General features: G+C 36.4%; 1 long non-coding RNA gene across 1 annotated transcript; it reads right to left on the bottom strand.

The window, feature by feature from the left end:
- Positions 1-47,015: 47,015 nt before the first annotated feature.
- On the bottom strand, positions 47,016-67,830 carry LOC116271989. The gene is made up of 3 exons (XR_004180720.1): positions 65,073-67,830; positions 54,621-54,757; positions 47,016-49,160 (listed from the first exon to the last, which is right to left on the bottom strand). It is a non-coding gene; the product is annotated as an uncharacterized LOC116271989 (long non-coding RNA).
- Positions 67,831-72,089: the final 4,259 nt, after the last annotated feature.

Genomic DNA, 72,089 nt, shown 5'->3' with positions numbered 1-72,089 from the left:
AACTTGGACTAAATATATAATTAGCTCAGTAAATATTTGCCAAATAAATTAGATTAAAGTTTTGGAGAAGATGTAATCTTACTCATCTATAGTTAGAATTGACAATCTTAATTTTGGTAACTTGAAGTACTTTTGTAGAGTCTATATGTTATACTGATTTGCATGTGCATTCAAACAAATATGCAAATGTGTTCTCATGCTTGAGGCTTGTGCAAGTTACTGATTTATTTCCTCTTATCTCCAAACCATGCATTTTTGCCCTGCTTTGTGATACTGTCGATGGACCTTGTAAATATTTCTTCCTTGCAGCTGGAACAATGTTAAGCTTTGTTAGTAGATGGCACCGGAGAGACCCTGCAGGAGGAGGAAATGACTTTATTTCTGCTTCTAGTGTCCTTTATTCTTCCTCCTCATGCAGCACTTGGCTGATGTGCAAGACACTCACTGGCACTTACCTACAAATGACACTGGCACTCATCTGCAAACGGATTTCAGTGGTTCCCAGAGGGTCGTTTCCTGGTGAGTTTTAGTGGTGCCCATAAGAGTAGCTTTTCAGTGGCTCTCACCAGCACCCTACCAGCCAGTTTTCTGCCTTGTAGGCCTAGCCTACAGCACCTCCAACAAAATTCTCTGCTATTCAGTGTGCAAAAGCCACCTTTTTAAACAAGATTTGAATCTCAACCTTGGTTAGGGGCTGGGGTAGATCCTCCCAGTGTATTTCTTTCTTAGTACTATGTCTTAGCCCTAGAGGTCATGGCTGCTTCCTAACTTCCTTGTTCTTGAATTCTTTAGAGTTTTCTTTACCATAGTTTTCTTTACTCGTGGAGTTTTCATTATCCCAGAGTTTCCTTGACCCCTGCTAGTGAAGAAATTAGCAGTTAATCTCTGTGGCCATATAATAAATCTTTGTGTTAAAATTTCCCATTCAGTTTACTCAATGGTTTCTGTCTCCTGACTGTATCCTGACTGATGCTCAAATCAAATGTCTTTTTGTGATGGGTACTCCTATAATTTTATAAGAACTACCTGATCTATCACCGCTTATGTATTCATTTCAATCTCAATCCTCTCCACTCAAAGGCTAAATTTAGAATTCTATTTAAACAGCTTTTTTTTTTTTTTTTTGCTATTAAGTAATCAGGTTTTTCACCTTTCACATAATGACTATGACAATTTTCTCTATTGGTAGCAGGCAAATCACCTCTGAAGAGTCCTTTGGAGAAACAGAATATCCAAAATTTCCATTAATTTTTTTTTTTTTTTTTAGATTTAAAAGCATCACATTCTCTTTGAACAATGGAAAAATAAATAAATAACAAGGGTAAATAAAAAAAGCAACACCCAATACATTTAGACAAATGATATATTTGTGTGCCACACAGAATAAATGGCTTCAATAATCATAAATGAATGCCCCTGAAATCACAATATTTTTTCTCAAATCAGACTTTATTCCAGGAGATAAGTAAACTACTCATCATCATCTGACTTTGTCTTCATTTGCCACTGTTTTTCTGCTCATGGAAAATGAAAGGCCCCTTTTCTTTCACCTAAATGATTAATGGTGCATGCTAATCAAGGCACTTTTTCCGCATAGTTCACTGCAAGTGTGAGAAATATTGTCAGAAACTAAATGAACCTTTTGGAGTTGACTGATTTCTCCCAATTTTTGTAATATTACCCAACATGTAAATGACAATATTTTTTTAAAAAAGAAAAGTAGAAAACTTGCACCAAGTAGTTTCAGATTTCTGCTACACATTTGCAAGGCAGCTGAAACACAATCTAAATAAGTTACTTTTAGATTTTTCCTGATAAAATCTCTTGCATTTATAAGGCCTTAACAAAATATATTATAAGGAAATTAAAATTTTTCTCTTATTTTAATTGCTCTACTTTCTGTTTGGGGCAAATGTGAAGTTAACTACATTCTATGTAACCTACTTCTCTTCCAAACTTATTGTACCATTCTGGCAAACAAAATTTTACATATATTAAATCAAATATATGCTATTGTAATTGTTAAACAGAAAATGAGATGTTGAATGTTCCACTAAATTTTGTATGTATAATTTGGAAGATTAAATATCATTTCAAAAAATTCACAGAATATATACTTATTGACTAATAATTATGAATATATTATCTCTATTTTATATTCACGTGCATATATATTATTTGTGTTTATATCAACACATTCAGAAGCTCACACAAAGATGTATGCTTATTTTTATTAAGGGTCACTAAAACAGTTTAGAAAAAGTAAAATCCATGGAATTCATGGATGTTAAACATTGGTACTGGAAGCAAATTGAACTCTTAGGATTATGGTATATTGGAGTCCAATTTGTCTGTGATGAACTATGGATGTTTTTCTGTTTTATTTCTTTTTAAACCAAGATAGATAGTTATCTCACTAGAGAAAAGTTAATCCTATGGTAGTACAGAATTCAGAAAAGGTTTGGACTTAACTAGAGAGTCTGGGTTCAATTTTATGTTTGCCCTATGAATTTGGACCAATTAGCTTAGTAGTTTGGGCCTTAGTAGCCCCATCTATGATACAGGCAATACTTGTATTAGGCCATTCTTGCATTGCTATAAAGAAACACCTGAAGCTGGGTAATTTACAGAGAAAAGAGGTTTAATTGGCCCACAGGTCTGCTGGCTTTACAGGAAGCATGGTGCTAACATTTGCTCAGCTTATGGCGAGGCCTCAGGAAGCTTACAATCATGGCAGAAGGCAAACAAGGTGCAGGTGACTTACTTGGCAAAAGTGGAAGCAAGAGCAAGCAAGGAGGGAAGTGCCACACACTTTTAAACAAACAGATCTTGTGAGAACCCACTCACTATCATGAGGACAGCACCAAGGGGATGGTGCTAAACCATTCATGAGAAATCAACCCCCACGATCCAATCACCTTCCAACAGGCCCCATCTCGAACACTGGGGATTACATTTCAACATGAGATTTGGAGGGAACATTCAAACTATATCAATGCCCACCTCAAACTGTTGGATGGACTAAATTAGGTGATGCGTGTAAACCACAGAGTTCAAATCTAATAACAATGTAGGTTACCTTCTTTGTCTATTGTAGGCCTTTAATCTCATCTCCAGCACTTAGAGAAGCATTTGGTGCAAAAGTAATTGTGGTTTTTGTCATTGAAAGTAATGGCAAAAACTGCAATACCTTTGGCACCAATCTAGTATATAATCAAAAACCTTTCTAAAATGGGATAGAAAGCCCAAGACTTCTGCAATTATAGTATATTTTGCCCTTTTAAGGTCCATCTAGGGATGGCTCACACAAATGAAATTGTAATCATCAATTTTTGATGATGAATTCTTGTTGCCAAGTAGTGATAAGACCTGATAAATTTAGAATGAACTGAAGAAATGGAGCAAAACATAGGTCACTTTAGAATCTTATAGATTTCCCTGAATATTACTGGAGTAAAATAAACATACAGAAAATGTGCAGCCTGATGGATTTTCACACATTGAGCACCCTCGAATAACCAACACAAAGGCCAGACAACAAACACTGCAAGAACCCCAGAAGTCCCCATTCATTTCCTTCCAGCCACTACTCCCCACCCCACCCCAAGGACAAGCACTATCCAGGATTCTAACGGCAGAGATTAGTTTTGAGAATAAGTTCCATTAAAAAATTTTTCAGTTTTCTAGTCATTTAAGACCTTTAGTTAACAAATATTTATTTGGTCACTTCTAATGTTCCAGGAATGATACTGGATATATTCTAGTGAATAAGATAACATAGTCTCTTCCCTCATGGAACTTATGATCCAGTAAGTTATAAAATGGTGAAGTAAAAAAAAAATAAAGAAAGAAAGCAATTCTCACCCAATAATATGCCTTTATGGAGTGAAAAATCTCAATTTATTTAGATAGCTAGAAATTGATTTATTGATACCTATAAATTACGAGTGATTTGGAATTCTCCAGATCAGCAGTCAATCATCTTTTTCACAACAGACTTAACCCTAAGGCATTATCTCTATAAATTCTACTTAGAATCCACAGTAAACTTAAAATGCTTTTATGAGCAAACAAGCAGGTATTTTAGTAAAATTATAAACTTATTAAGAAAAAGCAGGGAAATGTGGGACTATGATATTTTCTCTAGCTCATCATATTCAGTTATGTTCTATGGAGTACAAGCTGCATCATAAGTTGATAATGTTCTTCAATAAATATTTGAAAGCCACATAAGTCTAGAATATGGTGAATTATACAAAGATAAACAGATTTTAAGTAAATTATGGAATTTTACATAGCTTTTAATGTTAATATTATTTCTGATTATCCAAGGGTGAAGGGATTATATGTATAATTTTCCAAGCATATTATATCACAGAAAACATTTCTTCATGAGCCATCTTCTTAAAACAAAATTCTAGGAGAAAGATAATGTAGCATAATGGTTGTAGGGGCAGAAAGATATGATACCTTTCCTCACTCATCACAAATGTCACGGCCAATACTCATATAACAAAAGACAGCTTAACAAGAGAAAACAGCAACATATTTATTTAATCAAAGTTTTATGTGCCATAGGAGTCTTCAGAAAGGCCGTTTAGATTCTTCTTGGCCTCTCTGTGTAGCTTTCCTTTCCTCTGGGTATGGGGTAGAACGCTTGTCACGTGAAAGTCTTCAGGGAAGAAGGAAGAATTTTAGAGAGTGACCATTTTAGGTTTTATGGCTTTCATTGGGAAGAAGAGTTCCAGTTTCTGTGAACCTCGGGCAAGAGGAATTTTGTCTTCTGTAACTTGTTTTGGGAGAAAAAAAAAAGGCTGAGACACCTTGCTTCCGAGACTCTTCTAGTATCCAGTTCAAAGTACTCAGCATACCAAAAGTACTATACTTGGGAGTATTGTGTTCCAAGCCATGACAAAGTTAAGAAAGTGTTTTGGTGCATAACATTTCTGTATTTAAGTATCTCACATAAAACAAAGTCTGGACATTTCTGAGCTATAATTCTATCATCTACAAAATAGAATTAATTTTATAAAGCACATAGAATGGTCATCAGAATCAAATGAGATACCATAAATAACCTGTTTTTGTATATTCCTTGTTGCAGAGGAGACACATGTATGTGTGGGTATGTGCATATATCTGTGTATGTGTGTCACAATAAACAGATTAAACAGATAGATAATAACAGATATTTAAGAAGATGGAATCCACATTACATGCAAAATAACTTGTTTTAACCCAGGAATTAGCATATCTGTTTGAGTAGTATAATATTGAGACTTAAAGGATCAAATTGTAGATGTAGAAATGTTGTCTTAGGCTTTCCTCCCCTATTTCCCACGTTCTTATTTTATGCTAAATGACAGGGTATCCTTAAATAGGCTCAAATTATACCACTGTTGTTCTGAATTTTAAATTACAGGACATGATAGAATACAATGTATATATAGTTCCAAGTGTTTGGTTTTCTTTTCTTTTTTTCTAGTTTAATATACCTCTTTTATGATTAAATGACATCAGATATTAAAATGTTACTTACTGGAAAATGGCAAATAATCACAAGGAAATCTATGGGAGTTGGCAACATTCCTGAATATAAATAACAATGTTTGCTACTTATAAGGCACCTGTCTTCTCAAAAATTCAGTTGCCTTAATGGTGTTCTACCATATCTCTTTGTAGTAAATAGGGGGCAATATTACCTATTTATTGAATTAGACATTATAAAAGGGGACCATTTCAGTGGCCTGAAATTTCAAAATGAATGACACAAATAATATTAAAATTCAGGTATTTAAACTGACCCTCACTCTTTTGCTAGGTTGAATAGACTTTATTTCATTCATTAACAGTTAAACTTGAATTCCTTATTACTGCCATCTAAAAAGGGCATGTTAACCCAACAGAGTATTATTATTTCAATGTCGAACATAATATTATGATAGCAGAACACACTTTCATTTTCCAATGTATTCTTTTTCTCTTGAGACTTCAGATAATCGAAAGACAATAAAATACTTATATAAAAATACCATATATTTATTTTTGGAAAAACAAATATAAAAGATAAAGGGAAGATAAAAATAAATCAAAGGCAATCACTATTTCAGAGAAAGCCTCATGGAATCATTCTGGTGAAGTGGAATCTCGGTAAGTTTAGAAATGGAAGAATATTCAGAGGTTTTTATGCTAAATTGTGACATATTGAGTGCAGATGTTATTACTGGGGTCCTGGTACATGTTTAACAACAGGCTCTCAGGGACATAAAAAGTAATGGTTTACAACATTTCTCAATTTTTGTGTTGCAAATATTCCTATCTTGGACAATTTCAAACTGCCAAATTGGAGTTACTGAACAAGGAATTGGAAAAGGATATACAAACTGGTATGCGCTGACACCAGCATACCATTGGATGTTGCATTTGGGTAAACCCAAAATAAGATATATCACCAAAATCAAGGGATTTATATATGAAATAGCTTTATTTATAGAAAGATTCATAAATTGCAATTCTATTGGAGTCAGGAAAAAAAGTAAATGGAAGAATCTAGCCAGGTGTAAGAAACAGAGAGAGATAGAGATATGGTAAACAGAAGAAAGCGATAGCTCCTCATCCTCTGTCCATAGTTTTATGCAGAAATGTGCACCTAGAAACCAGGTCTTCTGATTTTTACAGAGAAGCAATATATAAAGATAATATAAATGGGCAAAGTTATAAGATTCTAAAAAGCTCTGTGTACAACATGAATACATCTATTTCCTGCGTACAGAAATGGACCTTGAGTTTGTGATCAGTGATTAGAGATTCTGGACAAGGCTCCTAAGTGCATTTAACATGTGCAAATGCAAGAATAGATATCACTCCTTTGATGCTATTCACTTTCAACAATGACTTCTTGATCTTCCCCTATTCTGCCTTTTTATACTTGTGAGAGAATTCCAGGGCTTATGGCCTATAAAATGCAGTAAGAAAATAAGTGAGTCTACATGGCATCAAGTGCCTTGCATGGTCTATTTATGTGAAGGAATCAAAAGACAAAAGAGTTTTATTCTTCTATCTCAGTCATAAAGCCTCTGATGCTTCAAGAAAAGAGACAAGTGGAGAGAAGTCTTGTTCCTAAATAAAATGTTGCTAAGATAAAAAGGACCCCCTGAAAACCAAACTTTTTATGATAACTTGAAACACATGAAACTTTCTCTTGCTTTCAAATTGTATTGGTTGTATCTGTTTTTCCTCTCACTTTAAAAAAGTGGTTCCCTTGCTATTGGTAAATTATATCCTGCTGTTTTCACTTCAAATCTTTGATGCTACAAAGTTTTCTCTTCATCTTTCCTGCATCCAGTATTCCCTTGTCATTCTTTTATTAAACCCTGTGCATGCTTGAAAGTGCTCGCCTCTGTGAATTCTTCCTTTCCTGAGGATCTCAGCAGAGTTAGGAGTGCCAAATGTCCAAAAATACTTGCAAAAATCTCTTTGATAATGCTTATATTATATAATAATTATTTGCTTCATTTTCTATCCCTCTACACAGGAATCCTGTTGAGGACTGGGCTATATACTTTTAAGTTTTAAAGTCTAGCATAGAGGCTGCCATACAGTAAGTGACTAATGCATATTTCTTAAGTGAGTAAAAGTTCCTGTCTTAACCTCCATTTCTTCTTCAGGTTTCCATCTTCTCCATTTTCTTTCACTCTCATGCCAGCAAAGCTGATGATGAAAGAAAGAAAATAGGTATCACAAGGCCTACTCCACTGTACCCCATGGATACTGACATCTTCCTCTCTCCACTTTCTTTTTGATAGCCTGAATGGAAATATAAGGGGAAGAAATATGGGGAGCAAAAAGGACATAGATGATGGAGTCATTGATAAAGGCCATGTTGACAATTTTGAGAAATTTATATTCACTTATTCTTGGAAGAGCAGAGTTATTCTCAACACTGTACCTTATTTTAGCCTTGCAAATATCCTTAGAGATAATAAGAGAAAACATTACGATCCCTGTTTGAAGATGAGAATGCTGAGGAGTAAGTGCATGGCCCAATATGTCCTCTTCATCCTTTTCTACTCATATATTGCCAGTATTGATTTCTTCCAATTTAAAGGCCAGGGGATCCTCTTTCCCACGCTTAAGTCTCCTCTGACTGACAGTCTCCATGTCACCTTTTTGTTTCTTTGCCTCTTTTCCTTTGCTGTTGTCTCTATTAGCCAGCTGCACTGCAAATCAAACCCAGTGACAACTTGGTAAGAATAAGTGACTAACCTGCTAAGTAATGTCACATGGCTTATTTTATAAAAAGAATTCTAGGCTGTCTTGACATTCATTTATCAAGACTGGTTAGAGCTAATAAAGTCAGGCCTCCCACCGTACAGGTGGATGGGCTGGCTGACCCTGTATCTCAAATGACTCATGGTAATTTTTAGTTCCTTGTGATAATTAGAAGTCCTACAAGAGGAAAAATCTAAAAGCTTTCTACAAATGATGGATGCTGTCAGAAAATAGCCCTATGTGCCTTTATTTCTTTGTGCCTCTCTAATTAAGTATCTGGAGTAGCTTGTTATAAAAAGACAATGTGTGGTTTTAAAACGGCAAAGTGGGTCAGAGAGAGGGAGGCTAGCAAGAAACTAGGGATGCCTTGAGTTCCACATCAGCCCTCCACTCTGCTTGTGAGAGCATCCACAGGTGTCCACAAGCAGAGCTTAGGGCAAAACATATAACCTTTAAAGTATTCTGCTCTCCTTGCAGGATGGAGAAGAATAACAGAATCAGTAGAGAAAATCCTTTGCTTCTGGGAAGACAGGGTAGACATACTTTTCCCTATTCTTTCTACTGGGTATAACTAAAAATCCTAGATATTATATATAGGTCAAACATAAGAACACTCTGAAAGATAAAGAGAAGAAAGTAGACTGGCTATAGATCCTGAGACTCAAAGCTATCTACGTCACTACTCTTAGTGTTGGAAATTCTAGCCAGTGCAATAAGACAGAAAAGGAAAATGAAAGACACACAGTTTAGAAAGAAAGAAATAAAACTGCCCCTATTTGAAGATGACATGATGGTCTATGTAGAATATAATGGAGAATATACAAAAAAAGTTCCTAGAACCAATAAGTGAATTCAACAGGGCCACAGAATATAAAACAAGCTTCTGATGTGTGAGAAATCAACTGTTTTTCCATATACTAGCAATAAACACACGAATGCAAAATTTAAAAAAATGCTATTTACAATCATTCAAAATAAAATGAAATAGGTGTAAACCTAACAAAATAAGGTTGCTGAAATGACAATGCTGATGTGAGAAATTTTAAGGTATTTTGATAAATAAAGAAGCATACTGTTCTCATGAATTGGAAAGCACCACATAATAAGAATGTTAATTTCTGCAAATTGTTACACAAATTTACAGAAATTCCTACAAAAATTCCAGCAAGAGTTTTGATAAATATGGATAAATTCATTCTAAAATGTGTATGAGCAGGTCATGTAGCTAGAATAACTAAAACAAATTTAAAAGAAAAATGAAATGGGAGATACTAGTTTTTATTATTTCAAGATTTATTGTATAGTTGATTGCAAAATTTACTGTATGGCAAGACTGCGTGGAACAGAATAGAGGGCATAAAAAAAAGACATACAAATATGTTCCACTGATTTCTGACAATGTTACAAAAGAAATGCAATAATGAACATCCACAGGTTAAAAAAATATTTTTGTGGATTTGGAAATTAGCGTTTGGACAATTTAGAATTGTCTTCTGGATTCTTCATAACAATCAATACTTGAACCTATAGGGGTGGACTCTGCCCATACACAGAAACTGAGAGTGAACAGTATTTTTAAAATTATCTTTCAAAAATGACAGTGACCAGTAAATTGAAAATAGAAAAAAAATGTCATTTTTCTGAGTTGAAATAGGACACTTTGGTTAAAACTAAGTGCTTATATGGATGCATTATTCCTGAAGTACAGATATTTGGTTCATCATTATTAGGGATTGTCTACATTAAAAAGGGAGTAAGAGAGCTATATCCTCAAAACTACATCAAGGATTTTTCCATTGCATTCTAATCACTTTTCCTTATGAGAAACAGGGTCTTTGTCCTCTCCTTAAAGTCATGCAAACTTTTAAAAAATGGAACATAGAAAAGAGAGACTATTTGAAATCTTATTATTCTTGTTTTATACCTTAGTGGTGTCCCATAGAAATACAATAGACCACAAATGTGAGCTTGTCATAATGTATTTTGTGTTGCTGTAACAGAATACCTGAGACTGGGTAGTGTATAAGGGACAGAAATTTATTTCTTACAGCTCAGGAGGTTGAGAAGTCCAAGATCAAAGAGCTGCTATCACGTGAAGCCTTTTTAGTGTGTCATCCTACGATAGAGGCAAAAAGGGAACAAAGAGTGAGAGAATAAGAGGGGCCCCAACTGACTTTTATAACAAAGTCTCTCTCAATAATGAACCGACTCCCGAGATAATGGCATTAATCCATTCATGGAAACAGAGTCCTCATGACCTATACTTTTTAAAGTCCCACCTCTCAACATGATTGCACTGGGGATTAAGTTTCCAACATGAAATTTGAGAAACACATTCAAACGATGGCAAAGCCACATGTGTAATTTAAAATTTTCTAGTAGCTATCTTAAAACATTTTAAAAAGTTTAACTTATGTTTATGGTATAAAGAGGGGGTCCAGTTTCAGTTTTCTGCATATGGCTAGCCAATTTTCCCAACACCATTTATTAAATGGTGAATCCTTTCCTCAATGCTTGTTTTTGTCAGGTTTGTCAAAGATCAGATGGCTGTAGATGTGTGGCGTTATTTCTGAGACTTTTGTTCTGACCCATTGGTCTATATATCTGTTTTGATACCAGTACCATGCTGTTTTGGTTACTGTAGCCTTGTAGTATAGTTTGAAGTCAGGTAGCATGATGCCTCCAGCTTTGTTCTTTTTGCTTAGGATTGTCTTGGCTGTATGGGCGGTTTTTTGGTTTCATATGAAATTAAAAGTAGTTTTTTCTAATTATGTGAAGAAAGTCAATGGTACCTTGATGGGCATAGCATTGAATCTATCAATTACTTTGGGCAGTATGGCTGTTTTCACAAGATTGATTCTTCCTATCTATGAGCATGGAATGTTTTTCCCTTTGTTTGTGTCCTCTCTGATTTCCTTGAGCACTGGTTTGTAGTTCTCCTTGAAGAGGTCCTTCATATCCCTTGTAAGTTGTATTCCTAGGTATTTTATTCTCTTCATAGCAATTGTGAATGGGAGTTCACTCATGATTCGGCTCTCTGTCTATTATTGGTATATAGAAATGCTTGTGATTTTTGCACATTGATTTTGTATCCTGAGACTTTGCTGAAGTTGCTTATCAGCTTAAGGAGATTTTGGGCTGAGACAGTGGGGTTTTCTAAATATACAATCATGTCATCTGCAAACAGAGACAATTTGATTCCCTCTCTTCCTATTTGAACACCCTTTATTTCTTTCTCTTACCTGATTGCCCTGGCCAGAACTTCCAACAGCATGTTGAATAAGAGTGGTGAGAGAGGGCATCCTTGTCTTGTGCCAGTTTTCAAAGGGAATGCTTCCAGCTTCGGCCCATTCAGTATGATATTGGCTGTGGGTTTGTCATAAATAGCTCTTATTATTTTGAGATATGTTCCATCAATACCTAGTTTATTGAGAGTTTTTACCATGAAGGGTGTTGAATTTTATCGAAGGCGTTTTCTGCATCTATTGAGACAATCATGTGGTTTTTATCATTCATTCTGTTCATGTGATGGATTGTGTTTATTGTTTATTGATTTGCAACCAGCCTTGCATCCCAGGGATGAAGCTGACTTGATCGTGGTGGATAAGCTTTTTGATGTGCTGCCGGATTCTGTTTGCCAGTATTTTATTGAGGATTTTTGCATTGATGTTCATCAGGGATATTGGCCTGAAATTTTCCTTTTTTTGTTGTGTCTCTGCCAGGTTTTGGTATCAGGACGATTCTGGTCTCCATGAAATGAGTTAGGGAGGAGTACCCCTTTTTCTATTTTTTGGAATACTTTCAGAAGGAATGGTACCAGCTCCTCTTTGTACCTCTGATAAATTCATCTGTGAGTCCTTCCGGTCCTGGGCCTTTTTGGTTGGTAGACTATTAATTACTGCCTCAATTTTAGAACTTGCTATTTGTCAGTTTAGTCTTGGGAGGGTGTATGTGTCCATGAATTTATCCATTTCTTCTAGATTTTCCAGTTTATTTGCACAGAGGTGTTTATAGTATTCTCTGATGTAATTTGCATTTCTGTGGGATCCATGGTGATATCCCCTTTATCAATTTTTATCATGTCTATTTGATTCTTCTCTCTTTTCTTCTTTATTAGTCTGGCTAGTGTTCTATCTATTTTGTTAATCTTTTCAGAAAACCAGCTCCTGGATTCATTGATTTTTTGAAGGGTTTTCATATCTCTATCTCCTTCAGTTCTGCTCTGATCTTAGTTATTTCTTATCTTCTGCTGATTTTTGAATTCATTTGTTCTTGCTTCTCTAGTTCTTTTAATTGTGATGTTAGGGTATCAATTTTACATCTTTCTTGATTTCTCCTGTGAGCATTTAGTGCCATAAATTTCCCTCTAAACACTGCTTTAGCTGTGTCCCAGAGATTCTGGTACATTGTGTCTTTGTCATCATTGATTTCAAAGAACTTCCTTATTTCTGCCTTTATTTCGCTATTTACCCAGTAGTCATTCAGGAGCAGGCTGTTCAGTTTCCATGTGGTTGTGCCGTTTTGAGTGAGTTTCTTAATCCTGAGTTTTAATTTGACTGCCCTGTAGTCTGAGAGACTGTTCGTTATTATTTCCATTCTTTTGCATTTGCTGAGGAGTGTTTTACTTCCAATTATGTGGTCAATTTTAGAAATAGTGTGATGTGGTGCTGAGAAGAATGCATATTCTGTTGATTTGGGGTGGAAAGTTCTGTAGATATCTATTAGGTCTGCTTGGTCCAGAGCTGAGTTCAAGTCCTGAATTTCCTTGTTAATTTTCTCTCATTGATCTGTCTAAAATGGGCAGTGGGGTGTTAAAGTCTCCCACTATTATTGTGTGGGTGCCTAAGTCTCTTTGTAGGTCTCTAAGAACTTGCTTTATGAATGTGTGTGCTCCTGTATTGGGTGCATATCTATTTAGCACAGTTAGCTCTTCTTATTGCATTGATCCCTTTACCATTATGTAGCGTTCTTCTTTGTTTTTGATCTTTGTTGATTTAAAGTCTGTTTTATCAGAGACTAGGATTGCAACCTCTGCTTTTTTTTTTTTTCTTTCCATTTGCTTGGTAAATGTTCCTCCAACCATTTATTTTGAGCCTATATGTTTTTGCACATTAGAGTCTCTTGAATACAGCACACTGATGGGTCTTGACTCTTAATCCAATTTGCCAGTCTGTGTCTTTTAATTGGGGCATTTAGCCCAGTTACATTTAAGGTTAATATTGTTATGTATGGATTTGATCCTGTCATTATGATGCTAGCTGGTTACTGTGTCTGTTAGTTGATACAGTTTCTTCATAGTGTCGATGATCTTTACAATTTGGTATGTTTTTGCAGTCACTGGCACCGGTTTTTCCTTTCCATATTAAGTGCTTCCTTCAGGAGCTCTTATAAGGCAGCCAGGTGGTGACAAAATCTCTCAGCATTTGCTGTCTGTGAAGGATTTTATTTCTTCTTCGCTTATGAAGCTTAGTTTGGCTGGATATGAAATTCTGGGTTGAAAATTTTTTCTTTAAAAATGTTGAATATTGACCCCTACTCCCTTCTGGCTTGTAGGGCTTCTACAGAGAGATCCGCTGTTAGTCTGATCGGCTTCCCTTTGTGGGTAACCAGACCTTTCTCTCTGGCTGCCCTTAATATTCTTTCCTTCATTTCAACCTTGGATAATCTGACTATTATGTGTCTTGGGATTGCTCTTCACAAGTATTATCTTTGTGGTAGTCTCTGTATTTCCTGAATTTGAATGTTGGCCTGTCTTGCTAGGTTGGGGAAGTTCTCCTGGATAATATCCTGAAGAGTATTTTCCAACTTGGTTCCATTTTCTCCATCACTTTCAGGTACACTAATCAAACATAGGTTTGGTGTTTTCACATAGTCCCATGTTTCTTGGAAGCTTTGTTTGTTCCTTTTCATTCTTTTTTCTCTAATCTTGTCTTTACACTTTATTTCATTAAGTTGATCTTCAATTTTTGATATCCTTTCTTCTGCTTGATATATTCAACTATTGATGCTTGTGTATGCTTCATCTAGTTCTCATGCTGTGTTTTTCAACTCCATCAGGTTATTTATGTTCTTCTCTAAACTGGTTATACTAGTTAGCAATTCCTCTAAGTTTTTGTCAAGGTTCTTAGCTTCCTTGCATTGGGGTCGAACATGCTACTTTAGCTCAGAGGAGTTTGTTATTACCCACCTTCTGAAGCCAACTTACGTCAACTCATCAAACTCATTCTTCATCCAGTTTTGTTCCCTTGCTGGTGAGGTGATGTGATACTTTGGAGGAGAAGAGGCATTCCGGTTTTTGGAATTTGCAGCCTTTTTGTGCTGGGTTTTCCTCATCTTTGTGGATTAATCTATCTTTGGTCTTTGATGCTGATGACCTTCAGATGCAGTTTTTATGTGGACATCCTTTTTGTTCACATTCATACTATTCCTTTCTTTTTGTTAGTTTTCCTTCTAATAGTCAGGACCCTCTGCTTCAGGTCTGCTGGAGTTTGCTGGAGGTCCACTCCAGACCCTGTTAGCCTGGGTATCACCAGCAAAGGCTGCAGAACAGCAAAGATTGCTGCCTGTTACTTTCTCTGGAAGTTTCATCCCAGAGAGGCATCCGCCAGATGCCAGCCAGAGCTTTCTTGTATGAGGTGTCTGTTGACCACTGCTGGGAGGTGTCTGTCGACCACAGTCTGGAGGCACAGGGCTCAGGGACCCACTTAAGAAGGCAGTCTTTCCCTTAGCAGAGCTCGAGCACTGTGCTGGGAAATCTGTTGCTCTTTTCAGAGCCAGCAGGCAGGAACATTTAATTCTGCTGAAGCTGTGCCCACAGCTGCCCCTTCCCTCAGGTGCTCTTTACCAGGGAGATGGGAGTTTTATCTATAAGCCCCTCACTGGGGCTGCTGCCTGTCTTTCAGAGATGCCCTGCCCAGAGAGGAGGAATCTAGAGAGGCAGTCTGGCTACAGTGGCTTTGCTGAGCTGCTGTGGGCTTTGCCCAGTTTGAACTTCCCGGTGGCTTTGTTTACACTGTGAGGGGAAAACCGCCTACTCAAACCTGAATAATAGCAGACCCCCCTCTCCTCACCATGCTTGAGCATCCCAGGTCAACTTCAGACTGCTGTGCTGGCAGTGAGAATTTCAAGCCAGTTGATCTTAGCTTGCTGGGCTTTGTGGGGGAGGGTCTAGCCAAGCTAAACCACTTGGTTCCCTGGGTTCAGCCCCCTTTCCAGGGGAGCGAATGGTTCTGTTTTGCTGGTGTTCCAGGCGCCACTGGGGTATAAAAAATAACTCCTGCAGTTAGCTCGGTGTTTGCCCTCATGGCAGCCCAGTTTTGTGCTTGAAACCCAGGGCCCTGGTGGTGTAGGCATCTGAGGGAATCTCCTGGTCTGTGAGTTGTGAAGACCGTGGGAAATGCATAATATCTGGAATGGAATGCACCATCCCTCACTGCACAGTCCCTCATGGCTTCCCTTGGCTAGAAGAGAGAGTTCCTTGGCCCCTTGCACTTCCTGGGTGAGGTCAAGCCCCACCCTGATTCAGCTTGCCCTCTGTGTACTACACCCATTATCTAACCAGTCCTAATGAGATGAGCTTGGTACCGAAGTTGGAAATGCAGAAATCACCCACCTTCTGCATTGATCTCACTGAGATCTGCAGACTGGAGCTGTTCCTATTGGGCCATCTTGCCAGCCACCTCTACTTCCTGTGTTTCTTAAAGAGTATGGAATATTGAGAGTAGTGCTTCTCAAAATTTAAAGGTCATGAAAGTTATCTAGGGATTTTCTTAAATCTACACTGATTTGATAGGTCTAGGCAGCATCCTAAGATACTACATTTCTAACAAGGCCCATAGATGATGCCAATGATGCTGGTCCACAGACCACATTTTGAATAGAAAAAGCTTCAACACTTCCATCAGAGTTACCTGTACATTGATTTAAAATTCAATTACTGTGCCTTACTTACTGAATTAGAATACTTGAACATGAGGCTTGGGAATCTGAATTGTTTGCATAATCTCCAGGTTCTTTGTCATGATAAAATGTAAGAATTGTTTGTATGGCCTAAGACTCAATCATTTCTACCATACCATGCCATCAGGAGGGAATAAAAATGTTAGCCCTTGTATTCAGATGCTGGAAAGTTTTATTTTTCAATTTGTTGAAAGATTTTCCAAACTTATTTTGTGAATCTTTTATAATGAGATTTTGAGTTTCAAAGATGTATGTATTATTAGTTAGTTTGGGGCATTGCAGTGTTTTCTATTTATGTTGTTTTTGCTCAGAGTGAGAGGCTCCTGAACTTTTCCGTACTCCTTCATATTTTACCATCTCCCTTTGGGGAGATAATTCCATAAAAAGATACATCTGAATGAAAGGAATTATTCTACCCTTCTTTCCTAACGTGAAAACTAATGTGTTCATGGTGTGTGTGTGTGTGTGTGTGTGTGTGAAAAATATGTTGGGATTAGACTGATGAAACAGCCACCAATATACAGAGGACAATGGCTCTTTGAAGGTCCCTGTGGAGTATCACAAAGGAAATACAAGCCAGGATATCTAAGGTGGGTGGAAAACATACAAATCTAGACTCTTAACAGAGATTCTTAAATAAAAGTCACAGAAAGGACAGAATACATGGGATGTTTATAAATGAAAGAGATGGGTTTTCTGTATCAAAATGGGGTTCTTGAAAGAGCTGTCTTCTGAAGACACAAAAAGGAATTGCACCAAAAGCAAAAATTGACAAATGGGATCTAATTAAATTTAAGAGCTTCTGCACAGCAAAAAACAAAAACACAAAAACAAACAAACAAAAAAACACTTATCAACAGAGTAAACAGACAGTCTACAGAATGGGAGACACATGTATGCTTATGTTCACTGAAACACTATTCACAATAGCAAAGACATGGGATCAACCTAAATGATCATCAATGATAGACTGGATAAAAAGTGTGGTATACATACATCATGGAATACTATGCAGCCATAAAAAAGAATGAGATCATGTTCTTTGCAGGAACATGGATAAAGTTGGAAGCCATTATCCTTAATGAGCTAATACAGGTACAGAAAACCAAACACCACATATTCTCATTTATAAGAGGGAGCTACATGATGAAATAACTGATAGATACTAGGCTTAATACCTGGGTGATGAAATAATTTGTGCAACAAACACCCATGACAAAAATTTACCTATGTAACAAACCTGCACGTATAACCTCAAACTTAAAACAAAATTAAAAATATATATCACATTTTACCCCATAAATATACATGACTATTATTTGTCAACTAAAAATAAATTTAAATAAAAATACAAATTTATTGAAAAAATAAATACATTAACATCACAGAAAAAATGTGTTTTGAATAAAAATGTGTAAGTAAAGAAAAACATCTTTAAAAAACTTTTTTATATTAAACATAAAATCTTACGTTTTTTTTTTTTTTTTTTAATAAAGAGCCGCCTTCAATAATGATTTGACAACATTTAGTTTAGCTAATGCTTACTGGCTGAGATCATAAATGAATCATGTGCTGGACAGCAGAAAAAGGCAGAAAGAGAAAAGGATACAATCATTTCCCTCAAGACATTTGCAGTCTAGCAGAAGAGAGTTGTGTGACCTAACAGAGAGTAATGAAATGCATGTTCCTGGTAGGAGGAAAGTAAAGGAGGAAAGCAACTTTTCCAGGTCTTTTGAAAAAATTCAATAAGAAAAATCTTTACACATTAAAATTAATAATGTGCAGTAACTGGAAACAATCCACATATCCATCAACAGGTAAATGAATAAAGAAAGTATAGTATGTTCATATGATAGACCATTCTCAGCAATAAAAATAGCAAATCATTTGTGTAAATCATCAACCTCAAAATTATTATGTTGAGAGAAAGAAGCCAGATATAAAACAGTGCACACTGTACAACTCAATTTCTATAAAATATAAGAAAAGGTAAGCGAATCTATGGTGTTAGAAATTATAGCACTAGTGACTTATGTTGGTGTGTATTGACTGGAAAGAGCATGCAGGTATGTGTATGTGTATATATATGTACACACATACATGTACCTATGTATATATTTGTATATGTACATGTTATGTATCTACATAGATGTATATATATGTGTGTATACATAGGTGTATATATAGGTATATATGGATACATAAGCATATATGTATATACATAGGTATACAATGTAGGTATACATATATGTGCATATATACATATGTACACATATACATACATAGGTATATGTGTATGTATGTATATGTGTGTGTGTGTCTTTGTAATGCTTGAAGAGGCAGGTTGAGTTTATCTTACAGAAGATTAAACAACAGACATACGGAGATATTAAGATAGCCAGTTATATGGTTGGGGGTTAACTCGTTAATTTGTGAAGAAAGAAAGGTCATGACATTCAATTTTCATTGATGTGAGAAGCTGCTGAAACCACTATTTCAGAGAAATAGATTAAGGCAGTTGTGCATAAGGAATAGTGTTCTGATTGTGTAAGATATTTTTATTATTGTTTTTACTGGGTAAAATCTTATGTGCTATAGGTAGCAAGATGATTAGAGATGATGTCAAGGAAAGACCTATGAGGAAAAAAAGGCATTTAAAAAACCATTTAAAATGGAAGGTTATTTTCTTTTTTCCCTGTAGTTCTGAAAAAGAAGCTATGTTTCTGTGAAATGTAGTTGGTGACAAATGGGAGGCATTGATAGTGAAAAACACACAAAAAACCAAAACGAGGGAGAACACAAAGTTTATCAAAGTTTATTATCTTAATACCATTTTGTCAGTAAGAGAAATGTTTAAAAAGGGAAACATTTGGGTAGGCAGAAAAATGAAGTCACCGTGGAATGTGTTCTGTTTAGGTTTTAAACAGACATGGAAATACAGTGTCTTGGAGTGGAAGGAATTTCAGTTCAGTCAGAAGAGAAATGCTAGAGGCACCTGTCTGTTGGAATGCATTTAAGAGGTAAGGTAACTGAATTTGTGTTAGATAAATTTTTCACATTTCAATTCAGGGAAGTATGATTTAATAATCTATTCAGGAAAACCCCTGGACCTCTAATGGATTTAGGCTATTTTAAATCATATATTATTCTAGTACTCCTACAGTGTGACTTCTTCCAGTAATATTCCATCTTGAGGGAATCTCAAGGGAAGGAACATGGGATTTGAAGCCAAACATTATTGGGGTTAAAGCCAAGCTTGAGTAATTGCTTAACCTCTCTTAGCCTGAATTTCCTCATAGATAAAATGGATAATTATAGCATCCACATAGGATTTGGATCCTACATGGTATCTTCTCAAATAATGATGATTACAGAATAGATATTATTGAGAATGTGAATGTACTATTAGTTTCAGCATCTCCATTATTCCCAGTATGAAAAATACGGCATTTAACTATTTTCTCTTTTAATGAAATGATGGCATCTTTTTTTCTGTTCTGTATCTCATTACCTGAGTGTTACTGCAAGCAAACAAACAAAAATGATCCATGTTAAACAGCAGTGGGAATGCATGGTAAGGTAGCAGTCCCTGTAATTTGTTAAAAGATCCATAAAATGCAATCAGCAACCATCTAAGTGATTCTTTTGTTTTTAATGAGAAAGCTTGTCTCTAGTGGAGTGTTTCTCTTTCTCAGACTGTGGCTGAAAATTTGCTCTTAAAATGAAAATTTGCTTTTAAAATAAAAACCAGCCAAGCAAAGTAAAAGGTACGATTTTCATGAACAAAAGAAAAAGTACCTGTGATATATTTGGTTTTAGCTTTAAGACAAAAATCTCACTTTCTGTTAAAATATCTTGATGTATTATGGACACAGCGGTCCTCAAATTTATATCTGAATCAAATGTCTGAGTTTGCTAATCTCTTCACTGTTTCCTAAGTATTGTCTTCTGTTCTGCTGAAATAATAAATGGGTAAAGAGTCATATGTGAGATACTCGCATCTTTGATATGCCAACACCTTCTGTCTTAGAGGCATATTGTGCCAGATGGAATGTTTTATAAACCCTATAACAGACAAATTACATTAGATACCCTGGCTAGCACAGTGACACACAGCACCTTGATATAACTCAATTTCATGTTTACCTACATCTCAACCATTGCATTTTAAATCAGCAATAGGATAGTGTAAACTATTATGTCTGAAATGTCTGAATACAATTATAAATCTGACCACTATGTTTGTAAAAAAAATTCAGCATCTGTTAATTATCTTCATAGCACTATTTACCCTAATTGTCAAGCCGTACAATAGCAAAGCAAGATTACTTTATAAAAATAAATTCCCATTAAAAGACAGCATCCCTTTTTATGGGTGTTCCAAAGATTATGAGAGGAAATAATTAAAACATATTTAAATCATTGTTTTGATATTACAGTTAAGTAAATGAATTAGTGCAGGGATTTTTAAAAGGAATGTTTAAAAATAAGTACCTTGAACATTGAATAAAAGGTTAATAACTTTCACTATATACTATTATAGCTTTTTTATTCTTAAAGACAAAATGTGTTTATTTTTAACATGTGAATGGGGAAAGTAACTGTACTCGGGAGAAAACAGAAACTAAATAGACAGATAAATAATGGGTAGGTTGGTGGATGACTAGATAGATGGGTGGATAGATGGATGGATGGATGAATAGATAACACTGCAAAGTCAAAAATTATATTTATTTTTCCAGTTAGAATAATAAAACATTCTTGTATAGCATGAGCGCTTAATATAAATAAGCACTTCCAGTTTATTTTTATTCATTTATTTTTATAATGATTTTATTATTTTAAGTTCCAGGGGCCATGTGCAGGATGTGCAGGTTCGTTACGTAGGTAAACGTGTGCCATGGTGGTTTGCTGCACCTACCAACCCATCACCTAGGTATTAAACCTAGCATGCATTAGCTCTTTTCCCTATACGCACTTCTAGTTTAAAAGTTTTACTGAGGATGTTGTTTTAGAGAAGAATTAACATCAGAAGTGGCCAACAGTTAAAATATTTTAAAAAATGATTTACTATACAATGGAATTTTGTCCATCCCCGACCATCACAAAGGCCTTTGTATCCACTATTGCCCAATCAATTAATTTCCAGGACACATCTCTGGAGGTCTGAATGGAAACACCAAGGATTCACAACATGCCCTTCTTACGTCCTGTGAAAGGGAACTTCTAAATGAATATGTTTCCATTCCCAAAACAGGGCGATAATTATTATTCTTCATGATGTAGCTTGCCTTTACAATCTAGTTTATTATGCAATTTAGTAGAAACCAAGAAAAGCTTAGGAAATGCCTCATGAACTTGTGGATTAAAATCATTGTCTTGATTGTACACTCCTTAATCTCATGAAGGAGACAATGAAATTTATAGCAGCATGACTAAGTGCAGAAATTGACAACCTTTTCTTTTCCATTGGTGCACTAAAATACAATTTCAATATGCTGGTAATGGTGAGTTAATTAAAACATAAAGCACTAGTAAACTATGCAAATAAGAAATGGAATAAATTATAATCAAATTTCTAAAATCTGTCCTTTAAAAATGGTTATTCAGTAAATGTATAATTTAAAATATGTGATTAAAAACATACTGTACAAACAAATCTGGCCAATAATTTAGCAAAGTGTCTTTTTTAAAGTAACTCAATAAATTACAACTTTTTTTGCTGAATTAGCTCTTTGACAAAGAAAAAATATATATGATTAATTTTAACTTCAGTTATCCTAATTTAGTATGACTACCATTTATAATATAAAAGCTGATCTAATTAGATAGATAATGGATCCGTTTTTTAAATGTTTCTTTTTATTATATTAACATAAATAGTTTTTAGACACTACTAAAACAGGAAAAAAAATCTATAAACTCAACAGCCTAACATAATCATCTGTAGCATTTGGTTGTATTTTTTTTTTGTTTTTTTTTCTATTCACCTTAAGAAAATGTCACACAGTCAGCCAGTTTATTCACATTTTTCTTATTTTCTGTTCTATAGTCAGCATTTTGAGTTTATTCTTCTTTGTAATACTCAGTTTTAATGGCTGCAGAATATTTCATTTGATTCTGGGAGGCATAGAGCCAGATGACAGAATAGAAGCCTAAACTGCTCATCCTCCCCACAGGAACACCTATTTTTAACAACTATCTGCACATGGAAAAGCACCATCACAAGAATCAAAACTCAAGTGAACAATCATAACACATCTTAATACTGAAAGAGGCATTGAAAAGGGTCAGAGAGACAGCCTTGAATCTATACCATTACCTCTCCCCATCTTCCCACCCCTGCAGCAGCCACGTGGCATGAAGAATCTGTGCACTTGTGGGAGGGAGAGCACAGAAACGGAAATTTTACATTGAACTTAGTGTTGCCTTGTCATAGTATAGAGCAAAGCCAAGCTGGGCTCAGTCAGTGCCCACTCATGGAGGGAGCATTTGTACAAGACTTGGCTAGAGGGGAATCACCCATCTCAGCAGTTGAAACTTGAATTTCTAGCAAGCCTTGCCACCACAGACCAAAGTGCTCTGGTGTTCTAGGTAAACTTGAAAGGCAGTCTAGGACATAAGGACTATAATTCCTAGGCAACTCCTCATGCTGGACTGGACTCAGATCCAGAAGACTAGGTTGGCACATGGCCTAAGGAGACACTAGCTGAGGTGACTAAGGGAGTGCTTATGACACTCCTCCCACAGGAGTGCGCTCTGCAGCAATGAAAGTTACTGCTTCCTTCTGCTTAAGGAAAGGAGAGCAATGGATAAAGAAGACCTTCTCTTGCATCTTGGATACCAGCTCAGCCACTGGAGACAGGGCACCAGGCAGAGTCATGAAGCTCTCATTTCAAGCCCTAGCTCATGGACCACATTTCTAGACACACCCTGGGCCAACAAGGAGCCAGTTGCCTTGCAGGGAAGGGCCTAGTCCTCCAGGATTCATCACCTGCTGACTATAGAGCCCACTGAATAACCAGCAGTGATACCAAGATAGTAATCCATGGGCCTTGGGCTTTGGAATAAGCTGACTACAGGTGTGACCCAGCACATTGCCAGTTATAGCAGCTAGAGTGAAAGACTCCATCTTCTTAAGAAAAGCAGAAGGAAATGTGAAGGGAACTTTGTCTTGCAAGTTAGATAACAGCTCAACCACAATGGGGTAGAGAAACAAGTAGGCCCTTTGGGTCACCAAGTCCAGGCCTAGGCTCTTGGACAGCATTTTTGGACCTTCTCTGGGCCAGAGTGGGGCCTGATGCTCTGGAGGATTAGTCCCAGCCCTTGCAGAATTCACCACAAGCTGACTGAAGAGCTCTTGGCCTTTATGTAAACATTGGCAGTGGCCTGGCAGAACCCCTTTGGACCAGTGGTGGTAGTGTCCGAGGCTCCTCTGCCTCTGGAAAGGGGAAGGAAGAGTAGGTAGGACTTTGTATTGTGGTTTGAATGCCAGCTTAGCCAGAGTAGAATAGAATATAAGGCAAATTTCTAGGTTTTTTACTTTAATGCCCGGCACACAGACAGCCTCTTTGGACCTACCTGGGTCCTAGGGTAACTCATCACCCTAAAGGGAAGGACACAAACTTGGCTGGCTTCACCATCTGATGATCATAGAGCTCTAGGGCCTTGAGTGAACATAGAGGGTAGCCAGGTAGTGGTTACAGTGGGGCTTGGGCAAGCCCCAGTGCAATGCTGTCTTCAAGGCTGGCCTAGTGTGGTCCCTGTGGTGGTGGCCTTAGCGGTGCTTGCATCATCACATCCCCATTTTCAGGCTGTTCAGCACAGATAGAGAGACTTCACTTGTTTGGGAGAAAGTAAGGGAAACAACAACATTTTCCGCCTGGTAAACCAGAGAATTACTCCAGATCTTATTCAAAACCCCCAAAGGGATACATCTGTAAGTCTGCAGAAGCAACAGCATTATTGGGCTTTGGGCCCAAGTCGATTTGAATACCTAGAAAGTCTTCTCAAGAAGGATGAGCACAAACAAACCCAGACTGTGAAGACTACAAAAAATATGTAACTCTTCACTGCCCAGACACTGTCAAACATCCACAAGCATCAAGACATCCAGAAAAACATGACATCACCAAACAAATGAAATAAGATACCAGGGACCAATCCTGGAGAAACAGATATGTGACGTTTCACATGAAGAATTCAAAACAGCTGTTTTGAGGAAATAAAGAAATCCAGGATAGCACAGAGAAGAAATTCAGAATTTGATCAGATAAATTTAACAAAAAATATTGAGATAATTAAAAAGAATCAAGCAGAAATTCTAGAGTTGAAAAATGCAGTTGACATCCTGAAAAATGCATCAGAGTCTCAGTAGCAGAATTAATCAGACAAAAGAAAGATTCATGAGTTTAAGTCTATTTGAAAATACACAGGCAGATGAGACAAATGAAAAGAATAAAAAGTATAAAACATGCCTATGAGATTTAGAACATAGCATCAAAAGGGCAAATTAAGGGTTATTGGCCTTAAAGAGAAGGTAAAGAAAGAGATAAGGGTAGAAAGTTTATTCAAAGGGATAATATCAGAGAAGTTCCTAAACCTAGAGAAAGATACCACCATTCAAGTGCAAGAAGGTTATAGAACACCAAGCAGATTTATTCCAAAGAATACTTCAAGGCATCTAATAAACAAACTTTCAAAAGTCTAGGATAAAGAAAGGACCCTAAAAACAAGAAGATAAAAGAAACAAATAACATAAAATGGTGCTCCAATACATCCTGCAGTAGACTTTTCAGTGGAAACATTAGAGGCCAGGAGAGGGTGGTGTGACATGTGCTGAAGGAAAAAACAAAACAAAACAAAACAAAACAAAAACTTTTACCCTAGAGTAGTATATCTGATGAAAATATTCTTCAAGCATGAAGGAGAAATAAAGACCTTCCCAGATAAACAAAAACTAAGGGATTTCATCAACACTCAACCTGTCCTGCAAGAAATGCTAAAGGCAGGTCTTTAATGAGCAAGAAGAAATTATTTGAAGGTATAAAACTTCCTGGTGATAGTAAGCACACATAAAAACTCAGAATATTATAACACTGTAATTGTGGTGTGTGAACTACTCTTAAGTAGAAAGATGAACTGATTAACCAACCCAAAGGAATAACTACAACAAATTTTAAGACATAGACAATACAATAAGATATAAAAATAAACAACAAAAATTTAAAAAGTGGGAGGATGAAGTTAAAATGTGGAGTTTTTATTAGTTTACTTTTTGCATTCCTGTTTGTTTATGCAATCAGTTTTAAGTTGTTGTCTACAGTTTAAAATACTAAGTTATAAGATATATTTGCAAGCTCCATGGTAACCTTAAACCAAAAAAAAAAAAAATACAATAGATACACAAAAATTAAAAAGCAAGAAACTAAATTATATCCCAAGAGAAAATCATCTTCACTAAAGGAAGACAGGAAGGAAGAAAAGAAGGAATGCCACAAAACAACCAGAAAACAAATAACAAAATGGCATGAGTAAGTCCCTACTTGTCAATAATAACACTAAATGAAAATAGATTAATTCTTGAATTAAAAGACATCCAATGGTGGAATAAATGAGAAAAACAAGACCCAATGATTTGTTGCCTTCAAGAAATACACTTTACCTATGAAGATAAACAGACTGAAAATAAAGGGATGAAAGAAAATATTCCATGTCATTGGAAACCAAGAAAAAAAAAGCAGGAATAGCTATACTTATATAAGACAAAATATATTTCAAGAAAAAAACTGTAAGAAAATACAAAGAAGGTCATTGAATATAAAGGGGTCAATCCAACAACAATATATAATGATTGTAAATATATTAACATATGCACCTAACACTGGAGTACTCAGACACATAAAACCAATATTATTAGAGCTAAAGAAAGAGATAGACCTTAACACAATGGTAAGTGGAGACTTCAACACCCACTTTCAGCATTGAACAGATGTCCAAGACAGAAAATCAACAAAGAAATATCGGACTTAATCTGTACTATAGACCATATGGACCTACTAAATATTTACAGAACATTTTATCTGAAGGCTGCATAACACACATTATTTTCCTCAGCATATTGATTATTCTCAAGGATAGACAATAAGTTAGGTCACAAAATCAGTCTTAAAATATTTTTAATGAAATGAGCATCTTCCTTCATCACAATTAAATAAAACTAGATATCAACAAGAAGAGGAATTTAGAAAACTATAGAAACACGTGGAAATTAAACAATATGTTCCTGAATGACCATGGGACAATGAGAAAATTAAGAAGAAAATTGAAAAATTATTTGAAACAAATGATAATGGAAACAACACACCAAAACCTATGGAATACAGTGAAAGCAATACAAAGAGGGAAATTTATAGCTATAAGAGTCTACATCAACAAAGAAGGAAAACTTCAAATAAGTAATCTATTTATGCATCTAAAGAACTAGAAAAGCAAGAGCAAACAAAATCCAATGTTAGTAGAAATAAAGATCAGGGCAGAATAAATAAATTTAAATTAAAAAACACAATACAAAAAATAAGCAAAAAAGATAGTTGATTTTTTAAAAGATAAAATTGATGAAACTTTAGCCAGACTACTGAAGAAAGAAAGGGAGAAGACCTAAATAAATAAAATCACATCTGAAAAAGGAGACATTACAATGAATATTGCAGAAATTCAAAGGAACATTAGTGGCTGCTATGAGCAACTGTATGCCAATGAATTGGAAAATCTACAGGAAATGAATTAATTCCTAGACACATACCATCTACAATTGAATATTGTAATATTGAACTATGAAGAAATTCATAACCTGAACAGATGAATAACAAGTAATGAGATCAAAGCCATAATAAAAAGTCCCACAGTAAACAAATGCCCAGGACCCAATGGCTTCACTGCTGAATTTACACAAACATTTAGAGAACTAATACCAATCTTACTCTAACTACTCTGAAAATTGAGGAGGACAGAATATTCCAGACTCATCCTAGAAAGTCAGTATTACTTTGATACCAAAACCAGACAAAGAAATATATAAAAAAAAGAAAACTACAGGCCATTCTCTCTGATGAACATTGATGCAAAAAATCTCAACAAAATACTAGCAAATTAAATTCAACAGTAGATTTAAAAGATCTTTCATTATGACCAAGTGGGATTTATCTCAGAGATGTAAGGATGGCTCAACATATGCAAATCAATCAATGTGTTACATCATATCAACAGAATGAAGAAAAAAACTATATGATTACTTCAATTGATGTGGAAAAAGCATTTGATAAGATTCAACATTCTTTCATAATAAAAAGCCTCACAAAACAAGGTATAGAAGGAACTTACCTCAACATAATAAAAGCCACATATAACAGACTCACAGCTAGTATACTGAATGGGGAAAAACTGAAAGCCTTTCCTCCAAGATCTGCAACACAAGGATACCCATTGTCACCACTGTTATACAATATAGTACTGGAAGTCCTAATTAGAGCAATCAGACAACAGAAAGAAATAAAAGGCAACCACATTGGAAGAGACATCAAATTATCTTTTTTTGCAGATGATATATTATATTTTGAATGGACATCAAATTATGATTTTTTGCAGATGATGTTATTATATTTGGAAAACCTAAAGACTTCACCCAAACAACTAAACAACTATTAGAATTGATACACAAACTTAGTTAATTTACAGGATACAATATTAAGGTACAAAAATCAGTAGTATTTCTATATGCCAAAAGTGAACAATCTAAAAAGAATACAGAAAAGCAATCCCATTTGTAATAGCCACAAATAAAATTAAATACCTAGAAATTAACTTAACCAAAGAAGGGAAAGCTCTCTACAATGAAAACTGTAACATGTTAATGAAATAAATTGAAGGGGTCACCACAAAATGGAAAAGCTATTTCATGTTCACATAATGGAAGAATCAATGGTATTAAAATGTTCATACCATGCAAAGCAATCAACAGATTCAATGCAATCACTATAAAAATAACAATGACATTCTTTACAGAAATAGAAAAAAAAAATCCTAAAAGTAATATGGAAGCACAAAAGACTCAGAATAGCCAAAGCTATCCTGAACAAAAAGAACAAAATAGGAAGAATAACATTACCTGACTTCAAAATACATGGCAGAGCTGTAGTAACCAACACAGCATAGTACTAGCATAAAAACAGACACACAGACCAACGGAACAGAATAGATAACCCGGAAACAAATCCACACATGCACAGTGAACTCGTTTTTGACGAAGGTGCCAAGAATATACATTGAGGAAAGGACTATCTTTTCAATAACTGGTGCTGGGAAAACTGGATATTCAGATGCAGAAGAATAAAACCAGACATCTATCTCTTGGCATATACAAAACTCCAGTCAAAATGGATTAAAGCCTTAAATCTAAGACATCAACTTATCAAAACTACTAAACAAAACATTGGGGAAACTCCAGGACATCGATCTGGGCAAAGATTTCCTGAACAATAATTATCACACAAGCACAGGCAATCAAAGCAAAAATGGACAGGTGGAATCACATCAGGTTAAAAATCTTCCATCCAGCAAAGGAAACAATTAACAAAGTGGAGAGACAAACTACAAAATGGGAGAAAATATTCACAAACTACCCATTTGACAAAGGATTAATAACCAGAATATATAAGGATCTCAAACAACTTTATACAAATAAATAAGAATCCAGTTTAAAAATGGGGAAGAGATTTGAACAGACATTTCTCAAAAGACCAACAAATTGCCAACAAATGTATGACATGGTGATCAGCATTACTGATCATCAGAGAAATGCAAATCAAAACTACAATGAGATATGATCTCACCCAAGTTAAAATGGCTTATATCCAAAAGACGAGCAATAAAAAATGCTAGAGAGGATATGAAGACAAGGAAACCCTTGTAGATCATTGGTGGGAATGTGTATTAGCACAGCCACTATGGAGAACAGTTAGGAGGTTCCTCAGAAAAGCAAAAATAGAGCTACTATGTGATTCAGCAATCCCACTGCTGAGTATATACCTAAAAGAAATCAGTATATAAAGGGGATAGCTGCACACTTTTTTTTTCCAGCACTATTCAAAATAGCAAAGATTTGGAAGCAAACTAAGTGTTCATCAACAGATTAATGAATAAAGAAAATGTGATACATATACACAATGGAATACTCTTCAGCCCTAAAGAATGAGATCCTGTCATTTGCAACAACATGGATGGAAATGGAGGTCATTATGTTACACGAAATGGGCCAGGCACAGAAAAAAAAAATACTATGTTCTCACTTAACTTGTGGGATGTAAAAATAAAAACAATCAAACTCATGTAGATAGAGAATAGAAGGATTGTTACTGGAGCCTACGAAGGGGAGTAGGATGGTGAGAGAGGTAGGGATGCTTAGTGCATAAAAAGAAAAAAATAGTTAGAAGTAACAAGTAGTATGAGTATTTGATAGCACAGCAGACTGACTATAGTCAAAGTAATTTAAATGGACATTTCGAAATAACTAAAATAGTACAATTAGATTGTAATATCAAAGATAAATGAGGGGATGGACACTCCATTATTTTATGATGCAATTGTTCCATGTTGCATTTCTGTATCAAAATATTTCATGTACCCCATAAATATATACACTTACTATGTGCCCACAAAAATTAAAACTTAAAAAAAAAAACTTAAGTTTATTCTGTGCTGTATTCTTTTAAAAAATATTTCACCTGTGGTTTTAAGCCATTCCTTTGTTACTGGACATGGCCATTTTCTTATCTGTTGGGAGATAAGAAAACTGCTCTGTTGTAATTTGAATAGAATTACCATTTTTTGAATGGTTTGTAAGAAGTAGAATTTCTAGCTCAGAGTGCATAAACTTGGAATTTTTCTTAGTTTTCTGTTATGCTTATTTCTTATTAGACCTTGAACAAAAGATACTTAGTCTACACTTTTAAAATGCATGTGAGTAAACGTTATGGTCAAGGTGTTCTTTCCGTTATTGAAATGTTTCCAAATAAGCTTGTGAAAGCTATGGATTCAAAGGAACTAAGTTGGACTCCATGAACTTCCTCTTCCTTACTTTGTGGCCTGCAGCAAACTGCTTAATTTTTCTTGGCTTTGATTTTTCCAAGTATACAAAAATACAGTATTTGTGTCTACCTTTTGAGACTTTTGAATATTAAAGAAGAAAATACATGAAAAGTACTTTGTATAGTGACTGGCAAATTGCCTCAGTAGTGTTAGTTATTCCTCAAAAACTGACATTGATATTGATCATTATATCTCCTTACTCCCTCAAAAAATTTCATTAAATTTCATATTTTTAAAAATCTTCAAAAACACATTAATTTAAAATTAATGGTACTCAGCTAAAATGTGCTAAGAGGTCTTAAATGGACTGGACATTTTCCTCCTCAAATTGGTCAATAGTCTGGGCTTCTTACAAACTCTCTGGGGCAGTTCTCTGTATGATTGATTGAACTGGCCAGGTAGTCAATCTGAATTGACTCTTAAAAGAGTATTTATCAAATAGATGTGCATCTGAGTGGCGTCTATGGCTGTAGGCATTCACATCTTACATTCCCACATTGACATGAGGATGTAATGTGCTCCTCTCAAGCTTTAATTTGGCAAGAAATCTCTGCCTCTTAAAAGAAAGGATGTGACAGCTGTCTGAGGAGGCATGCAATATAAGGGAGGAATTATACAGTTGCAAAGACATGACTCTGCTCTGTCATTACCATCATCATCATTTAATATTTATCAGGGCGGCCACATTGTGCTGGGTGCTTTCCAGGCTGCAAGCATCACTATGCCACAGAAGAGAGAACCAGATGAAAGATGAAACTAACACCCAGGCACCATCAAATGGACATGCAATATTTACAAAGATGCTACTCATTTCCGAGGCTTGAGGTTATTCATGCTGGTGGGAAACTTCCCTGTCTGCAATAATGGGCCTTCAAAAGAAGTAAAGGTGAGGTTTGAGAATCTTTTTAAGCAATGACCTTGCTATTGCTTAAAAAGATAGATTGTTATTTTTAGAGTAGGCTCTCTCTCTCTTATTTTTCTCTGGAGGAGGAGTGGACAGTGTAAATGGATGTCTTATTTCTTAAGTATCATATTTAAAGTGCTAAATCACTGAGAACCATTCATTTCTGAGAGGTTACTATAGAGTAATAGCAAGCAGTCTCTACTGAAGTAAAGAGTTATGTTTTGATGTGAGCCACAATCAATCAACAATTTTAAATTTGATTGTATATTTTTGCTATAATAATGTATTAATGTTTTTATTGTAAAGCTAATAGGCATTCTTTGGAGAATTTATGGAAAGTACAAAAAATGTGTAAAGAATATAATAAAAGCCGCTTTCTTAAATTCAGCATATTTAACATTTACTGTACTGTATTTCTTTACAGTCATTTTTCCATTTAGAAAAGGTTTTTTTTCTGGAGACTTCTAATTTTTCTTTCATCATTAAAATGTAGGTGATCTCTTTCTTCAATTTTAATATCTAATTAATAAAAAATTCTTTATGACAGATAACTAGAAATTATATTCCTAGGACAAAAAAAGCTCACCCATGTTACATTTGGATGGATACCAACAAATTCTTGAAACACACACACGCTAAAATCCATTCCCAAAAGAAGTCTATGAGAATTGAATCTATTTATGCCTTTACAAGACCTGAATACTAAGTTGTTAACAAATTTTTTATGGTTAAGTGCGATATTTTATTGTTTTTCATAATTTTTGATTCCCTAATAATTAGTTAGTTCAAGAATTCTTGTGTTTATTGTCCATTTTAGATTCTTATTATGCAAATGTATTATTTATTTTATCACTTAAAATTTGACTTTCTGTTTTTCTCATCTATTCCAGCTCTTTGTATTTTCTAGTGTTAAAGCAAAAATTGCTTCTAAGTTAAACATGTAAGGACGACTTCATCTAAAACTATTGCAATAGCAGAAAGAAAGGTCAGAGCTCAGTCTGAAGTCAACTGTGCTAAATCAGAAGGTGGAGACTTTTCAAGCCCTGGAGATTGTGTACAACAAAGGTCATCTGTGTTTGATAATTAGCTTTAACCCTTAAAGAAGCAACTTGTCTTATATCTAAATAAATGAGAGGAGAAAGTTATACAACTTGAAACAAGGCACCGTCTTTTTCTCTGAAGTTAGGCTCCTATCCACCCATAGAAACTGAGGGATGGGAGCACTATCTCCCCTGAGAATTATATTTTGAAAAGATGTTTCCAGGTCCTTGAGAAAGACATTTCCGGATTCTAAAACTGGCAAGAAGCTTTTAAAAAAAGATTTACATATATTTCTAAAGAATTTTTAAAAAGAATCTACAATTTACAAATTTTATACAGAAAATGCTCTGAGAAAAGGAAGACCAGGGCCTGGAGTCTGAAAGAAGTCTGTCTACAAGTTTAGTATAGCTGAGGGGAACGTTAAGGCTATCTTGGTCATAGATTACTGTTTTCTTGACATATACATTGAAAATACATGTTTTCTCCAGATCTGCCACTTACATTTTAACTTTATTTATGTCCTTTTAAAAATGTATATGCTTTCAGAAGAATTTTAAGTTTGGTTAAGTTATTAAAGTTTCTGTAATTTGTGTTGGGTATAAAAGGCTCTATTTTGAAAACATACTGTCTTCTGTTTTCTAGCACATTAAAAATATATTTTCTCCAAATTTTGTAGCTAAATATCATAATACCATTTATTTAATAGTCCATTTCTTTTTCTCAAGGTGTAAATGCCAGCTCTAGTTTACACCATGCTGTATTTATGTAACTGTGGGCCTACTGTGAATCTCACTCCAAAAATCAATTTGTTTATAATTCATGGATTAGGAGTAGACAACTATGCAAAGAACAGAGAGTAGAGTACTGAGAAAACAGAAAATATAAAAGTCCCGAGATGGAAAGACTTCACATTTTTAAAATGAATAGGTGATTGGCATGGCTAGAGTATGGTAAGTTAGGAGAAGGACAGTTCAAGGTGAAATTAAGAAGCCTGGGGTCAAGGAGGGAAGAACCAGGATGGCTAATTACATGCAGCCAGGAAGAGCTTCTCCCACCAAGAGACCAGAATGTTAAGAATACCATCGCACTCTGAGCATCTATTTAGAAGGAAGGCATTGAGAGTGCGCAGAGAGAGGACACAGACCCCAAGCTGAAGGGGAAGGAAGTTGGGAACCATGCACAAGGTTGCCAAGCACCAGAACTTGCTCCTGACCTCAAGTGGGTCCTGGGGAAGGTGTGAGTTAAATAGGCATGGAGTAGCTCACTTTCACCACAGACCTCCAGAATCCTACCTGCAGGAAACCCCGTAGCCTCCACGGACATTTGAGCTGTCAGGGAGAACAGTTTGGGGAGTCAGCAGGGACAGTACTCCAGCCTGCATAAAGCCCAGAGGGTCTGGCTTAGGAAAGTCTACAGTGGAGCACAGCCAGAGATACTCATCCCCCAAGGCTCACCATGCTCCTCTAGCTGGCTTTGGACTTTGACGACACTTGGATCTGAACAGAACAGGGCTATCCTGCCCATGGGATGTGGCCAGTCTGACTTGAGTGTCCCTCTCTATGTCAGTCTCCACCAGGGTTACTGCCTGGCCACACCCACTTGCAATGCAGCTTCAAATGCCTAACCAGGGCACATCACAGAAGTTACTGCCATAGCTCCTTTGGTGACTGATCCTGCCTAACCACCAGAGAGCTCCTGCAGATGGGTCCCCACCAGCATGTACCCACCTGCAGCCTCCTCCCATAGCTTTGTCAGAGTGTACTTGCCTGTAGTCTCCTATCACTGCTTAGCTGGCATGCCCACGTAGACATTGCTGCTCCACCACCAGAGGCACTCATGTGTGTGCATGGACTTTGCTGCAACCATTCTGCCCCTGTGGGTATGTGTGTGGGCAGGCCCCACTGCCACCACTCTGACAAAACACTTTTGCCAACATTACCCTATTACAGTGTTTTTGCCAATGGATTGAGAACACGTTGGCCCCTCCATGCAGGAGGTCCTTAACCTTAAGGCACCAGAGAACAAAGCCGTGGGACTGGTCCTAGTCCCCCCAAAATAGGACATGCAGCCCTGGAGTGCTGAGCTGAGACTCGGTTCACTAAAATAATCTAGAAGTGAAACCGGTCAACTGCACTCAACTTATACCATAGTCAAACCCTCAAGAGCAGCAAATATGTAAAAGCAAAACGGCCCAAGGAAAGGACAGCAACTTCAAAAATTATAGGAACATCAGGCCACAAAGATGAGAAAGAACCAGTGTCAGAACTCTGGCAATTCAAAAAGCCAGCATCTTCTTACCTCCAAATAACCACACTAGTTCCTCAGCAATGGTTCTTGGCCAGACTGGAATGGGTAAAATGACAGACACGGGATTCAGAATGTAGATGGCAATGGAGATAATCAATATCAGGAAGAAAGATGAAACAAAATCCAAGGAATCTAAGGAATCAAGTAATACAATTCAAGAGCTAAGACAAAATAGCTATTTCAGGAAAGAGCCAAACTGATCTGATAAGGCTGAAAAACTCACTACAAGAATTTTGTAATATAATTGGAAGTATTAACAACAGAATAGACTAAGCTGAGGAAAGAATCTTAGAGCTTGAAGACTGATTCTTTGACTCAACACAGTAAGACAAAATTAAAAAAAAAAAAGAATTTAAAAAAAGAAACAAACTTCTAAGAAATATGGGATTATGTAAAGAAACCAAACCTATGACCAACTGTTGTCCTTGAAAGAGAGAGAAAGAACAAGCAACTTGGAAAACACATTTCAGGCTATTATCCATGAAAACAGCCCCAACCTTGCTAGAGAGGTCAAAATCAAATTCAGAAAATTCAGAGAGCTCCTATAAAATACTATAAGAGAAGATTATCCCCGATGCATATTGTCATCAGATTCTCCAAGGTCAAAATGAAAGAAAAATTGTTAAAGGCAGCTAGAGAGAAGCGGCAGGTCACCTATGAAGGGAAGCCCATCAGGCTAACAGCAAACCTTTCAGCAGAAACCCCACAAGCCAGAAGAGATTGAGGGCCTGTATTCATCATTCTTAAAGAAAAGCATTTCCAAACAAGAATTTCATTTCCAGCCAAGCTAACCGTCATTCACAATGGAGAAATAAGGTTCTTTTAAGTTAAAGCAAATGATAAGGAAATTGATTACCACTAGACTTGCCTTATAAGAGGCCCTCAAGGGAGTACCACAGATGGAAACAAAAGACTATTACCAGCCACCAAAAAACACACTTCACTACATAGGCCATTGACACTATAGAGCAACTGCACAATCAAGTGTACATAACAACTAGCTAATAACGTGAAGACAGGATCAAATCTGCACATATCTCTATTAATCTCAAGTGTAAATGGGCTAAATGACACACTTAAAAGGCACAGAGTGGCAAGTCAGAGAAAGAAGAAAGATGAAACTGTATGCTGTCTGTATGACATCTCACATGCAATGACACCCATAGGTTCAACTAAAGAGATGGTGAAAGATCTATCAAGCAAATAGAAAACAAAAAAGAGCAATGGTTGCAATTCTTATTTCAGATAAAACAGACTTTAAACCAACAAAAATTATAAAGAATAAAGACGGGCATTACATAATGATAAATGATTCAACAAGAACCCTTAACTACATGTACCCAGCATCAGATCACCAAGATTCATAAAACAAGTTGTTGAAGACTTATGAAGAGATTTGGATAACCACACAATAATAACAGGAAATTTCAACACCCCACTGACAGTATTAGACAGATTGTTAAGGTAGAAAACTAACAAAGATATTTGGGACCTAAACTCAATGCATGACCAAATAGACCTAACAGACATCTACAGAGCACTCCACCCAACAACAACAGAATAAACATTCTTCTCGTCTTCACATGGCACATTCTCTAATATCAACTACCTGCTCAGCCATAAAGCAATTCTCAACAATTTTTTAAAAGAAATCATACTAACCACACTCTTGGACCACAGTACAATAAAAATGAAAGTCAATTCCAAGATGTCTCAAAATGATACAATTACACGGAAGTTAAACAATCTGCTCCTGAATAACTTTTGGGTAAAAGATGAAATTAAGGCAGAAATCAAGAAATTCTTTGAAACTAATAAAAATAAAGATACAACATACCAAATTCTTTGGGACACAGCTAAAGCAGTATTAACAGGGAAGTTTATAGTGCTAAAGGTCCGCAAGAAAAAGTTAGAAAGATCTCAAATTAACAAACTAACATCACACCTACAGGAACTAGAAAAACAAGAGCAAACCAACCACAAAGCTAGCAGAAGAAAAGAAATAACCCAAATTAGCACTGAACTGAAGGAAATCCAGATGCAACAAATCATATAAAAGTTCAACAAATTAAAAAATCTGTTCTTTGAAAGAATAAATACGATTGATAGATCATTAGCTAAACTAATACAGAAAAGAAAAGATCCAAATAAACACTGTAAGAAATGACAAAGGAGATGTTACCAGTAACCCCACAGAAATACAAAAATTCCTCATAGACTATTGTAAACACCTCTATATATAAAAACTAGAAAACCTAGAAAGAATGGATAAATTCCTGGAAACTTAAAACCTCCCAAGATTGAACCAGAAAAAAATTAAATTCCTGAACAAATCAATAATGAACACCAAAATTAACTCAGTAATTTAAAAAACCTGACAACCAGAAAAATCCCCTGGACCAGATGGATTCACAGCCAAGTTATATCATATGTACAAAAAGAGCCGATAAGAATCTTATTGAAACTATTCCAAAATATGGAGGAGGAAGGACTCCTCCTTACTCGTTCTACGACACCAGCATCATTCTGTACCAAAACCTAGCACAGACACAATGAAAAAAAAAGCTTCAGGCCAATGTCCCTGATAAACATAGATTCAACAATCCTCAATAATCAACAATACTCAATAAAAGACTAGCTAACCAAACCCAGCAGCACATCAAAAACCCAATCCACCATAATCAAGTAGGCTTTATTCCTGGGATGCAAATTTGGTTCCATATAGGTAAATCAATAAATGTGATGCATCACATAAATAGGAATAAAAATAAAAACCACAAGATCATCTTAATAGATGCAGAAAAGGCTTTTGTTAAAATTCAACATCCCTTCATGTTACAAACCCTCAACAAACAAAGCATCAAAGGAATATACTTGAAAATAATAAAGTCCACATATGAAAAACCAACAGCCAACATTATATTGAATGGGCAAAATCTAAAAGCATTCCCCTTAAGAACCAGAACAAGACAAGGATGCTCACTCTCACAACTCCTGTTAAACATAGTACTGGAAGTCCTATCCAGATCAATCAGGCAAGAGAGAGCAATTAAAGGCATTCAAATAGGAAGAGAGGAAGTCAAACTCTCTGTCTTTGCAGACATTATAATTTTATACCTAGAAAACCCCACACAGTCTCTGCCCAAAGGCTCCTACATCTGATAAACAATTTTAACAAACCTTCAGGATACAAATTAATATAAAAAGTCAGTAGCATTTCTATATACTAATAATCTCTAAATGGAGAGCCAAATCAAGAATACAATCCTATTCACAATAACCACAAAAAGAATAAAATGTCTATGGAAACAGCTAACCAGGAAGTGAGAGATCTCTACAATGACAATTATAAAACAATGCTGAAAGAAACCAGAGACATCACAAACAAATGGGAAAAAATCCATGTTCATGGATAGGAAGAACAAATATTGTTAAAATGTCCATACAGCCCAAAGCAATGTACAGATTTAATGCTATTCCAATAAAATTACGAACATTTTTCACAGGATTTTGTTAAAACTATGCTAAAATTCATATGGACCCATGGAGGAGCCCGAATAGCCAATGCAGTCCTAAGCAAAAAGAACAAAGCCAGAGTTATCACACTACCTGTCTTTAAACTATATTACAAAGCTACAGTAACCAAAACAGCATGGTACTGGTACAAAAACAGACACATAGACCAATGGAAAAACTTGGAGAACTGAGAAATAAAGCTACACACCTAAAATGCACATGTGATCTTTGAGAAAGTCAACATGAACAAGTAAGAGGGAATAGACTCACTATTCGATAAATGGTGCTGGGATAGCTGGCTAGTCATGTGCTGTAGATTGAAACTGGACCCTCTCTTTACACCATATACATTAATCAAATCAAGATAGATTAAGGACTGAAATGTAAAACCTAAAACTATAAAAACCCTAGAAGAAAACTTAGGAACTACTACTCTGGACATAGGCCTTGGCAAAGATTTCATGACAAAGACTCTAAAAGCAATTACAACAAAAAAATTGGCAAATGGTACCTAGTTAAACTAAAGAACTTCTTCACAGTAAAAGAAATTATCAACACAAAAGGAATGGGAGAAAATATTTCCAAACTATGCATCTGAAAAAGGACTAATATCCTGAATCTATAAGAACTTAAATCAAAAAGCAAAACACCAACATCATCATTTAAAAAGGGGCAAAGGACATGAACAGATGCTTCTCAAAAAGAAGACATACACATGGCCAAAAAACATACGTAAAAATGTTACACATCACTAATCATTAGAAAAATGCCAAGTCAAAACCAGTGTGAAATACCATCTCACAACAGTCAGAATGGCTATTTGTTAAAACAGATGCTGGCAAGGCTGCAGAGAAAAGGGAATGCTTATGCACTGCTGGTGGGAATGTAAATTAGTTCATCCACCATAGAACACAGTTTGGACATTTCTCAAAACTTAAAACAGAATTAACATTTGACCCAGCAACCCCATTACTGGGTATATTTCCAAAGGAATATAAATTATTCTACCATAAAAATACATGCATGTCTATGTTCAACACAATAGCAAAGATATGGAATCAATATAGATGTCCATTGTAAGTGAACTGGCTAAAGAAATGTGGTACATGTACACCACGGAATAATATGTGGTCATAAAAAACAAAATCATATCCTGTGCAGCAATATGTATGCAGCTGTAGGCCATTTCCTTCAGCAAATAAATGTAGGAGCAGAAAACCAAATACTGCATGTTCTCACTTATAAGTGGAAGACAAACATTGAGTTTCTGTGGACACAAAGAAGGGAACAATAGCTACCAGGACCCACTTGAGGGTGGAAGGAGTGAGAGGGTGAGGATCAAAAAACTACCTATTGGGTACTGTGCTTACTACCTGGGTGACAAAATCATTTGTATACCAAACCTGAGTGACACACAATTTGCCATTGCAACAAATCTACTCATGTACTCCCTGAACCTAATATCAAAGTTGGAAGGAACCAAAGAAAGAAAAGATGGTGGCACAGATTTTGCAGGACCCTGTAGTCTTTATGCTTGGTGACACTCATAAGTACTGTAGGTAGACAAATCTCTGGTCAGGGCTCCTCTGGAGAAGATTGAATATAGATAAATTCTCTCCCTTCTTCAGGCCACCCATGACTTCTCACTTTCTCAGACCAAACAGTCATGTCTGCAATAGGCAAACTTCTAAAGAGGATCAGTGAAGCTTGGCCTAACGAAGGAGATTTACCAGGAGAGATGAGCTCCTGGTGATCAACTGAAGAAGCTCAGGGTCTTCTCCTGGACACAATCCATGAGAATTAGGGATGAGGTAAGCCATCAGAAGCTCAGGGGCTTCTCATGAACAGAATCCATGAGAATTAGGGATGAGGCAAGCCATCTATGCTCAGGTTTTGGTAGGGCCCACTAAAAGTTTTCACTGCTGGCATAAAATAAATTACTATATGGCGCATCAAGAAAATAGCATGTCCCTTTGCTGTCTTTGTTGACTCCTATAGTGGGACAAGATGTATATGATGTGAGAGAAGGCATTGCAGATTTGGAAGAAACTGAGAAACCAAGGAGGGGGTATATTTGATAACCCAATAAGGACTAACAAAAGGGAACAAGAAAGCTCTGCAAAAAGTAGGGTGAAATGGCAAAAAGAGACAAGAATAACATGTAAGCAAATGTGGCATGATTTATTGGAAGCAGAAACATCCCTAGAAAAAAGTAAACAAGCAACCTAATGCTACATTCGAAGCTTTATGGAGGAAACTACACCTGAACAGCACTTTCAGCTTTTTCCTTCTGCTCCTCCAGCTGAAGAGAAACACAACTCCGCCTCTCCTGATGGCCCAGCCTATCTTGGGTGGATTTCACCCTGGCCCTTCAAGATTAGGAGCTGGGCCAAAGTTGACCCCATGTTTGAGCAATAGTGGATAAATTCATTCCCTATATTGAGCTCACCATTTACTAGTTCCCCTCAAATTAGGAGAAGACTTGCCACAGTAAATTCTGAGGTGGAATGTACTTTAACCCATGAAAATTCAGGAAGACACCCGGGTCAATGGGCTGCCATGAATGGTTATGGGGGACAAACAATCCACGTAAAAAGGACTTTAATACATCTAGGTACTGGAAGACCTCCCCCAATATACCTTCCAATATAAGGTATTGGAAGAGCTCCCCCAGCCTTATATTTGGTGTTTATTTCCCCTATCCCAGAAAACATTTTAGGCATGGATATTCTGCTAAGAAAGACTTTTCAAACTTCAGTGGGATAATGCAGATTGAAATACCTATAGTAAAGCCTGTTGTCAGGGGAAAGGCAAAATGGGAATGCATTTAACTCCCTTCCCCTAGGTGGGCTGTCGACATTAAGCAATACAAATTGACTGGGGAGTACGCTGAAATAAGTGCAACTATTGAGGAGCTGGCAGAGGTGCCTATCACCTGCCCAGCTCAAAGCCAGTTTAACAGTCCTGTCTAGCCTGTATACAAACTAGATGGTACCTGACAGATGACCATGGTTTACTTGGAAATTGAATAAGGTAACCATGTCCATACATGCTGCAGTTTCAAGGTTTACTCAGGTAGTCAACCACATAGTGCCAGTGCTGCAGATAGCATGCTGCCTTAGATTTCACTGATGCCCGGTTACACCTGTAATCCCAGCACTATGGGAGGCTGAGGTGGGTGGATCACCTGAAGTCAGGAGTTCGAGACCAGCCTGTCTAACATGGTAAAAACCTATCTCTACTAAAAATGCAAAAAATTTGCTGGGCTTGGTGGTGCGTGCCTGTAATCCCAACTACTCAGGAGGCTGAGGCAGGAAAATCGCTTGAACCCATCTTGTCTTTCTTGTATTTATTATATTGATGACATTACCTTAGACTTTGAAGATTTTAAAGTGTTATAAGAAAGCCTTACAGCACTGTGTGCTCATCTATGGGAATGATCCCTCAAGATCCAGAGCTTAGGGTCTCAGTGAAGATTTTGGGGGTTACATAGCCAGATAAGACTCATTTGGTACCAGGTACAGTATCAAACTGACAAAGTCAGACAATTTTTCACTCTGAAAATGGTAAAGGAAATCCAAATGTCTTTGGGTCTTTTGGATTATTGGAGAGCATTTATCCACACTTAGCCCAATGTTTGAGACCACTATACAGACTTATTATAAATGGGCCACATTGGGCCTGGGACACATTACAGCAGGAAGCTTTGAAAAGGATACAGTGGTAATATAAACAGGCAGAAGCCTCAGGAACACTTTTAGAGGATATGGTGTTGGATGTGACTGCTACTCCTCAAGGTATCAGTTGGATCTTGTGACAACCAAAGTATGGTAAATAGTCCTTTAAGGATTTCGATCACAATTATAGAAAAGAGCTGAAACCAGACACTCTCTCATTGACCAAGTGCTAGCTGTATATACTGTTCTACAGTAAGCAAGACGGTTAACAAAGACTCTTCTGTAGCTGTGAGAATAGGTCTACCAATCAAGGGATGGATAGGAGGGTTCTTTAAATGACTCCCTTCTGCTATAGTCCAAACATTTTCTTTGAATAAATAACATGTCTATTTACAACAACGAATATCTGGAAATTAGTCCATTAAGCCTAGAATTGCTTGCTATGTTAGGCCCTGTTATAAATGAGTAACAGAAGGACACTCTTTTACCCCCTTCTATTCCAGCGCCTGACACAATAGGAGAAAGAATGTTACTCACGCTGGACAATACAGATGGTTCTAGCAGGGGAACTTCCTATACTTGAACCAGTTGCTTTACAATCACAAACTGATACAATATGGTTTGATATAGGTACACATTAGAGTTGTCAGTGGACTGAGTTGTGAGCTTCTTGGTTGGTAATCAGACATGAGCCCTGACCCCTACCCTTTGCACTGATAGCCCATGTGGCTAGCCCAATGGGAATTAGAAAAGTGGATGATTATGCACAAATGCATATCAGGCATGAACACGTGGCAAGACATATGGAAGAAGGAGCAACACCCTGCTGCTGATTTAACTGTATATCATGTGGTCACACACAAAGATTCAGTTCCAGAAAATATAGAAGCTAACACTCTTAAAAAATTAGGACCATTGTGCCAGTCCAGGCTACTGAACTGGCAACGTGGGTACGTAACAAAAGTGGTCTTGGAAGTGCAAGAGTAGGCTGGGAGATAGCCAAGGGTGCAGGATTGCCCTTAAATTATAGTGACCTCTTAACAGCTGTTACTGTTTATTATATCTTGATTGTGTCCATGACATATACTGTATCAAGCAGGACACATTCATAGGGTTTTTTACCTTGTAACAGATTGGCAAGTGGATTATATAGAACATCTCCTTGTAAGCCAAGAAAAGGAATATGTATCAACCTGCATGGACACTGCTATTGGACTGCTGCAACATTTCCTTGTAAGTAAGCTAATCAAGCCAGTACTACTAAGGGTTCAGAGGCTCCAAGTACTATGTATAGATATCCTCAGCACATTGACAGTGACCAAAGAGTCAATTTTGCTAGACATGATGTGCAGGACTGGGCCAGGGAACACAGTGCAGCATAGCATTTTCATCTCCTATGTAATCACCAAGAGGTGAGATTAACTGAAAGGAAAAAAAACATGGTCTGTTGAAAACACAAATTCAAACTTTACTGGGGGAACCTACATTGCACAGGTGGATGAATGTGTTACCAGGAGACTTTATTTCTTTAAATTCAGCCAAAGTGGAGACATGTGCCTCAAATGACAGGTTGAAACAACTGTCCCTAAAGTCCGCCACTGTTCGCACATGGGTAACTGAGACAACTACTTTGCTCCCAGACCTGATTGTCAATCAGCATGTTTTGCACGTGAAAACACCAATGGACATACCACCAGGAAAGGGAAGACTCCACTGGGACTTGGGGGCAAATATCTTCAGGCTGGATAGGCTATTTCCTGCTGGAGAGTGGAGAATATCCTAAAGAGTTAGAATGGTACCTGTTGATCCTATTAATACTGGATTCACAATCACCCACTATAAATGGTCAGGAGAAACATATGGCATGGTGGTGGCATCTCTAATACGGTGTACTCCCAACCAAATTACTTTGACAACCACCGCTGTCCCATGATCCCTGGGCAACATATTTGATATACAACCCTCTTAGAAAAGTCAAGAACTCCTTTTTTACTAACTGCTGTAGATGAATCTATTGGTGTCATCCTAATAGTTGGAGAACTTCTCTTGCAAGAACCCCATTTTTCTTTCTTTTAAACTTCAGTTATTATGTTTTGTTGCTACTATCACCAGCTGTCACCTTTGAAGCCAATCTTTTCCTACAATGGATCCAAGACTATTCTATCAGCTTACAGAAAACACTTGTTGCATGTGTGGCCTTATGCCACTCACCAACGTTTCTGGCCTGCTGTGGTGGTTATCTCCCTTCCAAGGATGAGATTAGATAGAATATCACGAATATATAACTGCTTCCCCAAATTGCATGACGGTATTGAATGGAAGTATGACAAGAGATAAAATAATCCAATGGCCCATTAATACTACTGTTTCTGAAAGAGGACACAGGAAGAGTTTCTCTATCAATAAAACCAGCTCACTTACTCTCCAAATGCCAATACTCCAGTAAATTTGCCTGGCTATTCTAGGAACAAAAGAATCATTCTAAAAATACCTTACCAAATAGCATGAGAAATATGATATGGATACCAAGAGACAAATGTTCACATACTAAAATATTACAAAGTAGTGACTGGCATGGTATAGAATGGGCACTGCATCCAGGAATTTATTGGTTGGCTCCAAATGGAACTTCCTGCATGTATGGCATCAACTTATGACCTTGGTTACACCCCAGATGATTAAAAAGATGTTCTTTTGGTTATACATGGGCACAAGATCAGATAGTTCACACCGTTACAAAGCCTGCAAATCTGCCTTATCTGAAATCCAATTGGGCCACATTTATTTTTGGTCTGATCATTTGACCTCTGTTTTTCTTCCTCAACTGGACATTAAATATGTTATTTGGCATGTGGAAATTGTAACACAATTATACAAAGAAAGCTTTGAACAATAGCCACATGGGAATCTCTCTTTTAAACATGGAAGTCCCTCTTATGAGAAATGCTGTCCTGAACAACTGCATGGTTTTAGGCATATTACTGCACAAGGAGGGATTTGTGCAATCATAAAAACTGAATGCTGTGCTTATATTCCTGATGAGTCATATAATATCACTAAATTAATGACTAAGATGATACCCAAATAACTGATCTCTCAGACCAAACCTCTACTTTGATTGGTTTCATAGCTGGTTTGGTTTGCTTCCTGGGGTACCCAGTGGCAGAAGCCGCTTCTTAGTTTAGGTGTTATATTTATATGTTGCTTACTGTCTTGTCTTTGCCTTTACTGTTGCTGTGGCATCTGTCTCCAGTGGAGACAATGCACTACTGCTGAAGCCATGAAATATCAAGAAACCTTCCTCTAGGCCCAGGAACTATCCCAGACATCCCATGTGGAATTGTAAGGACCAGTTTTGAGGAGTGGAGTGGAAGAAAACAGATTGTTGCATGGACACAGTGATGCCATCTTGAAGCAAAGCAACCATAATGACTGATATCTGACTCAAGCATACCAAGGTGTTCTGCAGCAAGGTCTTTCAGCAATGCGTGTAGCATAGATAACTCCTCATAAAGATGCTTATCTAACGTCACCAGTGGTCACAGTCAGTAAGAAAGTCTTATAAGTAACCAGCTTCACGTGCCTTTACCATAAAGGCTTGCTATATAAAAGATTCTTTCTAGAGGGTAGGTATAAAGATCTGCTGTTTCACAACCACCCAAGACATTGCTTCTGTTCATAAGTCCCTATTAAATAATTTCTTTCTGAGAAACTAAATCCCTCAGCTCCCTCAGCCTTTGAGGACAGGTTTGCATATACTTACTCACCATGCAACAGTAACAGTATTTTCCTTCTTTCAAAATGACTTTCAGTATTAATGTAATTAGTGATCATTTAAAGATTAATGTTTGCATCATAAGTTGCATGAGCATATCTAAACAACCCTATAAAGTCCCACTGTTGTTAGTGCTTTTGGGGGGAATGGGGGAAACTGGTCACATATTCTCAGAAGCCCATGTTTAAATCATTGCAGAAATATAATGTTAATAATACCCTACACTTTAAAATGTACACGTGTGACCACATACACAATCACATTTGAGTCTCACAACATCCTTAGAAGACAGTGTCAATTGTTATTATCCCCATCTTACAGTTAAAGAAAACAGGTTCAGAAACAGGAAATCACTTTCTGAATGATGTATAGAAACAGCAGATGAATCTGAAACTCAGTTTTTCTAATTCTGCAATTGTAGCTTTTTCAAATACACTGTTCTTCCTTCCTCTTTTTATTTAACTAGGAAGGAGAAAATATTGCCACTATGTTCTTTACGTCTTCTTCTCAGGGCAAGCATTAGGAAAATGAACAATTAGGTCACTATTATAGAGCCAAAAAACACTGTTACTTCTTAGTCAAGAAGGCAGAAAGATTGTGCTAACAGAACCTTGAACCAATGAATAACCTTTTATCATGAATTATAATGTAACACCTGTAACATTTAGCCGTAACAATATTTTAATTTAGTAGAACTTCCTATAATAATGTTAGCACACATATGTGAAAATCAAGCAGAAGGAAATATTGAAAGGATCTTAGTGAAGATCATTACACAAATAACCTACACTCTCAGAATATTTATAAGTAAAGAAAGAATTATTCTAATTTCTCATTCAAATAATAAAATGTAAGACAATTTCTTGGCCCATGGTGAATAAGAAGCTGCTGATGGCTAAATTGAACAGATTTTCAGACTCTCCATGTTCATTTTTTTCCTTGTAATTCCTCTTCTCCATTTCTCTTATTTCCCTTGACAGGTTCTATCAAGACATATGAGCTTTTTCTAGAAATATGTATTTGAAAGAGGTATTTACTGTGTTTTAAGGATGATATTAGTTCTTTGGGGGAAAAAATAGGAAACTTGAAAATGATAAGCTGTATTTCCAAGCAACAAGTGTTACCCCTACTGTGTCATCCTAATGCATATTAATTTAAAATATAACATATCCTGGCCGGGTGTGGTGGCTCATGCCGGTAATCCCTGCACTTTGGGAGGCCAAGGCGGGCGGATCACAAGGTCATGAGATCGAGACCATCCTGGCTAATATGATGAAACCTTGTCTCTACTAAAAATACAAAAAATTAGCCGGGTGTGGTGGCAGGCACCTGTAGTCCCAGCTACTTGGGAGGCTGAGGCAGGAAAATGGTGTGAACCCGGGAGGCGGAGCTTGCAGTGAACCTAGATCGCGCCACTGCACTCCAGCCTGGGCGACACAGCGAGACTGCATCTCAAAAACAAAAAAAGAAAAGAAAAAGTATATATAACATATCCTAAGCTTTTGTAGTCATTGGTTAATGTATATGAAATAATGATGCGTCCTTTTGAGTACTGCAATTCAAGAATTTCCAGATAGCACTGAAGATAGAAACCTCTTTCCTTTATTATAGTAAGAGGATAGACTTTATGCTCTCAATGTATAGTTCCTTCCACCCAAAATTCTTCAGAACCATGGGTCATTTGACTTTCTTATAGCAATTTAGGGAGTATATCACTTGGCACATAATTAGTAATGCATAGGGATTCCAAATATGTATTTTGGGAGGAAATATAGTTTTCTGAGTTGAGTATACCATTTTCAACATGCAAACCCACTCTGACAAACTAAGCTAGGTAAATTGGCCATGTCAGGTCAGCTTGGCTGCCCTTGTGTTGTTTCAAATGCAGAACAATGTCCTAGTAATGCTATATTTTATTTCTACAGTCTCTATGCACTATAAAGGAAGGTGCTAAACAAGATTAATAACAACCGAAAAGTTAGTGCAGGATAAACCCACAAATAATTTAATTATTCCTTGTGGATTCATAATATAACCTTTATTGTGAAAATCACAACACAACAAAACAAATCTCAAACATGCATATATGATATGTGTGTGTGTGTGTGCGCGCGCGTGTGTGTGTGTGTAAAAATAAGAGTAAAGGAGTTGACTGGAATACAGATCCGTCTTATAGCTGGGAGGATCCATTTCTCTTTTGCTTCAGGAAAGATAGGTCTCCCTTGATTCTTTATGTTTTCTGTTTACCAGATTACGATTCCAGATGAGCTAAAGTCCTTGTTTTAATTAAGACAAGAAGGAGACAGTCAGAGTATTTCTTTTAAAATAAACTACAGTCCACTTTCTACATGAAAGGAATCAGGAGCCGGAAGACGAAAAGAATAGAACAGCAAAGGGAATAGGAAAATGTGTTGGATCATGCCACTGATTGTTACAAAAAATTAATTTGTTCTTTGTTGTGAATCTTTTCATCAGGAGAACCTCCATCATGCACAACATGATGTTTCCAGTGAATGTCCTCAAGGCAACAGGAATATAAATTCATTGTAGATCTAAGCAAATACTAATGCTGCAATTGAACAGGAGCAATCAACACAGGTCCAAACAATAACATTTAAACAAATAAGAAAGACCTTAGATCAAGAGGGGACATAATTAAAAGGCAACCTCTTGAGAAAAGAGAAAGTTTTGAGGTTAAAAAAATTCAGCCTCAATAGAAAGAAACATATTGAAACACGTAACCATATTTCAAAATAAGTCATCTTTAAAGAAAAATACTAGATCTTGTTTTTTACTCATTCACAATGGGATATTGAACCTGAGTCAACAGAAGATAGAAAGAGCTGTTTTATAGGATTTTCATTACAACTAGTTTGATTGTCTTTGTTCATGTTAACTTGTGAGATCTCAGGGTACAGATGATTTTTATCTTTATCTTTTTTTCAGAGAAGAAAATGGAAATGAAGAGACATACGATGAAATGTACTCAGGTGGTAGAGTTAGAGAGAAACTGGTTTTATAAGTCCTTGTCAAACATGATTTTCTACAAAATATTGTATGCTTTAAAGAAGCTAAAGCAACATAAAAATATTTTAAGGAGACAATTTCTCTTAAATATGATGTTATTTCTAAATTTTGGTGCCTTGTTTTGAAATCTGAGGTTGAATTAGTTTTTAGGAACATGTGGATCTCCCTGAGGAGTCTATTTTAGAAGTTTTCTTAAATTATTTTTTAAATTGTATTTTTGAAACAATTTTAGACATTAAAAGAGTTGCAAAAATAGTACAAAGAATTCCTTATACCCTTTATCCAGATTCTCCATGTGTTAACATCTTATATAACTACAGTTCATTGAAAAATCAGTGATTAACCTTGATACAATATTAATACTTAAATCTACAGACCAATTTCTCCAAATGACCAATAAATGTCCTTATAGTGACCCAGGATCCAATGCAGGGTCAGAGGATGCGTTTTGTTGTCGTGACTTCTTACTTTCGTTCAATCTGGAAGGGTTCCTCTGTTGACCATTTGTCTTTCATAACCTTGACACTTTGAAAGATTACTGGAGAGATAATACGTAAAATGTTTCTTAGTTTGACTTAGTTTGATGTTTTCTTATGATTATGCATTTTTGTAAGAGTACCACAGAAGCAACGCTGTGCCTTCTCAGCACATCCTGCTTGTCCTAGGCTGGGGATATCCATGTTTCATTATTGGTGAAGTTAAGGTGATGTCTAAAAGTTTCTCCACTTTAAAAGTTACCACATTTTGGTTTATGATTAATAAGTAACATATAGGGAGATACTTAAAAACTGTATAAATATTTTTTTTCTCATAAGGCCTTTGCCTAACATCTATAGTTAACTCTTGGCTGAAACAATTATTCCATTTCTTTCATTCCTTCTAGATTTATTAGTTGGAATTCTACTTTAAGGAAGACCTGTCTGTAACCTACTATTTGTTTTTATTTAAACTGTTTAATCAATAGTAACTCATGGCTTCCTGTTTTATTTTATGGGCAATAATCTAACAGTATCATTATTTTCCTTCTCAAATTGTTCTTCTGAAACAATTTTGAAAATCAATCCATCAGAAATGTCAGAAAAACAGGTTACAAAGGTAATTTGGTATGAGTTGATAAGATCTCTTTTAGAGTTAAGGTTCTATGCTATGGGTGTGTTCTCACATAGGAATGTGACTGAAATACAATTTACTACCTTTCCTTTCTTTGTCTCAGTTGCATTAATGAATCAGAGCTCATTACTGGATTTGAAAAATGTTTTTCTGAGCTGAAGTCTGATGATCTGCCCTTAGACCAAATCCTTTGTTAAAAAAATATTTATTTAAGTTTTATTTACATACCATACCTGTACATATTTTCACAGTACATGTGATAATTTGATACATTCATATAGTCAAAACAAGGTAATTGAAAAATCTATATCTTAAATATTTATCTTTTATTTATGCCAGGAACATTCAAATTATTATTTTCTAGCTGTTTTGAAATATATAATTAAATAATACTAACTTCAGTTATCCTACTAATCTATCCAATGCCAGGTCTTATTTTTTCTAAGTGCATATTTATACCCATTAATCAACCTCTCTTTATCCCCCCTTTGCCTTTCTCAGATTGTGGTAACCACCAACCTACTCCTTGTCTTCTAGGGATCCACTTTTTTAGCTCCCACATATAAGTGGCAATGTGCTTAGATTATTTCACTTAACTAGTGATCTCCAGTTCCATCCACATTGCTGCAAATAACATAATTTTATTTTTTATATCTGAATAATATTCCATTGTGTGTATACACAGATTTTCTTTATCCACTCACCCATTAATGGATACTTATGTTGATTCCATATCTTGGCTATTGTGAATAGTGCTAAACGTGGGAGCGCAGATACCTCTTTGATATAGTAATTTCCTTTCTCTTGGATATATACCCAGTAGTGAAATTGCTGCATTGTATTATAGCACTAATTTTAGATTTTTTGTTTTGTTTTAATTTTTTTGAGGAACATTTACACTGTTTTCCATAGCACTATTTTACATTCCCACCAACAGTGTACAATATTAGTAATTCCCCTTTCTTCATGTCCTCACCAGCATCTGTTATCCTCTGCCTTTTTGATAAAGAGTCACTCTAATTAAGTGAGCAGATACTTCATTGTGATTTTGACTTGTATTTCTCTTATGCTTAGTGATGCTGAGCATTTCTTCATATGTGTTGGCCATTTATATGTCTTATTTTGAGAAACATTTATTCACATCTTTTGCTTATTTTTTAATTGGATTACTTACTTTTTTGTTATTTAGTTGTTTGACCTCCTTATATATTCTTGTTATTAATCCCTTGTTAGATGGCTAATTTGTAAATACTATCTCCCATTCTGGGGGTTGTCTCTTTAGTTTGTTGATTGTTTCCTTTGCTGTGCAGATTTTTAGCTGAATGTGATTTCATTTGTTTATTTTTGTTTTTGTTGTCTGTGTTTTTGAGGTCTTACACAAAAGAATCTTTGATCAGACCAATGTCCTGGAACACTCCCCCAAAGTTTTCTTCTACTACTTTCATAGTTTGAGGCCTTAGATTTAAGTCTTTAATCCATTTTGATGTGATTTTTGTATTTGGTGAGAGGTAGTGATATAGTTTTATTTTTTCTCATTTGGTTATCTAGTTTTCTTAACATCATTTATTGAAAAGAGTGTCCTTTCCCCATTGTATGTTCTTGGTGCCTTTGTTGAAAATCAGTCGGCTTTAAATGCATGCATTTATATTCTAGTCCACTGGTCTATGTGTCTGTTTTTATTCCAGTACTATGCTGATTTGATGACTATAGCATTTTAGTATATTTTGAGGTCAGGTGTAGTGTGATGCCTCCAGCTTTGTTTTTTGCTTAGGATTTCCTTGGCACTCTAGCATTTTTGTGGGCCTATATAAATTTTAGGATTACTTTTTCTCTTTCTGGGAATAGTATAGTGGTGTTTTTGATAGGGATTGCATAGAATCTGTAATTGCTTTGGATACTATCGTCATTTTAATAGTACTAATTCTTCCAATCCACAAGCATGGAATATTCTTTCATTTTTTTTGTAATCTCTTCAATTTCTTTCATCAGTGTTTTATAGTTTTCTTTGTATAGATCTTTTACTTTTTGATTAAATTGATTCCTATACATTTTATATTCTTTGTAGCTGCTGTACATGAGACTGCTTTCTTGCTTTTTTTCCACATTGTTCGCTGATGGTATATATAAATGCTACTGATTTCTGTATGTTGATTTTGTATCTTGCAATTTTAAATTAATATATCAGTTCTAAGAGTATTTTATTGAAGTCTAGCTTTTTTAAACTCTAATATTATGTTGTCTGCATACAAAGCTAATTTGACTTCTTCCTTACAATTTGGATACCTTATTGCTTCCTTTTGCCTAATTGCTCTAGCCAGGACTTCCAGTACTATGTTAAATAAAAGTAGTAATTGAGGAAATGCTTTCATTTTTTTCCTATTGGGTATAATGTTGCCTGTGGGTTTGTTATGTATAACTTTTAGTGATTTGAGTATGTTCTTTCTATACTTGATTGAGGGTTTTTATCATAAAGGGATGTTGAATTTTATTGAATGCTTTGTCAGCATCTGTTGAAATGATCATATGGTTTCTGTTCTTGTGATGTATCATGTTTAGTGATTTACATATCTTGAACCATCCTTGCATCCCTGAGAAGAATCTCATTTGATCATGGTGAATGATCTTTTTAATATTTTGTTGAATTTGGTTTGCTAGTATTTTGTTGAGGATGTTTGCACCTGTGTTCATCAGTGATATTGGCATGTAGTTTCCTTTTTTTTTTTGAGATAGTGTCTCACTCTGTCGTTCAGGCTGGAGTGCAGTGGCACAATCTTGGCTTACTGCAATCTCCACCTCCTGGGTTCACGCCATTCTCCTGCTTCAGCTTCCCGAGTAGCTGGGACTACAGGCACCCACCACCACAACTGGCTACTTTTCTTTTTCTTTTTTTCTTTTTTATTTTTTTGTATTTTTAGTAGAGATGGGGTTTCACCATGTTAGCCAGGATGGTCTTGATCTCCTGACCTCGTGATGCCTCGGCTTCCCAAAATGCTGGAATTACAGGTGTAAGCCACCGTGCCCAGCTGTAGTTTCCTCTGTGTGTGTGTGTGTGTGTGTGTGTGTGTGTGTGTGTGTCCTTTTCTGGTTTTGGTATCAGGGTAATCTGGCTTCATAGAATGATTTAGGAAGTATTCCTTCCTCTTCAATTTTTTTGAAGAGCTTGAGTGGAATTGGTATTAGCTGTTCTTTAAATGTTTGGTGGAATTCAGTAGGAAAGCCATCAGGTCCTGGACTTTTCTTGCATGTGAGACTTTTTATTACTGCTTCAATCTCATTACTTGTTATTGGTTCGTTCAGATTTTCTATTTTCTACTTATTTTCTTTCTAGGCCAAATCTTTGAGCTCAGCTAGACTCTTCCCTTGCTCTGCTTTCTACTCTGCCTATCACTAGATCTTTTCACATACCTCTTCCTTATATTTCTTGAAAAAACCCAAACCAAAGAAAAACCTTTTAAGTTTCTTATTTATCAAAGGCATTCTTAAGTTGATGAATATTAAATTCATCAAAATATTAATTTTAAAAATTATTAATATCACTCCTCACTCATGTAGCTTTTCACAATGTACAGGCTCTCTTATTTAGGCTCTACTCAACCAGAATTTAAATGTAAATGGCAAGTTTCGTAAATTCAGATAACACAGATAGAGTGTGATAAAAAGGAAGGAAGACAGCCAACAAAAGGTGAGCTACTAAGCCAACAGCCAACAAAAGGTGAGCTACTAAGCCAACACCCAACAAAAGGTGAGCTACTAAGCCAACTGATGTGCTTTGGCTGTGTCCCTCCCCAAAATCTCATTTTGAGTTGTAGTTCCCACAATCCTCACGTGTTGTGGAAGGGACCAGGTAGAGATAATTGAATTATGGGGGCGGTTTTCCCCATCTTGTTCTCATGATAGTGAGTTAGTTCTCATGAGATCAGATGGTTTTATAAGGTGTTTCCCCTGCTGTTCGCTCTGCACTCCTCCTTGCCTGCTACCATGTAAGACATGCCTTTGCTCCTCCTCTGCCATGATTGTGAGGCCTCCCCATCCATGTGAAACTGTGAGTCCATTAAACCTCTTTTTCTTTATGAGTTACCCAGTCTTGGGTATGTCCTTATTAGCAGCCTAAGAATGGGCTAATATACCAACTAACATGGTACATAACTTGACCTAGATCCTGCTTGGAAACGCTGGAAATTGATCACCAAGCTTGATAGCACAGTTCATAGAAAACATGCAACATAATTATCCGACTTGAAGTATAAGGAAACTGGAATATTTATATACAGATTATTGCAGAACCATTGGTGGAGAGCTGCTCATGGAAGTGTTAGTTCGTCAGCACTCCACCTGTTCGGTATGTGCATGCACACATATAGGCAATGGAGCCTTCCACAGTTCCAGCATCCTCAGGTGCACAGCTTTAGACACTAGAAGTTGGGTGTTGGCCAAAGGACTCTGAGATACTCATTTCCAAGTTCTGCTGCATAGTTTATTCAATGCTAAAAGAGAATCATGCCAAGTAGCCAGAGTAGGTGTAATTTTTGTCTTATGAATTAAGCGAGGTTTGGAAAACCTAAGTGACAAACTTAAAGTCACATAGTATAACATATGTACATGAAGGATATAGTTAGACAATTAGAGAGCATAGGGAAAAATACAGTCTGTACTTCCATTTGCTAGAGATTGGAGTTATTAGTATCAGTTTGACCCTTACAGGAGAGAGATTTGCTGCTCAGCTTTCTGAAGTGAACTCTGGGACCTCTCAGCCACATGAAGTCTTCAGACTTAGTTCAAATTGCAAAATGGCATAAACCATTCCCATTTCTCAGTGGTTTACGTTTGGCTGCTCTGCTCAATTGATACCACAGAAAAATGACCCATATTTCATTTCTTGCTGACTTACCTGCACATTAGGCAGTTTCTATTAAAGTCCTAATGTACCAAAGCAAGGTAAATGGATGATCAGGAGGTTGTTATATACAGCTCAAAGCTTCCACAGAGTCATCCACCTTGAGACATAGTCAGGCTAATTCTTTGAATCTAAAAAATAAGAAATACCTGCGTTAATTCGACACTAAAAATAAAGCAAGTGTTCCATATTTTTAATAGAGATAAATGCAGTTACAGATCTAAGAAACAATAACAATAACTAGTGAGAAGTCAAAATGCTCTGATAATGTATCTATAATTTATTCATTCAGCCTTTCATTCATAATTTTTCTATTGAATCTCTTTTATGTGCTTGACTTTGTGCTAAGTATCAATGCTACAAAAATAAGTATCACAGTCTCTGTTTTTATGGAACTCATGCTCATAGATAAGTGTGGATTCAAAAACTTTACTGGAAGCTGGAAACATTTAGATGCAATATATAATGTAGTCTACAATAGAATATATGATGATAAAAATGAAAGTGAAATAACAGACTGGGACCAGATTGTGAAGAGCCTTGACTGTGATGACAGGGCTGTGATGATAAGAACTCACTGAAATTTACTTTCCAACAGTAGAATGACTCAAGTATCAATAGCACGAAAATGAAGAAAATAATTTACCACAAAGAAAACTATGTAACCTGCTTCTTGAGTATTATTCTCCATTTTAAAGAAATGCCAAGTTATTAAAAACAACCTCTTAGGACTATATCAGCCACTGATCACGTTTGAATATCTTTGACTTGCTTATTTTCCTAGAGAAGACATCCATTGCTTACTGATATTTTATCCATGGCTCTGGCCCACCTTCAGAGGGCATTCAAGAAATCAATGGAAAGATATGGGAAATGTTATAAGCTATAGATACTTCTATTGGTTAGACTTCAGAAATTTTTTCAAAGGAGATTTATGAGTATGTATCTCAAGATTTTATTCTATTGGCTCTGTGCTTACAATAAAAATATGAGATGAGAATGTCTTAGAAATATAACACCAACAGCAAATTATTATTGAGGTTTTGTTGTGAGATACAATTGTGAATAACATGAGTAGACTCATTACCATCTTCACCTGGGAACTGGAGAGATGGTGAAACAGAGCTGCATCATGAAAAGAGCATGAAGCCCCTGAAATTGATAAGGAAATTAAGTAAAGTTTCAGCATACAAAATCATGTACAAAAATCAGTAGCATTGTTATACACCAGCAGCATTCTAGCTGACAAACAAATCCAGAACACATCTCATTTACAATAGCTACAAAGCAAATTAAATACCTAGGAATCCATCTAACCTAGGAGGTGAATGACCTCTACAAGGAGAACTACAAAGAACTGTTGAAAGAGATCAGAGACAACACAAATAAACAGAAAATATTCCATGCACATTGAATAGAAGAGTCAATATAGTTAAAATGGTCATACTTGCCCAAGGCAATTTACAGATCAATACTATTCCTATTAAAAGACCAATGTCATTTTTCACAGAATTAGAAAAATCTATTGAAAGTCACTGGGAACCAAAAAAGTGCCTGAATAACCAAAGCAATCCGAAACAAAAAGAACGAAGCTGGAGACATCATACTACTTGACTCCAAACTATATTACAAGACTACAGTAATAAAAATAGTATAGTACTGGTACAAACATAGACACATAGAACAGTGGAACAGAATAGAGAACCCAGAAATAAACCTGCATGCCTTAAACCTTCTGATCTTTTGCAAAATCAACAACGACAAAAGCAACAGGAAAAGTACTTCCTATTCAATAAATGGTGTTGGGAAGAATGAAAATGGACCTCTACTTTCCACTATCTATGAAAATTAACTGAAGATGGATTAAAGATTTAAATGTAAAACCTAACACTATAAAAATCCTAGAAGAAGACGTAGGAAATACCGTTCTCAACGTAGGCTTTGGCAAAGAAGTTATGGCTAAATCCCCAAAAGTAATTGCAATAAACCAGAAATTGACAAATGGGATCTAATTAAACTAAAGAGCTCCTGCGCAGCAAAAGAAATTGCTAACAGAGTAAACAGACAGCCTACAGAATGGGAGAAAATATTTGTACACTATGAGTGTGACAATGATCTAATAGCCTGAATCTACAAGGCACTTAAATCAACAAGCAAAAAACAATCCAATTAGAAAATGGGCAAAGGACATAAACAGATACTTCTCAAAAGAATATATACAGCTTGCTAACAAACATATGAAAAAAATGTTCAACATCCCTAATCATCAAAGAAATGCAAATCAAAACCACAATGAGATACCATCTCATACCAGTCAGAATGGCTATTATTAAAAAGTCAAGACACAACAGATGTGTGATACTGCAGAGGAAAGGGAATGCTTATACATTGAGGGTGGGAATAAAAATGAGTTCAGCCACTGTAGAGAGCAATTTGGAAATATTTCAGGGAACATAAAAATAGAATTGTCATTTGACTCAACAATCCCACTCCTGGGTAGGTACCCAAATGAAAATAATTCATTCTGTCTTAAAGACATATGCACCTGTATGCTCACTGTAGCACTATTCACAATAGCAAAAACGTGTAATCAACCTAAATGCCCATCAGCAGTAGGTTGAATAAAGAAGATGTCATACATATGCACCATGGAATACTATGTAGCCATATAAAACAACAAAATCATGTCCTTTGCAGAAACATGATGGAGCTGGAGGCCATTATCCTAAACAACATAACACAGGAACCAAAAACTAAGTACTGCATGTTCTCACTTACAAGTAGAAGCTAAACATTGAATACACTTGATTGTAAAGATGAGAACAATAGACACTGGGCATCATTATATGGGAGGGAGGAAGGGGGGCATGGGCTGAAGAACCACCTATTAGGGCCTATGTGTATAGCCTGGGTGACAGGATTTTGGGATCCCAAGGCACAGCATCATGCAATTTACCCGTATAACAACCTACATGTGTACCCTCTAATCTGTAATAAAAGTTGAAATTTTTTTAAAAAGAAAAGAGCATGGGACTTGCAGAAGAGAATGTCAAATTAACAATGGCAAAAGTGCCTAACCCTGCCTGATCTTAATTCTTCATTTGTAAACTGGAGATAATATAGTCACTTTTTTATTGCCCTCAATACTTACCCTGCTGTATTCAAGTATGTATCTATTTTTGAAAATTTATGACATAGGTCTGTGTTTATTGACTTTCCGTCTCCCCCATTAAAATACAATTTCTACCCATGCAGGAATATTATTAGTCTTGGGTACTGTGAGAAGTAGAATAATGGTCCCTCACAGATGTCCATGTTCTAATCTTCAGAAACATTGAATATATTACATTATATGGCAAATGATAATTAATGTACCGAATTGAATTAAGTTTGCTATCAGCTAACCTTAATTTAGGGACATGATCGAGATTATCCAGGTCCTTAAATAGAGAGATGGCAGTGTGAGGACTCAGCTGGGTATTGCTGACTTTGAAGATTAAGGAATGGGTCTATAGGCCAGGGAATGTGTGGGTGATTTCCAGGAGTAGGAAAGAGCAAGAAAATCGATTCTCCCTAGAAACTTCATTAGGACCACTGATCTGCTGACATGTTGGGTTTAACTAGCTGAGACCCATTTCAGACTTCTGACTTCCAGAAATGAACAATAATAAATTTGTATTGTTTTAAGCCATTAAGTTTGTAGCAATTTTTTAAACCAGCAGTGGAAAACTAATATGAACTGAAACACAGCAAAGACTAAATGTCTGGGTGAGTCTGTGCAGGCATATTTTATAAAGAATAAAAACACAATCACTTAAAATACTGTCACAATTTAAGAGGGTATTACATGGAGGCCTAGACAACATCACTGAGAGAAATTCATTTTCCAAGATGTACAGTAACTCTAATCAATGCCATCTCTATATTGTTATTTTCTCTCCCCATCACTGCCATTCTCTTCTTTCTGTTTTCCCTCATGTCATCATCACATTTTAGTATTCAATGCATTTAGGATTGAATAATAAATACTAATCACCAAGACACTCAATAATGTTATTTTATCACGTACTTAAGGCTAAGCACTGCAAGATAAAATGAACAGAAAATAATCAAACATAGGCACAAGGTGAGCCCAGAACATTTTTTCATGCCACAAAATAATAGATTATTTAATGAATGATGGAGATATATTAAAAATATACTTCAGCTAGTTTGAAGGGGCTCTAACTAGCCAAATCTGGGACAATTGGAACATATAAATAAAAATGCCAACTAATAAATATAGGATTATTGATGGTGTTAAACTCATACATAAATGCTAAAATTAGTGAGTAAAAGTTTCATTAAAGAATACCTATAATCTCATGGTACAGTCCCACAAATTAGTTACTAATTACAAAGAAAAAATTAATACAGGTATACCTCATTTTATTGCATTTCATTTTTAAAATCGTACTTTGTAGATATTGCATTTTTCACAAATTGAAGGTTTACGGCAACTGTGTTGGCAAATCTATTGGTACCATTTCCAACAGTATGTACTCTGTAACTCTATGTACATTTTGGTAATTCTCACACTATTTCAAAGTTTTTCATTATTATATTTGTTATGGTGATCTGTGATCAGTAATCTTCAAGGTTACTATTGTAATTGCTTTGGGGTGCTAAGAAATGCACCCATATGAGATGGTAAAATTAATCAATAAATGTTGTGGTGTTCTGACTGCTCCACTGATTGTCTGTTTCTCTGTCTCTCTCCTACTTTTTTGGCCTCCCTATTCCAGGAAATACAACCATATTGAAATTAAGCTAGTTAATAACCCTAAAATAGCATCTAAGTGTTCAAGTGTTAAAGTTCAAGACACACATCTTGCACTTTAAATCAAAAGCTAAAAATAATTCAGCTTAGTGAGGAAGACATGTTGAAAGCCACCATAGACTGAAAGATAGGCATCTAGATGTGACCAAATAGATAGCAAAGGTGTGAATGAAAAAACATTCTTCAAGGAAATTAAAAGTGCTATTCCAGTAAACACTCAAATGATAAGACAGTAAAACAGCCTTATTGCTGATATGAAGAAAGTTTTTCTGCTCCAAACAGATCAAACCAGCCACGATATTCCCTTAAGCCAAAGCCTATTCCAAAGTAAGGACCTAACTCTTTTCAAGTCTATGAAGACTGAGAGAGGTAAGAAAGCTGCAGAAGAAAAGTTTGAAGCTATCAGAAATTGATTCACGATGATGAAGGAAAGAAACCATCTCTCTAACATAAAAAAACAAGGTGAAGCACCAAGTGTTGATGAAGAAGCTGCTGCAAGTTATCCAGCAGATGTAGATAAGACCATTGTTGAAGGTACTACACTAAACAAGCTATTTTTGATGCAGATGAAACAACCTTCTATTCAAAGAAGATGTCATCTAAGACTTGCATAGCTGGAGAGGAGAAATCGATGCCTGGGTTTGATGAAAAGCTTCAAAATATAGACTGATTCTCTTTCTAGGAGCTAATGCCACTGGTGACTAAGTTGAAGCCAATGCTTATTGACCATTTAACAAATCCTAGGGTGCTTAACAATTATGCTACATCTACTCTGCCTGTGTTCTCTAAATGAAACAACAAAGCCAGGATCACAGCACATCTGTTTACATCATGGCTTACTAAATATTTCAACCCACTGTTGAGAACCACTGCTCAGAAAAAAAATAATTCTTTTCAAAACATTCCTGCTTATTGACAGTGGACATAGTCACCCAAGAGTTTGGATGGAGATGTACAGAGAGATTACTCTTGTATTTATGCCCACTAACACGTCAGTTCTGCAGCCCATGGGTCCAGAAGTAATTCTGACTTTCAAGTCTTACCATTTAAGAAATACATTTCATAAGGCTATAGCTGCTATAGATAGTGATTCCTTTATGGATCTAGGAAAAGCAAATTGAAAACATTCTGGAAAGGCTTTATCATTCTAGATGCCTTAAATAACATTTGTGATTTATAAGAGGAGTTCAAAGTATTAACATAAAGATAGTTTGGAAGAAGCTGATTCCAACCCTTACGGAATATTTTCAATGGTTCAAAACTTCAGTGGAGGAAATCACTGCAGATGATTATAGCAAGGGAAATAGAAATGGAAGTAACAGCAAAAGAAGTAGAATTAGAAGTAAAGCCTGAAGATGCTACTGAATTGCTACAATTTCATGACAGATATTGAAAGGATGAGGAGTTACTTACTTATAAATATGCAAAGAAAGTGTTCTCTTGCATTGGAATCTGTTTCTGGTGAATATGCTATAAACATGGTTGAAATGACAACGAAGATCTTGGAATATTATATAAACCTGCTTAATTAAACAGTGGCAGTGGTTAAGATACTCACTCTTATTTTGAAAGAGGTTCTACTTGGGTAAAATGCTATCAAACAGCATACCATGCCACAGAGAAATGTTTTGTGAAAGGAAGAGTCAATTGAAGTGGCAAACTTCAATGTTGTCTTACTTTAAGAAATTGCCACAGCCACCCAGTCTTCAATAACCACCACTCTGATCAGTCAGCCAGCATCATCATCAAGGCAAGAACCTCCACCAGCAAAAAAAATTATGACTTGCTGAAGGCTCAGATGATTATTAGTATTCTTTATCAATACAGTATTTTTAATTTAAATATTTACATAGCTTTTTAGGCATAGTGCTATTGCACACTTAATAGACTACAAGATAGTGTAAAGATAACATTTATATACACTGAAACCAAACATTGCACTTAATTTTGTTGCATTATTCACTCTTTATCTGGTAGTCTGCAATTGAGCCTGAGATATATCTGGGGTGTCTATAATATGGTGGAGAAATTCCAGTGCAGAAAACCACCCTAACAAGAAAACTAAATGTAAGGGTCAAGGGGTGGCTCAAGCCTGTAATCCCAGTATTTTGGGAATGAGACAAGTGGATCACGAGGTCAGGAGATCGAGACCATCCTGCCAACAATGAAACCCCGCCTCTACTAAGAAATACAAAAATAGCCGGGCGCAGGTGGCAGCCTGTAGTCCCAGCTACTCGGGAGGCTGAGCTCGAGAATGGCGGAACCGAGTATGGAGCTTGCAGTGAGCTGAGATCCCGCCACTGCACTCCAGCCTGGGCGACAGCGCCGACTCCGGCCTCAAAAAAAAAAAAAAAAAAAAAAAAGAAACTAAATGTATTATCACTAAATTTGGGGAAAAAATATCATGTGCCTCTTGATAAGCTGCACTGAGAAGGAAATAACATCATTTCTGAGGTATTCCTGCCCAAAATATATAAAACCTGAATAATATCATGGAGATATATTAGATAAACCCAAACTGAAAGAAATGCTATAGAAAAACTGGCCTGTATTCTTTCAAAATATTAGACCAAAGAAATTTTTCAAATGAAAGGAATCTAAGAAGAGATGACAAAAAAATGCAACGTGTGATTCTGAATTGAGTCCTGAATCAAGGAACAAGAGGCATAAAGGGTATTATATTATTAAGCAACTGACAAAATTTGAATAGGACTGGGGATTAATTAATATTAAATCAATATTAAATGTCCTGATTTACATAATTGCAATGTGAGTGAATAAAAGATTATCTTTATTCTTAGGCAATACATACCAAAATGGTTATAGATAAAGGGATATAGATAAATATGCATTTACACCTTAGTATCAAATGGGATGAAATTTAAAACTAGGTGAATGTAGGTAAATGATATACAAGAGTTCATTTTATTCTTGCAACTTTCTTGTATATTTAAAATTACATCAAAATTTTAAGTTATAAGTAATAGCAATTAGTTCAGGTTTTATGCCTTCCAGAGAAGCTGACAACACCAGGTATTGATGAATACATAGAAACACTGGAGGCAGTACTTAAATTGCTACAACTGCATTGAAGAAAAAGTGATATTATATCTAGTAACTTGATGATCTTTATACCTGTGGTAGGCTGAATGCTGTCCCATTAATTATTTCTACATTCTAATCTGTTGAACATGTGAATGTGTTACTTTAAATGGCAGGAGGGTCTTTGAAACATGATTAAGTTAAAGATCTTGAGCTGGAGAGATAATCCTGAATTATGTAAATGGGCCCAATGTCGTATAGGAGTCTCTTCAAAGGGTGGTAGGAGTGTCAGAGTCAAAGAAGGAGATGTGATAACACAAGTAAATGGTCAGTATCAGAGAGACTTGAAGATCCTACACTGCTGGCTTTGAAGATGGAGAAGTGGACCAGGAACAAAGGAGTACAGGCAGCCCCCAGAAAGTGGACAAAGTAAGCAAACAGATCCTTCCCTCGACCCTCTGGAGTAAGTGTGGCCCCGCAGTCCCCTTGATTTAGGCCCAGTGAAACCCACTTCAGACCCTGGCCTGCAGAACTCTAATATAATAAATTTTCATTATTCAAAGCTACTAACTTTGTGGTAATTTGTTACAACAGCAATAGGAAACTAATGTAACAGCTTATGTTACTTAAAATACTTAAAAGACTTATGGCCAGTGTTTCTATTTCTAGGTATAGGGTTTACAGAAACTCTCATTTATGTGGCCAAAACATTTAGACATAGTTTGTAATAGAAATATTGGCACCATGGAATGCCCACCAATGGGGAAATAGTCTAGTCATCTGATGAAACACCAAATGACTGAATCAGGAAAAATGTCAGCATAGATAAATCACAAAAATACAATGTTAAGTGAAACAAAACAAAGATTTGCTCTTTAAAATGTAGGTTCAAAAGGATATCATATATGTAAATTCTTAAAACATTAAAAGCATTACTCTCTATTAAGGATGCTTGTATATACAAAAATGTATTTTTATAGCATGAAATCATATATGGACAGCATACATATCCAGTGAAGTGTCACATCTGAAAGAAGGGTAGTGAAATTGAGGAAAAAATATCCAAAGGTTCAACCAAATAAATGTAACAATTAGTAAGACTTGCTTAATGAATGTGGCCAGTGAGGAGAGAGAAGTCAGTTAGACTCTGGCATTTTTAACTCAAAAAATGGAATATTTGTTGATAACTAAGCAAGAGTGGGAATAAAGAAGAGCATGTTTTGGGGAGAAAGTATTTTTTTTTTTTTTTATTTCAGTCACTAAAGTTTGAGCATTTTCTGTAAGATATTTACAAGGGGTGATAGAGGGCTGTATAAAAGTTGCTGGAACTTTCTTGAACAAAAGCATGGACTCCAGAAAATATGTGGGGTGTCAGAAAGGAAGACAGAGTGCTTGCTGCTATTGCGTTGTTTGGCTATAGCACAGCTTACATGCAACAGAGGGGGATTAAAATGCTCTCAGAATGTAATTTGGGTATCAAGTCTTTTAAGGGCTGTAAACTTTAAGCCTGAGACCTATGATTCTGGAACCAGGAATTTTTCACTACCACACAAATCTTAGGCTATTATGTTAATTTGCACCATAAGACACTTCTAAATGTTCAATTTGCTGAGAAAATGATTAAAATTGCTTCCAGGTACAATTTTTTTATTTAAAAATCTTTTATTCTTTTCTTTTTTGCCTTAGAACACTGCAGAAAAATGTGTTCATAAACTTCAAGACCTTTTAAGATATCAAACAGATTTTTAAAGTCAATGAATAATAATGAAAATGGCCTAAGAGGCTTTCTGCTCTATCTTTCTGCCAGCATATTGTTGTTCATATTAATAGACTTTGCTGCATGTTATCTACTTTGGCTTAACCATCCACTAGGGATAAAACTATTGAAGTAATTTGCAGTTTCTTCCCGCGTCAAGTCATCACCGTGGGTCAGATCAATTTCTGTTATTTTCATAGTAAATTCTTCTTTCTGTTACATTTAGCCTATATAGATCTTGGCTTAGCTCCTAAAAGAGAAAGCGATTTCTTCCTCTCCTTAAGGCATATTCATTTCATCTTTCTGTATACTTTCTAGATAGTTCGTTATCAAATTATATGATACTATACAGACCCAGCAATGTAAATATTTATTTATAAATTAATCTTCTTGTGACTCCCTCCCACCATACCCATTGTGCTGCACAAGAAGAGCCTAGGATATCACCAAGATATTGCCTTCTCTGTTTCTTCTCATTTATTGGTATTTGGTTCAAGAAATAGTGCTAGCCACTTATTTATATAATATAAAAATAACAGTTACTTAAGAAAGAATTTAAAATCTTTTTTAACTGCCAAACAAAAATTATGGTGATATTGGTTTGAATCTGTGTTCCTACCCAAATCTCACATCAAATTGTAATCTCCAGTGTTGGAAATGGAGCCCAGGAGGGAGTGACTAGATCATGAGGACTGTTTCCCATGATTGGTTTATCACCATCCTCTTGATATTGTCCTCATAGTGGTGAGTGAGTTCTCACAAAATTAGGTTGTTTTAAAGTGTGTAGCACCTTCCCCACCTTCTCTCTTGCTCCTGCCAGGTAACATACCTGTTTCTCCTTTGTCTTCTGCTATAATTGGAAGCTTCCTGGGACCTCCCCAGGAGCAGAAGCTTCTATGTTTCCTGTATAGCCTGCAAAACCATAAGCCAATTAAAACTCTTTTCTTATTACCCAACCTAAAGTATTTATTTATAGCAAAGGGAGAATGGCCAAATATATATGGCTTTTTCGATTTTCAGTTTAAAACTATGTTTAGGATTTGTGTGTGTTTGTGTGTGTGTGAATGTGGAAGAATCATCTTTGTATGCTAGGACTCTAGTTGCCTGGGAAAACAATGTTGGCCAGAAGCAGTTACTGTACATACTGTGTTTAAGTCACCAGTATTCTTATCTACAAAAAAATCCTACCTAATTCAGGGTGTATTTAGGGTTTACTAGTCCTTTGCACAAATCAAATTAAAAGCAAAATGGGATTCTTATAGGAAAAAAGGGAAATGTGAAGGAGAAGGTCAAACTAGATAAGAAAGGAAGAAGAAGTATTTGTGACCATCTTTAGAGCACTGTTTCTCTGAGACTTGAATACTTGATTCCAACTAATTTCCCATTGTCATAACAATGCACTATTTATGAGCTGAATCCCAATTCATCCTTGCTCATGCCTCTGGCATGTTTTTATCTCTAATGTATAGCATCTGTCAATATATTATCATTCCATGAGTGTCTTCTTTATTTTCCCTTCCAGGTCATTTCTAATGGAATGCTACCCATGTTAAGTGCAACCCTGTTTGTCTTCTAAAAAAATATTGGTGTTGTTTCCCCAAGTGAAACTACAAAGAATAAAAACAAGGCCAGTATGCTTAGATTCTTTTAAATTAAAATGTCCTGAGCCATATACTGAGAAATGTAAAATAATCCAAATTAAAAATATATGAATTATCCCTTCCCTCCATTAATGTGCCAATTCCGTCAACAGAAGCAATTATATAGGTTTTGTTTACGTGTTCCTTATTAACCTACATATATCTCATTCATTCCTCATTATGCAGTGAGTATTTGCAGGATTTCTTCAGTGATGTTTTTCTAATATTTAACTGATTATTAAAAATAAAATTTAGCAGATGTTAACATTTCAATTCTAAGTAATTTAGGTCAACATTAGTTGTAAATATTAATACACAAATATCTCAAACATGTTGCAGGTCCAGTTCAAGACCACCACAATAAAATGAATATCACAATAAAGTGACTCACACAAATTTTTTGGTTTTGCAGTGGATATAAAAGTTATGTGTATACTATAGTGTAGAGTAGACTATTAACTATGTAAAAGCATTATGTCTAAAATATATACCTATCTTAATTAAAAATACTTTATTGCTGAAAAATGCTGATGATCATCTGAGCCTTCACTTTTGCTGGTAGAGGATCTTGCCTTGATGTTGATGGCTTCAGACTGATCAGAGTGGTGGTTGCTGAAAGCTGAAGTGGCTGTGGCAATTTCTTAAAATAAGACTAATAAATTTTGCTACATGGAATCACTCTCCCTTTCACAAAAGATTTTTCTGTGGCATATGATGCTGTTTGATAGCATTTTACTCACAGTAGAACTTTTTTCAAAACTGAAGTCAATCTTCTCATATCCTGCTGCTGCTTTGTCAAGTAGGTTTATATTATATTCTAAGTGTTTCATTGTCATTTCAGCAATGTTCACAGCATTTCACCAGGAGTAGATTTCATCTAAATAAATCACTTTCTATGTTCATCCATAGAAGCAACTCCTCATCTGTTCAAATTTTATTATGAGATTGCAGCAATTCACTCACATCTTTAGGCTCTATTTCTAATTCTAGTTCTGTTGCTATTTCCACCATATTTACAGTGACTTCCTCCACTGAAGTCTTGAACCCCTGAAAGTCATCCACGAGGGTTGAAAACGACTTCTTCCATGTGCCTCTTAATGTTGATATCTAAACATTGTTCATGAATCAAAAATGTTCTTTATGGCATCTAGAATAATAAATGCTTTCTAAAAAGTTTTCAATTTAGTTTTTCTAGATTCATAAAGGAATAACTGTCTATGGTAGCTATATAGCCTTATGAAATGTATTTTTTAAAAAATAAGACTTGAAAGTCAAAATTACTTCTGTATCCATGGGCTTCAGAATGGGAGTGTATTAGTAAGCATGAAAACGACAGTAATCTCCTTGTATATCTCCGTCAGAACTCTTGGGTGAACATTGACAAAGAGCAGTAATGTTTTGAAAGAAATTCTTTTTTCTGAACAGTGAGTCTCAATGGTTGGTAAAAAATATTTAGTAAACCATTATGTAAACAGATGTACTGTGATCCTGGCTTTGCTTCATTTAGAGAATACAGGCAAAGTAGTCTTGGCATAACCGTTAAGAGCTGTAGGATTTTGGAATGTTCAATAAGCATTGAACCTCAACTTAAAGTCACAAGATGCATTAGGCCCCAGGAAGAGAGTCATTCTATACTTTGAAGTTTTGCATCAAACCCAGGTATCAATTTCTTCTCTGTGGCTATGCAAGTCCTAGATGGCATCTTCTTTGAGTAGAGGGCTGCTTCATCTACATTGAACATATCTTGTGTAGTGTAGTCAGCTTCAACAATTGCCTAGCTAGGTCATTTCCATAATTTTCTGCAGCTTCTACATCAGTATTTGCTTCACCACCTTGCACTTTTATGTTATAGAGATGGCTTATTTTCTTAAAGCTCATGAACAAATTTCTTCTAGCTTCCAACTTTTCTTTTATGGCTTTCTCACTTCTCTCAGACTTCATAGAATTGAAAAGAGTTAAAAAAAAAAAAAAAAGAATTGAAAAGAGTTGAACCTACTGGCAAGATGGCCGAATAGGAACAGCTCCAGTCTCCAACTCCCAGCGCGAGCGACACAGAAGACCGGTGATTTCTGCATTTTCAACTGAGGTACTGGGTTCATCTCACTGGGGAGTGCCGGACGATCCGTGCTGGTCAGCTGCTGCAGCCCGACCAGCGACAGCTGAAGCAGGGCGAGGCATCGCCTTACCTGGGAAGTGCGAGGGGGGAAGGGAATCCCTTTTCCTAGCCAGGGGAACTGAGACACACAACACCTGGAAAATCGGGTAACTCCTACCCCAATACTGCGCTTTAAGCAAACAGGCACATCAGGAGATCATATCCCACACCTGGCCGGGAGGGTCCCACGCCCACAGAGCCTCCCTCATTGTTAGCACAGCAGTCTGTGATATACCGGCAAGGCAGCAGCGAGGCTGGGGGAGGGGCGCCCACCATTGCTGAGGCTTAAGTAGGTAAACAAAGCTGCTGGGAAGCTCGAACTGGGTGGAGCTCACAGCAGCTCAAGGAAACCTGCCTGTCTCTGTAGACTCCACCTCTGGGGACAGGGCACAGTAAACAATAGCAAAAGCAGCAGAAACCTCTGCAGACGCAAATGACTCTGTCTGACAGCTTTGAAGAGAGCGGTGGATCTCCCAACATGGAGGTTGAGATCTGAGAAGGGACAGACTGCCTGCTCAAGTGGGTCCCTGACCCCTGAGTAGCCTAACTGGGAGACATCCCCCACTAGGGGCAGTCTGACACCCCACAACTCACAGGGTGGAGTACACCCCTGAGAGGAAGCTTCCAAAGCAAGAATCAGACAGGTACACTCGCTGTTCAGAAATATTCTATCTTCTGCAGCCTCTGCTGCTGATACCCAGGCAAACAGGGTCTGGAGTGGACCTCAAGCAATCTCCAACAGACCTACAGCTGAGGGTCCTGACTGTTAGAAGGAAAACTATCAAACAGGAAGGACACCTACACCAAAACCCCATCAGTACATCACCATCATCAAAGACCAGAGGCAGATAAAACCACAAAGATGGGGAAAAAGCAGGGCAGAAAAGATGGAAATTCAAAAAATAAGAGCGCATCTCCCCCGGCAAAGGAGCGCAGCTCATCGCCAGCAATGGATCAAAGCTGGACGGAGAATGACTTTGACGAGATGAGAGAAGAAGGCTTCAGTCCATCAAATTTCTCAGAGCTAAAGGAGCAATTACGTACCCAGCACAAAAAAACTAAAAATCTTGAAAAAAAAGTGGAAGAATTGATGGCTAGAGTAATTAATGCAGAGAAGGTCCTAAATGAAATGAAAGAGATGAAAACCATGACACGAGAAATACGTGACAAATGCACAAGCTTCAGTAACCGACTCGATCAACTGGAAGAAAGAGTATCAGCGATTGAGGATCCAATGAACGAAATGAAGCGAGAAGAGAAACCAAAAGAAAAAAGAAGAAAAAGAAATGAACAAAGCCTGCAAGAAGTATGGGATTATGTAAAAAGACCAAATCTACGTCTGATTGGGGTGCCTGAAAGTGAGGGGGAAAATGGAACCAAGTTGGAAAACACTCTTCAGGATATCATCCAGGAGAACTTCCCCAACCTAGTAGGGCAGGCCAACATTCAAATCCAGGAAATACAGAGAACGCCACAAAGATACTCCTCGAGAAGAGCAACTCCAAGACACATAATTGCCAGATTCACCAAAGTTGAAATGAAGGAAAAAATCTTAAGGGCAGCCAGAGAGAAAGGTCGGGTTACCCACAAAGGGAAGCCCATCAGACTCACAGCAGATCTCTCGGCAGAAACTCTCCAAGCCAGAAGAGAGTGGGGGCCAATATTCAACATTCTTAAAGAAAAGAATTTTAAACCCAGAATTTCATATCCAGCCAAACTAAGTTTCATAAGTGAAGGAGAAATAAAATCCTTTACAGATAAGCAAATGCTTAGAGATTTTGTCACCACCAGGCCTGCCTTACAAGAGACCCTGAAGGAAGCACTAAACATGGAAAGGAACAACCGGTACCAGCCATTGCAAAAACATGCCAAAATGTAAAGACCATCGAGGCTAGGAAGAAACTGCATCAACTAACGAGCAAAATAACCAGTTAATATCATAATGGCAGGATCAAGTTCACACATAACAATCTTAACCTTAAATGTAAATGGACTAAATGCTCCAATTAAGAGACACAGACTGGCAAACTGGATAAAGAGTCAAGACCCATCAGTCTGCTGTATTCAGGAGACCCATCTCACACGCAGAGACATACATAGGCTCAAAATAAAGGGATGGAGGAAGATTTACCAAGCAAATGGAGAACAAAAAAAAGCGGGGGTTGCAATACTAGTCTCTGATAAAACAGACTTTAAACCATCAAAGATCAAAAGAGACAAAGAAGGCCATTACATAATGGTAAAGGGATCAATTCAACAGGAAGAGCTAACTCTCCTAAATATATATGCACCCAATACAGGAGCACCCAGATTCATAAAGCAAGTCCTTAGAGACTTACAAAGAGACTTAGACTCCCATACAATAATAATGGGAGACTTCAACACTCCACTGTCAACATTAGACAGATCAACGAGACAGAAAGTTAACAAGGATATCCAGGAATTGAACTCATCTCTGCAGCAAGCAGACCTAATAGACATCTATAGAACTCTCCACCCCAAATCAACAGAATATACATTCTTCTCAGCACCACATCGTACTTGCTCCAAAGTTGACCACATAATTGGAAGTGAAGCACTCCTCAGCAAATGTACAAGAACAGAAATTATAACAAACTGTCTCTCAGACCACAGTGCAATCAAACTAGAACTCAGGACTAAGAAACTCAATCAAAACCACTCAACTACATGGAAACTGAACAACCTGCTCCTGAATGACTACTGGGTACATAACGAAATGAAGGCAGAAATAAAGATGTTCTTTGAAACCAATCAGAACAAAGATACAACATACCAGAATCTCTGGGACACATTTAAAGCAGTGTGTAGAGGGAAATTTATAGCACTAAATGCCCACAAGAGAAAGCAGGAAAGATCTAAAATTGACAGTCTAACATCGCAATTAAAAGAACTAGAGAAGCAAGAGCAAACACATTCAAAAGCTAGCAGAAGGCAAGAAATAACTAAGATCAGAGCAGAACTGAAGGAGATAGAGACACAAAAAACCCTCCAAAAAATCAATGAATCCAGGAGTTGGTTTTTTGAAAAGATCAACAAAATTGACAGACCACTAGCAAGACTAATAAAGAAGAAAAGAGAGAAGAATCACATTGACGCAATGAAAAATGATAAAGGGGATATCACCACCAACCCCACAGAAATACAAACTACCATCAGAGAATACTATAAACACCTCTATGCAAATAAACTGGAAAATCTAGAAGAAATGGATAATTTCCTGGACACTTACACTCTTCCAAGACTAAACCAGGAAGAAGTTGAATCCCTGAATAGACCAATAGTAGGCTCTGAAATTGAGGCAATACTTAATAGCCTACCAACCAAAAAAAGTCCAGGACCAGATGGATTCACAGCTGAATTCTACCAGAGGTATAAGGAGGAGCTGGTACCATTCCTTCTGAAACTATTCCAATCAATAGAAAAAGAGGGAATCCTCCCTAACTCATTTTATGAGGCCAACATCATCCTGATACCAAAGCCTGGCAGAGACACAGCAAAAAAAGAGAATTTTAGACCAATATCCCTGATGAACATCGATGCAAAAATCCTCAATAAAATACTGGCAAACCGGATTCAGCAACACATCAAAAACTTATCCACCATGATCAAGTGGGCTTCATCTTTGGGATGCAAGGCTGGTTCAACATTCGCAAATCAATAAACATAATCCAGCATATAAACAGAACCAAAGACAAGAACCACATGATTATCTCAATAGATGCAGAAAAGGCTTTTGACAAAATTCAACAGCCCTTCATGCTAAAAACGCTCAATAAATTCGGTATTGATGGAACGTACCTCTAAATAATAAGAGCTATTTATGACAAACCCACAGCCAATATCATACTGAATGGGCAAAAACTGGAAAAATTCCCTTTGAAAACTGGCACAAGACAGGGATGCCCTCTCTCACCACTCCTATTCAACATAGTGTTGGAAGTTCTGGCTAGGGCAATTAGGCAAGAGAAAGAAATCAAGGGTATTCAGTTAGGAAAAGAAGAAGTCAAATTGTCCCTGTTTGCAGATGACA

This window comes from Papio anubis, chromosome X (assembly GCF_008728515.1).
Source record: "Papio anubis isolate 15944 chromosome X, Panubis1.0, whole genome shotgun sequence".
Classification (NCBI taxonomy): Eukaryota; Metazoa; Chordata; class Mammalia; order Primates; family Cercopithecidae; genus Papio; species Papio anubis.
Note: the sequence above shows the minus strand (reverse complement) of the source record. Positions and strands in the feature narration are given on the sequence as shown.